A 72,089-nucleotide genomic window follows, 5' to 3' on the forward strand; every position below is an offset into this window, starting at 1 on the left:
TGAACTACAATCAGTTATTTTCTTTATTGAATCTTAAAGAACTTCAGTTACATTTGTTGATGTAAATCCTACAGTGGAGGAACCAACATTCTGAATTCTACTAGTGGGAGCAATATCCTTTCTTGTAGTGACCTCTCGTAGGTCAGTTTGTGTTTCCATTTCCTTAAGAAAAGGTTTTTGTTGATCTCCTATTGCGAGTGGCACTGTTTCCACATGAACCTATTGCTATTCCGGAGCCTGTTGCTCTGCTTGTCTCTTTGTTTGTTGATCTGTGCTATCATCTACCTCTTTTCCTTCAGTGTTATCAATGTTGTCAGCTACCGATGCCTAACTAGCCATATCTATCTTACCGGTTGTATCCTTATCTATCATAATGTTGACCTTTTGAGTATCAACACCAACTGTATATAAGACCTCAAGATAAGGATTTGTATCCTCTATATCCATACTCTCATCAGCCAGTTGATTTTCAGTTGTTGTTACTGGAGGAGTAACTAGAGGCAGTGGGGATAAGTTATCTCTTATTTTGATTCTTGAAGGACCACCAACCTTTCCTTTACCCTTATCCTTATCTTTCTAATATACCTTGATTGGTTTAGGGTTTCTATACTCTTCCTATTTTTCCTTCTCAACAAGGAATATATCTCATGCATTTTCAGTTTCTTCTGCAACCTCATTTACTCTTCCAACCATTAGTGCAATATGCCGGTGTGCAGTAGAAAATACTGACCAGTTGGCTTCTGCAATTAGATCATCTATTTCCTTTGGTGAGCTAACTGGGTAAACAAGTAATTTTTCAATTTTAATTTTCTTGTCAAGTTCTACAATAGATTGTCTTCTTGCTTCCAGTCTCTTGAATAGTTCATTAGGTAGTTCATCTACAACTTGCATTAAGAACTTTTTGTAGATATCCAAGTGTAAAATAACACTGTTTTCAACCTTTTCTTTATCATCAACTAATAGTGAGTCATATAGTTTGTTGATGTTTTTAAGTTTTCCTTCTTCTGTGATTTCTTGATCAGGGGCCTCACTACCTATTGTTGTTGAGTCCTTTTCTTTGGTGTCAACTTTTTCATCCAATAGTCTGTCAATCAGAGAAATATATTGTTGAGTCCTTTTCTTTGGTGTCAACTTTTTCTTTTTAGGAGTAGATTTCTTGATCAGGGGCCTCACTACCTATTGTTTTTGCCTGGTTCTTCTAGGTGAAGGTGTGGCTATTGGTGAAGGTTGTCTTTTCCTTACAACTCTTTTAAATATTGCTGGCATGTCACTCTATGAAGAAGTTGCTACTAGTGAAAGGTGAGTTTCTGGTTGTTGTGCCTGTAACTCATCTTCAATGATACCAGTTTGTTTCAGTACATCTTCTTTGATAGCCTTAGCCTGCCTTGAACCTCTTCTCAGAGTTGCTTTTACTTTCTTTACTCTCTTTTTAGATTGAATTTGGCTTTCAATGGTTTCAACACTACCAAATACCTCTTCCTTAGGTTCCTTGGGTGCTTCCAGGAGGAATTTTGCATATGTTTCAATGATGTGATCATTGGTCTCATAACCCATCTCAATAACCCAAATTGTTCTTGGGATAACTGCTTCCATCCAGATCTCATCCTTTTTAATCACAAAACATATATCATCTTTGTATTTGTTAATAATCTCCTATGACAGCCTGACTCTTTTGTTCATTGTTCATTCTCGCCTTTAGTGCTTGAAAATACTCATCAATATTCTTTTTTTTTCTTTCACCCATGTTGTTGAACAAGTCTGATAACTGTTTCCATACTGGTATGTCAAATCCAAGGTTCTTGATACCTATACCGGGCACCTATTTGGTTATGTGTAGCATTAAGCATACAAGTAAGTTACCAAATCTAAATGTTCCTTTCGTATCTTTCTTGATCTTCCCTAAATTGTCAATCAATTCATCCTTTAACCATTCACATACATCAATTTTCACATTTTCGTTTACCATATCATGTACACTTTTTATGCATAAACGAGAAACTAAGTTAAGTCAGTTTGCATGTGTTGTTTTTTAACCTAGAATCATGCTAATGAATCTTACATTTATGTGGTTACATCATTAACCCTCAAGGACCTTTTGTCAAATTTTGCACCTATTAGGTTCATTACCAGGTCATTTCAGACCTTCTTTGTCTTGTCAGGTCTGTTACCAGTGGAAGGTAACCCTGTTATAGCTTTCACAACTTAGTGATTTTGTGAATTGAGTCTAGCCAGAAAAATTCACCATGTACCCTGCTTAATACTATCCTAATAACTTCCTTAGGAAATTCTGGAATGCAGGGGATCTCAGTGAATCCTAGGGTTTCAACAATTTTGTGTTCAGGTTTTACATTTCCGAAGTCACCACATATGACGGTCTTGTACATGTTTTTGATTTCTTCATCTCCTAATTCTTCTATATGCCAATGGATATAAATTCTAGGGTCTTCTACAAAAACAACTCCTTTTGGGATTTGGGAAAATGCACCAATATTATCATCTTTTTTAGCTATCTTGAGAACTAGCTGAAATATGGGCCTAGGGCATTTAATTACCTCGACTATAGTAGGGTTTGCTATGAATTCACATACAGAGGAGGATGCCATGATTATAAATACCTTTTTCTACCTTTGGAAGGATTGATTGCTAAAATGTCTTTCCTCTTTGCTTGAAATGCCTTAGCTCTGGAAATTTCACGTTCTTCAAATGTTTGAATTCTCGGTGAAGTGAAATGGAGCCAAAAACATTAATTTATAATGTCAAACTACCAACTACCACATTTAATGCATGCTGGTTAAGTAATCACTTAATACATCTACTGGTATGGAAGTAAATTCAACTTCTTACCATCAACTGAGGGAATAATAGCATATCTCTCATTGATTGCCAAACCCTCAAAAGAAATTTCTTCAATTTGATGAAGAGACTCCTATCGGTGGAGTGCTACTCTATTCTGTCGGTGGAGTGTTGCTTGGTCCTACCAGTGGAGGAGTATTCCTATCCACATTCAGTTCTGATTTCTTGATCCATTGTTTTGAAATTTCTTTCTTAACCTCTTCAACTTTTTCTTTTTCTTTCAAACTAGAACCTTTGTTGTCTACTAGTGGTGCCTTACTTCTGTAGAATTTAGCAATATACCTAATTTTGTTACATGCATAACAAGTAACATTATTTTTCTTAATACCCTTTCCATAACCTATGCCAGTTTGCGTTCTGTATTGATTAGATAAGTGTCCAAATCTTCCATAAACATAACATCTTACATTCATTTTGCAATTCTCAGAATTATGACCAACTTTGTTGCATTTTGAACATTGACCAGTGGGTGCATTGGTATTCTGATAATTTCTAGATCTACATTGATTTCCTCTATGACCATACTTGTTATAGTTAAAGCATTTGCCACTAAATTTATAAGCAGTAGGTTGTCTTACTAGTTTGCTATGATCCTATTTGTTTGCAGTACCAGAGCTTTCACCGACTTCAAAGCCAATTCCACAAGTGTCACCTTTAGGTTTTTGATTTTTTAGCAAGTTACCAAGTTCTTCTGATCTTTTCTTGAGTTTCTCTTTATGTTGATTTGTAGTATCTAGTTCTCTTTCTAAGACTTCTTTCTACCTCATTAGTTCATTTGAGTCATTCTGAGTGTGCATCAGATCTATCTTCAACATATCATTTTCATAACTGAGTCTTCTATTTTCATTTGCAACATCACTTAGTCTTCTAGTCAAATCTTCTTCATTCTTCTTTCTATCTCCAATTTCTTTACAAAATCTCAGTCATATCCTGCATCTAATTCTTTGTTGTCATGTTCTCTTACTTTAGCTTGTTTATCATATCATTAGGAGTTTCCTTTTCATCATTCTCATTTTGCATCTTTTCACAAAGTTCTCCTCTCTTGTTTCTTGAAATAGTAAGATTTTCTTGAATTGCTTGAATGATATCCTGAGCAGCCTTTAGATCATCTTCAAGTTTGATATTTTTCAATTTTTATACATCATTGTCTAAGAGAGCTCCTTCAAGTTTTCCATCTCTACTGGTGTCAAGATCTTCCTCAAACTGTTAGGCTTTTGAAAATAGAGGACAAAGCTTTGATACCAGTTGTTAGGATTCCAATAGATACTAAGAGGAGGGGTCAATCACTATCTAATCGGTGATATGATTTTCTTAACTTAAAACATGTAGAACATATTAAAACTATGTATCGGTAAACAAGAATTAATGCAATAAACATAGACAAAAGAAGCCACATGAAAAAAAAACCATAACACAATATTTTAATGAGGAAACCTGGTGTGGGAAAAACCTTGGTGGGATTTGTGACCCACAATATTCACTTACTGGCCAATAAGAGAATATTAATACTACAAGAGGGGTCTGCACATACAGGAAGGCCAAGTGCCTAGAGCTCATTGCTCAAATACAAAATAGGAAGTCTCACTGACTTACAAAATGAATTATATAAATCTAGTGTCTTGTACTGCTTCAAAGTAGCATCTATAATGCCAGATCTAGTACTAGTTTCTGCTCTACTTCTTACATAAACCCTTAACTATATTTCACATAATAGGTCTACCTTATTTTGCCTAATTATATTCCTATTACTTACACAAAATGTTCTACAATGATCTCTCTTATATAAGAGTCATTTTACAACTTGCCAAGTCGGCTTACAATGATTTTACAATAATAAACAAAATATATTAATAACAAAACTCCTTTCGGCTTCTATGCCAGTATGCTTCCTTTCACTGCCAGTGCTGATGGTCTGAGTGTCGGTGTAGAGTCTGATCTTGCTAGTGCTGGTAGAATGCCTTGTCGGTGTCATAGGATTGTAAGGTTGCCATCAATGACAAAACCTTCAATCACCTACAATGTCTCATTGGAGTGTGCATATGCCAATAAATTCAAGCATCCCTTTCAAGTATTGAGCATCTCAAGTCTCCCTTCAAGGCTAGGTGTTGCATTCAAGTCAAGGATTCAACCATTGAAGAGGAGATCCATTTCAACAGTCAACTTCATACAAGCAATTCTATCAACATTTCTATCACAACCTCGCTTGAGGTGATTTACATTTTAGTCTTTCATTTATATTTAATTGCAAGTACTTTCTTTCATTACATGGTTAATTCCAAACTGGTGTTTGACCTGAATGCAAACCCCTAATCACAACCCCTATTCCTCTCTTTTTTGTGTGTAGGTTGCAGGTGCTCAACTGTATTTTCAGATTTGGACTCCATTTGTAGAGGTGGAAAATACCTTTTCATTTCATAGATTTTTCGGAGGACCATGTAAAGTTTTACCATGGTTCAGGAAACTTTCTCAAATTCATAGGGCAGATTCGTCTCAACATATTACTGCCAAATCCAGCTGCACAACTTCATCTGACACTCCAATATCTAGTTTTTATTAGTTCTTTGTCTCTTTTCACTTAGTCTTAATACATAATTCAATCAATTACTTTCCATTCTGAGTAGAGGAGGGGATTGACTTATCATTCTCATTTCATTCTGAATTCTATCTTCTTCTTTAGAGATTGAATCTAGTGAATCCCCCCCCCCCCTTTTCTAATGTAATGTGTGAAAAGTGTTTGAAGGGAAATCCATAGTGAAACTCTCATCTCTCCTTGGAGGGAAAGGGTAGATTTCCTCTTGATCTCTAATTCACATCTTTTTCACCCACCATTAAATTTTGGTGACCATTACAAGCATGTTATGAACCATTTCTAGAAGCCAGACCAAAACCACTTATCTATTTCATCAAAAATGACCAACCAATATTGCCAACCAGTACAAAGAATATCAACCGAAAAACCATAACATAAATGATAGCTTCTGGAGCACCAAATTGTGAACCAACTGAATATGACAATCATATAATCATCCTAAATAACTATCCAAAATCGAATCCAACAATCTTATCATACCGGATCAGAATCTCTAATAACCTCAGCCAAGACCATGTCAAACTAGAACAGGTCAGCAGCCAACTGGAATAGGTAAGTAACCAACCAGACCAGTGTTGACATCAATGACAATACATAATCAATTCCTGCATAATTCCAACAATTACACAGACTACAGTATTCTTGTCCAAAATATTATAAATACCAAAATAATAAATTATTTTTTCTCTATGGATTATTTTTTTGGAATTTACCAAGTAGATTGTTGCTTAAGTTACCCATCCCTTATAAAAGCTTTATAGAAAAATATAACCACTCATGGTATTCCATAAAGTTTCTATAAAACAACATACTTACCTTTATATTTAAACTTAATCTCTGTAGATTAATAATTGAACGATGAAAAATCACTAAGTGAATGCAACCATTGTACACCTTAAACCATGTGAGTTTTCACTAGTATACAACATATGAATCAATGTACATGCCTTATAGTATCTCATGTTTGAGTTAATTTTTCAAAGAAATTACACTTGGACTAGTCAGTCTATAAGGCAAACAGGCATTGAATCCTTCAAAATCATCGACTTTTAGTCCTCATTTAACAACTAGAACCCTTAATTTATAAAATTATGGGTAGTCTAAGTACAATTACTAAGCATTGTGATCTAGTGTCTAGATAGAAATCCTTAAACTTTTAAGGGATGATATATGTGTGTTAATTAAATAATTGCACGCCTATGTCTAGTTGTTGACAATCATCCACACTTTTAGGTTCATGTTTCCCTATGGTTGATTTTTGCTCGAGTCTTATAAACAAGAATCATAAAATATTACTTGATAATAAAATATTTAAACAAAAATTAGTCTACTACTACAATGACTCCCACCTAGTGGTGTCATTATAATTTTTCAAAATCCCCCTTCCTAGCCATGGATTCTTCCCCTACAATCAATCTGGTTGTTGAGATAGGATTTGTTGTATATTATATTATTGAGGTTGTACCCATACTTGGTTCTACATGCAATGGTAGAGTTGTTTTCTATCAAATCCTAGAGTTTCTTCTATTTTCATTTTTTTGTTTGTTTTATATTTGATGACCCTTTCACTAAGAATCATTAATAAATTTTTGTACAATAGAGAGTTGTAAGATAAAATATTTGATAATATTTCAATGACTTGTAGCTAAATAATGTTTATTTTATTTGATAAGACCTAAAGATGTTGAAAATGTTACAAAATAGACAACTAGGCAAATGAACGAGAGGAACCCACAAATAGTGATATAAGCAAAACAAAAAAATGAGAAGAATTCTTTTTGCAAATGAATATTTTGATAGCAATAAAAACCTAATGGGAAAAAGGGTACTAACACCCTAGCATTACATTATTGGAACTCAGCGGTTTAGGAAGAAACCCTAAATCATTAACCAAACAAAAATTCTTGTGTTGAAAATAAAGAAACCAAGAAAATAGAAAGTTAATAGTGGCTTTTGAAAGGCTTCCTGCAACCCTTTGTGTGAAGGACCACTTTGAACAGAGACAATGTCTATCAAGGGAGTATTAGAGATTCTCATAGACAAGGAGGGAGGCCACGAAGGTTTGGAAGTACCTAGAAGCCTTGTGGAAGGGGAAATACCTAGCCATTCTAGAAAAATACTAAACAAAGGAACCAAAAAATGGTTTAGCACAAAATATCTCAAAGGGTTTTGAAAGGAATCCCTTAAGATTTGATAGGAAGAAAACCCTTAAAAGAGAGAATCATGGCCCACCTAAATAGGTCAGTTATCAGCAATCAATAGCCCACAATGGACGCCACACATATCTAGGAGGAAGCAATAAACATCTATAACCACCTTAATAGATGTTGAACCCAAGGCAAGACTAAGAGGGGGGATGAATTGGTCCAAAACAAATATTAAATTTATCACATAAACAATTAATCAACAACACTCATCCAACACATGAACACAAATATTTATACATGGAAAACCCAAATTAGGAAAAAACATGATGAGAACCTCTCACAAAATATATCCACTATGTATATTAGATTACAATGAAAAGAGGTAACTACTCAAGACTTGCACACCAAGGCTAACTTCTCATGGGGAAAGATGCAAAGACTTGACAAAACTTGAAGCTAACAACACTCATGGAAAGATACAAAAATGATATAAAAAGAAGGATCTCCTAATCATTAAGTTCCCCTTGAACTCTATATCAAGTGACCAACATCAACACACACAACTCTGATCTCAACTGCCAACACTCATTTCTCAAATATTCATCGTATTCTTAGTACAATTTTAATATCAATTTTACACAATTATTGTTCTTCTCTTTACTAAAATTTATTGATTATCCTCACATTTATATTCATCACACTTTCCACCAATGCCTTTTCACAACTCAACCATACACATCCTTATATACAAGATAGATCATCAATGCTTAAATGAAGTTGGACTGAATTAAAATACACTTTTTCAACCAAAAATACATACACTGATCCACTTTAGGAGAAACAGGGGGCCAAAACACAACTTCTAAATATCAATTCACCAATCAAAAATCACCAAAACATAAGCAATAACATATCCATACTCGACACATCCTTATAAGAAATTAATAGACACCAACATACTTTACAATGCAAATAACTCAAATATGGATCACCACATGCTATGGTGAAACCCGTAACATATCAAACATTCTTTCACAAATCATACCCACACCTAAGGATAGGTCTAATATAGAATCTCACAAATAGAAACAATCAATGCCACAACACCTGGAGGACAAAAATATGTTTGTGTACCATAGAACCATCATATCCATAATATAAAAACTATATCCAATGTATATAACAACAAATTTCAAAATTAGCAACAAATTCTAGATCTAAGCAATTCCTAACCAACCAATATAACAATTACAACATCAACAACACAACAAGATAACTATGAACCATAGACATTCTGAACCAATCTAGAACAACAAGTTTGACGTCAATGAAAACCACAACAATACATCAACGCATGCTTCCAACAATCTCTCCCTTTTTCATTGATGGCAACATTTGATGACACCTGAACCTTAAGGTGGAATAATACTACTCAATATCTCTCCAACCATATACATCACATTTCTACACTTTCTCTCTCAATATCAATCTTAAAACTCCTAACTCAATCTCTTCTCCAAAGATCAAACTTTCTCAATCTCTCCCCCTTTTTCATCAAGTAAAAAGGTTACAACAACACTAAACACACCACTACTCCTCATGAGAGCAGTCACAAAATCGATCTAGGAAAAGAAATAGGCATGAAAGATCCTATTGGAAAGATGCATCCCCATAATGCACCTAGATAGGAGGGGAAATGACCCCAAGATTCACTTGAAGAAACTCAAATGTATCCTTAGTGAAAATATTTACAACCTGCTCTTTCATAGAAATGTATTCCAATCAAAATTCCTTCTTAGCAACTTTTTCCCTTAAATATTGCACCACCACTAGTACTCTTCTCATCATCAATTCTTCCACCCCAATCTACATCAGTATAGGATTTTAACATAAAATCTCCACCCTTTTTATACCAAAGTCAATAATCCATAGTACCTTTCAAGTATTTGAAAATTCTCTTTATACCTTGCTCATGTGTCACCTTTAGATTTGTCTAAAATTTGGCTACCAGAAAAACAACTTGCATAATATCTAGTCTAGACAAAGTCAAATACAACAATCCACCTATCATATATATGTACTTATGTTTGACCTCTAAAGACTCATCATCTTTTCTCAACTTGCATCCAAAAGTTAAAGGAGTTGTATCTAGTTTGAAATCATCAAAACCAAACTTCTTCAACATTTCCTTCACATACTTTCTCCAAGAAATAAAAATTCCATCTTTTGATTTAATAACTTGCAATCCAAGATAGAAAGGTAACTCCCCAGTCATTAACATTTCAAATTCTTTATGCATCTCCTTAGCAAATTCTTTACATAAACTATCATCTCTTCCAAATATATTATCATCAACATAGACTATAACAATTAACAACTTATCTCCATCAATCTTGAAATAAAGATTACTAACTATTGTAACTTTCTTGAAATTTTGTTGAAGCAAATAATAATTCAATCTTGCATATCAAGCTCTATGTGGATGTTTAAGTTGATACAATGCCTTCTTCAATCCGCATACCATATATGGATCTTCTGTCAATTTGAATCCACATGGTTTCTCAATTCAAACTTCTTCTTGTATATCTCCATTAAAAAATATCGATTTGATATCCATCTAATAAATTTTAAAGTTCTTGTAAGTAGAAAATGCAAGAAATCTACAAATAGCTTCCATCCTTGCTATTGGAGAAAACGTTTCTTCAAAGTCTATACCGTCCACTTGAGAATATCCTTTGCATACCATCCTTTCTTTATTCCTTGTCACCTATCCTTGCTCATTTAATTTAGTCCTGAATACCCACTTAGTTTTTATTACCTTCTTATCCATGGGTCTGTTAGAATCAATGACAGTCCCAAAGACACTGAGAGGTGGGGTGAATCAGTGTCTAACCTGTTAGCATAATATTTAAACATAAAGAACTTTGTATCCCAGAACAATATACCGATAAATAAGAATTAATGCAGCAAATAAGAATAATAGAGACAGCATAGAGAACAAACCCTAACACAAGATATTTAACGAGGAAACTCGGTGTGGGAAAAACCTCGGTGGGATTTGCAACCCACATATTCACTCACTGGCCAATGAATAAATCTTACTTACAATGAGGGGTTTGCACATGCAGAAAGGCTAGCACCCTAGATCTCACTACTTAACTACAAAAGAGAAGTCTCACTGATTTACAAAATGGATTATCAAAATCCAATACAATGTACTACTTCAGATCAACATCAACTATGCAAGGTTCAGTATCGGTTTAAGCTTAGTCTATAACAAAAAACTTTGTTGTCAACTATGCAAGGTTCAGTACCGATTTGAGTGAATTTGAGAGGCCCATTTCAAAAAAATTCTCTGCATTTCCAAATGATCATAAAATGAGTCAGTTTGAATGTCCTAGTTAGAGAGAGGATAAAATGGAGCCATTTGATTTTCAAAGGGTAAGGCTTTGGAAACTTGTTCTACACCTTTCATTTAGCTAATGAAGTGTTGGGAAACTTTTAGTTTTCATTTTGGATCAGTTTATCAGGTACCCATTTCAAGGGGTGAGCTGAAAGTGCATTTTAGGTGCAAATGTAGATTCTACCAACTAGCCTACTTTGAGCTCTTATAACTTTTTCCTCATTTCTCGTCATGATGAAATTCAAAGTGGATTGAATTATATGCATAAAAGTGTGGCTCCGTGCAAAATTTCAAGTTTTCATAAATGCATTTGCTTAGTTTGGCAAGCTCAATCTGTTTGCAGTTTGTGTGGTTTGACAAGTCCCTGTTTAAGGACCTAGTCGGAGCCCTATTTTGCATGAGTGTAAAAGTTGCCTCGGTGAGTGTCATATCAGAATGTTTTTTTGGGCTATCGTTGGTAGAAAAGATAAGCTATGTTTCAAATTTCAAGCTCCTGCGAATCTGTTTGATCAGTTTTCAAAAGGGTTTCTTGAGCCATCTTTTTTAGTGTTCTGTACTTTCATTGCTACATAAGTTAAAGTTGCTATTTTCATGAGCGTACAATTTGCACCCAGTTAGCTTCCCGATCGAACTAAGTAATCTAAGATTTGATCTGTACTTCAAGGTACCTATACCTCAGATTTCACGGTCTACGGAGACCGTTTGATATTTTTAAGAAAGGCATAATGAGTTACTTACGCATTGACTTAATCAGGTCTGTAGTGTTGACAAAGCCAATTGGTCACCTTTGACCATTAATATTTCTTCACTCAGGATTTGTCTTGAGAAACCGCTTGGTAGAGTTCATGTTTGTATATCAGAGTACACACCTGTCAATTAGCAAAGTACAGAAAGGTGTTTTGATCAGTTTGAAAATTACGTCTTCGTGATTAAATGCGAAAATGTGGCGCAGGCGCCTGGAAGTTGCAAAACTCAATTTAATGATCTGAAAATGGTGTCGATCGATTTTAGAGGTATGTTTAAGGTTCGAGAGGCATTTCAAAGGTCAATTGCATAAAAACAAAAAAAAAATTAGTCAGACCCACTTTGGGGCTCGACCTGGCTCATGCCCTTGCAATATTATTTTATTGGCGACTTGGTTCACTGAGAGATTTTTAGAATATCTAAATTTTCATTTTGATTATGAGACATGTTATAAGAGTGATGATGATAAAATTCATCTCCTGTGCATTCACAATAAAGAGGCACATTTACTAAACCAAATTGCAAATTGGCAGTTAACAAAAGAGGCATTATAAACTTTCAGGGAAATGCTATTGGTAGGTGTTTGGCCCGCATGGTTGAAAGGAATTTGAAGGCATTAAAAATCTCCAAAAAATTTAATTAGCAGATGTAGTGCAAGGCCTCTTCCTTGTGTGGTTGTTGGTTAAGGCATTGGAAACCATAAGCAAAATTCAATTGCAAGGTGTAAAGCCCAAATTCCATGACTTTGCCAAATTACCCTCTCCACATAAAACATTGCCAGGCATAAACTCCAAGGTAAATTGCATTAGCAGCAAATGCCTTTGACAGGATTAAAATGAAGTTCCAAACCAATGCAAATAGCAGCTACGGAAACCTTTAAAGCAAATACAAATAGTAGCTGTAGAAGATTTCAATAAATGCAAAGTAGCAGATATGAAGCTAATTTCTCCCTACATGGTGTTTGGAGGCCACATAAATTTTCAATGATATGCAATTGATGCATGCTCAATCCTCCCTGCATGAAGTTTGGCTCTGAGAAGACTTCATAAAATCCAGCGAATACATTTCTTGGTGTATTGCCATTTCCTTGCATGTGCATGCTACGTGGTATTATGGAGATGGCATGGGATTTTCTAAAGTCTTCCAACAAATTCATCCTGTGTGGTTTGTTAAAGAGGAGGGGCACATTACAAAGTTTGCAAGAAAATTCCAGTCATTGCATTCTTCCCTCCTCCCTACGTGGATGAAGGGGCAAGGTTAAAGCACAAAGTTTTCAAGCAAGGGCTAAATGGTAGGTGTAAGGCCAATTCTCCCTATCATGAGGTATTTAAAAATGCATCTTTTCCTCCCTGTGCAGAGCATGATGGAGGAGGTGTCTAAAACCAAAGCGAATGCAAATGGTGAAATTACAATTCTCCCTTTGCATGATGTTAAATGAGTTTTGAAATTAATGCAATTTCAAAATGGTGTTACAACTATCATCACATGCATTCAAAAGAAAGGCAGCCATTAAAACTTAGGTAAAACCTTCAAAATGCACAGTTTCAGGGAAAATGCATTATCCCACATTGGTGGTGATGAAAATATTTGATATTTAAAAGGAACACTCCACACAAGCATAGTGTCAAAAGCTTGAGGCTTTTGAGGAATGGTGCCGGTTGGGTGACCAGGTGGACCCCACATGCATGGGTGCATTTCTTGAGGTGACCATGGAGGCCAAGTGGCGACCAGGTGGACCCCACCATGTGCACGGTTCTTGAGGAAAATTTTGCAGTAATAGGGTGACTTAACTGGTGAGCAAGTTGTAGGAGATCTAACAGTGCATGCAATCTTGTGAAGGAAAGATGTGTGAAACTTAACCATCATAAAATGGGAAAAATCAAGTGCAGAAAAGTGAAGGATCAAAGATCGTGCAAGTTCGTCGAAGATCTATGGTTGGAGTTGTTTTGCAAGGCAAAGATGCACACCCATTACCCTTCATGAAATGGCGAAAGGTGATGTGGCAGGTCCAAGTGGCGGTCTAGCTCGTGGGTCCCACTTACATGGTGATGATATGGCGATGACATGCCGATGACATGGCAGACAGGTGGTGGTGAAATTGCATATGATATGGCGAATCAGTGAGGTGGCACCTAGTGGACCCCATCAGCAAATCACAGGCTAACACGTGGTAGGGTGTCAGGCCAAAAATCAGGCAAAAAAATAAAATTAAATATGTAGTTCCAACTATATAAAAAATTCAAAATTTTAAATGACACAGGTGCATTCAGAGATTAATTCGCTTGAGGGGTATTTGTTGGCCAAATATGCAAGCATTATATATCACCGGAAAGCTGTCGGAATGAGGAATCCAGTCATGAAGTTTGTTTCAAAAAATATGAGATATGTAGAGAGTAGTTTCCATAGGGAAGGAGAAAGGAAAATATTCAATTGGAGAAATGGGACACTTGGCAGTGTATTATGCAAATCTGATCTTTTCCCCTCCTCTTCTTATTCCCATTTCTTCTCAATTGTAAAGGTTCCAAAAATTTTGAGAAATGTTCCAGATTTTCATGGTTTCCAATTCTGAGTTTTTCTTGCAGATTGTATAGGGCAGTTCTTTTTTTTCAGTAATGGATTTTAATTCTTGTTGTAGGTGTTCTTAGTTGCAGGTTCTTGTGTATGTAATGGCATGCACAAATTCACACAAAAATTGTCTCTGAGATATATATTTCTTTGTTTCAAATTAAATCCTCAAGGAGGCTTGAAATTTTTCATCTCAAGGGGATTGTTGTCATTGTTTGCAGGGATTCTTCAAGGAAGAATTTAAATTCTATAATTAATCATGAATAATGGAGTATATTTTCAATATCTGATTATTTTGTGAAGGAGCTTAGCAATGCATTTATGTAAGGTATTAATGCAGAAATATTTCATGATGAAGATGAATTTGCATTGAGAGTTTTCATTTACAGTTTGATGTACAACTCTGTTGCCCTTGGATAAGGCACTGGTCTTGCAATTTTGAGAATTCTCAGAGATCATTTTAAAATCCAACATCAGAATATCTTTCTTTGTTTTATGTTTTGTGGAATTGCTCCACCTATCTCATGTCCAAGCATGTTGAGTTGTCAATGTAGATTTAGCCTATCTACAATACCCTCCTTGTTTTTGGACCTTTCATGAGATCTATCTTTTTTTATTGATGCTATCATATGTCGGTAAATGAGTCTAATTCAATGCATCAAAGGGTGTCCCCCTCTAGGTCTAGCAGAACCTAAAGTGTAGGAGGATCATTAGGATCCTATGTTATGTTTTCCAAGCCCTGAAGTGTTTCATTGATTGAGATTGGCTTTCTAATAGATTGATTTGTAGGTGAACTTGGGTTAACCAAATTTGGTGAACAACAGGGTTAATCAGTTTTCGTGAACAACATGTCTGGATGAACCAATTATATTATCAGCTATGTCATTGATTTCTTTTTGTGTTCTACTGGTCTCCTTGTTTATGTCCTTTGCTAGAAAGTGAGGTTTTATTGTTTCCCTGTATAGCTCTTTGTAATCCAAAATTGTAGAGTTAAGTGCCGGTAATAATGTATTCAAGTGTTCTATGCACTTCTTTATGGTGTCTTCAAATAATTTGTCCTTCTCTTTTTCAACTCTCTCTGTTATTGTGTTCTCATTCACTTTATCAATGGTTATTACATTGTTAGGAATGAATTTGGACAATGTGTCCAATTTACCTAAAGAATCCTTAATATGATCTATGTTACAATTTCATGCAATCAATTTAAGAATAGGTACAGTTTTATCAATTGACTTGTAGGCCAATGCATTGAAATCCGTTATCTATTTGATTGAATCCAAAAGTACCTCTATAACATTGGTAGGTCTGAATTCACTTGCTAATGTGTCAGATGTCTGACCAATTACCTTAAATTCCTCTGAGCTTCCATCAGTTGTAACCATTTTACTTGCATTTACCTCTGGTGGATCAGTGTGGGTTTGCATCTGAACTTGCAAAGGTTTCTCAGACTGTTTTAATGTCTTAGTGATTTTTGGTTTCTCTATGTGTACCTCTTCCTTAGATTGATTAATTTCTAGTATCTCTATCTTTGGTGGCGCTGTGCCAACATCTATACCTTCAGTAGGTTTTCCTGTATCTGACGGTTACTCTCTTTGGGTTGGGATCTCAACTTCAACCATTTCTACTAGTTTTTCTGCCATGTTTCCACTGTCAATGATGTCTTCCTTAACCTCTAAATTATCCTTGTCCACAACAATATTTACTTCTTGAGTATCCACATTCATGGTAAAGAGTATCTTAGATTCAGGATTTGTGTCATCATGTATAATACCTTAAGTGTTGATAACCGGTGAATCATCTGTGTGTACCAGTGCATTATCCAAAGGTGGTGGTAGATTGTCAGTAATCTTGATGTTTGGAATACCACCAATTTTTCCTTTTCCCTTGTCCTTTTCCTTCTGATACATTTTGAATGTCTTTTTCAGTTGGTTCATTTCCTCTTGTTTTTCCTTCACAAAAAATATATCCCAATTATCTACAATCTCATCTGCAATCTCTTTTACTCTTCCTACCATCAAACATACTTGCCAGTGCCTACTAGAAAAAATAGATAGGTTAGCCTCTGAAATTAATTCATCAATTTCTTCTTTTGAATTAACAGGATGTACAACTAGAAGTTTCTCAATTTTCAGCTTCTTGTCTAATTCCTTCACTACTATCCTTTTTGCTTCCAATCTTCTATATAGTTCATTAGGTAAATCATCCACAACTTTAATTAGAATCTTCTTATATATGTCTCTAAGTGTTAAATAATACTATTCTCAATTCTTTCCTATTAGAATCATTAAATATATTACATAGTTTGTGTACATTAGCCAAATTACCATCATCAGTTATCTCGTTCAACAAATCATTCAAGGAAGGGGTAACCGGTTTCTGTTTCTTCTTTGGTATTAATTTCTTAGGCGACCCTCTTACTGCTTACTGTTTCTTTCTCGGAGTCCTTGCTCTCTTAGGTGAAGGAGAGGGTAATGGTGAAGGTTTTCTCTTCCTCCTTTCAACTCTTTTAAACTCTGATGCTTTCTCACAGTCGGTTCCAAAAGATGTGTCAATCGGTGAAATATGTGCCTCTGGTTGAAGTCCTTCAAGCTCACTAGCCAATATGCCACTAATGTTCATTACATTTTCCTTGATTTCCTTAGCTTTATTAGAAGCCTCTCTAATGTATTTTTCTCTTTTATTTCTTTCCTTCAACACATTTACATCACTTTCAATAGTCTCAGCACTACCAAAGACCTTTTCTGATGGTTCTCTTGGTGCATCCAGTAAAGCTTTGGTATAAGTCTCTAAAATGGTAAGATCTACTTCATATCCCATTTCGGTCAACCAGATAGTCCTAGGGAGTACTGCCTCAATCCATGTCTCATATTTTTTGATAACAAAACATATTTCTTTGTCATATTTGTCTACTACATTCTATGTCATCCTTTCTCTAGTTCTCATTTTAGATTGGAATGTTTTGAAGTAATCTATTATATTGTTATCCCTAGTAGTTCCCATGCCGATAAAAGCTTCCTGTAATTGTTTTCCTATCAGTATATCATAACCAAAGTCTTTAGGTCCTTTACCGGGGATCTCTTTAGTGAAAAACAAAATTAAACATACAAAAAGATTTCCAAAGAGAAATGTCCCTTTCTTATCTCCTTTAATCTTTTATCCATTCACATACATCTATCTTTGCATTGTTGTTTACCATCTCATAAGCACTATGTATACAGAGACTAGAAACTAAATTTAGCCTATTTGCATGTCTTATCTTGTATCCTAGCACGATACTTACAAATCTCACATTGATGTCCTTAATATCATTTACTCTTAGTGATCTATTGTCAGATGTTGATCCGGTTAGGCTCATCACTTTGTTGTTAGGAATCTTCTTAGTTTTATCAAGTCTACTACCAGTTGAGGGTAAACCAGTTACTGCCCTAATTGCTTGCCAAGTTATTTTACAGATAGAATCCAGCCATAAGAATTCTCCATGTGCTCTACTCAGTACAGTCCTTACTACTTCATCTTGAAATTGAGGGATGTTCAGTATCTCCACAAAACCTAGAGTTTCCACAATTTTATGTTCAGGTTTAACAACACCATGTTCATCACAAATTACCTTAGTAAACATTTTCATCAATTCTTTAGAACCTAGTTCTTCTATATTGCAATGTATATAAATCCTAGGGTCTTCTACAAATGCTACACCTTTAGGAATATTCAAAAATGCCCCTACAGAGTCATCTTGCTTCGCAATTTGGGAATTATCTTAAATACGAACCTAGGGCATTTCACATTTTCCACAATGGTAGGGTTCGGAATAAAATCAGGAGCAGAAGAAGAAGCCATTGAGAAATACCTTTTACTACTTGAAAATATTCTGAATGCTTGAAGAAATTGCTTTGCACCTTCACCTTGAATGCCTTTGCTCAGTTTTGGCACTCTCTGATAATTTGAATGTTTAGTGAGTCGAAAATGAGGGAAGTCGACTAATTTATAATGAAATATATTCCACCAACCACATTAAATGCTCACTAGTTAAGTGAAAACATAACACATCTGCCGGTAAGCAAGAAATCTATCTTCTCACCATCAACCGAGGGTAATCTGCATTATTTTCAACTTGTTACAATACCCCCAAAGGGTAACTTCTCAGTTGGATAAAGAATCTCCTATCGATGGAGGATTACTTTGTTCTACCAGTATATAGATAGTTTCATCAACTTTCTGATCTCTCTTCCTAATCCATTGTTTTGAAAATTATTTCTTTACCTCATCTACCTTTTCTTTGCCTTTCAAACTGGATCCTTTATTGTTTGCTGGTGAAGTCCTGCTTCTACAAAATTTAGCAATATCTCTGATTTTGTTACAAGCATAACAAGTCACATTATTCCTTTTAATAGCCTTTCCATATCCTATGTCGGTTTGTATTCTGCATTGATTAGATAAATGTCCATATCTTCCACAAACATAGCATTTCACATTCATTTTGTAATTTTTTGAATTATGACAAACTTTGTTGGATTTGGAACATTGATTGATGGGTGCATTAATATTCTGATTATTTCTAAATCTACACTGATTTTCTCTATGACCATATTTGTTGCAATTGAAACATTTTCCATTAAACTTATAAGCATTGGGTTGTCTTACTAGTTTGTTCTGATCTAGATTGTTTACAGTACTGAAACTTTCTCCAACTTCAAATCCAAGTCCATTAGTATCTCCATTAGCTTTCTGACTTTCCAGCATGTCATCAAGCTCCTCTGAAATTTTCTTGAATTTGACTTTGTGTTTATTTGTAGTAGCCAACTCATTTTATAGAATTCCCATCTGTCTCATAAGCTCAATTTTATCATGTTGCATGTGAATCAAATCTATCTTCATCATATCATTTTCATAACTAAGTCTTATATTTTCATTTCCAGCATCATTAAGTCGCCTAGTCAAGTCTTCTTCATTATTATTCCTATCTTCAATGTCTTTACATTACCTCATAGTCATATCTTGCATTTCATTCTTCATATTATTGTTTTCTTGTCTCAACTTGTTTGTAAGTTCTCTAAGAATTTATTTTTCATCATCATCTTTCTACATCTTCTCATGAAGTTCTTTTCTTTTATTTTGTGCTATAGAAAATTTCTCCTGAATTCCTTTAATGAATTCCTGTGCAGTCCTTAGATCATCTTGAAGTTTCATATTCTTCAATTTCTCTACATCATAATCTACAAGAGCTCCTTCCAATTGTTTTCTTAAGTTCTTTATCTATACCGGTGTCAAAATCTATCTCAAGTTGTTAGGATTTTGAAAATAGAGGACCAAGCTCTGATACCAATTGTTAGAATAAATGATAGTCCAAAAGACACTGAGAGGGGAGGGGGTGAATCAGTGTCTAAGTGGTTAGTAGAATATTTAAACTTATTAAGAACTTTGTATCCTAGAACAGTGTATCGGTAAATAAGAATTAATGCAAAAAATTAGAATAATAGAGACAGCATAAAGAACATACCATAACACAAGATATTTAATGAGAAAACCTAGTGTGGGAAAAACCTTGGTGGGATTTGTGACCCACAATATTCACACTAGCTAATGAATAAATATTACTTACAATGAGGGGCCTGCACATGCAAGAAGGCTAGCAGCCTAGAGCTCACTTCTCAACTAAAAAACAAAAGTCTCACTGACTTACAAAATGGATTATTAAAATCCAATACAATGTACTGCTTCAGATCGGCATCAACTATGCTAGGTTCAATACCGGTCTAAGCTTAGTCTATAACCAAAACCTTCATTGTCAACTATATCACCTTATACAAAATATCACGTATCCTCTCTCTCTCATATATCTCAAAATGACCTATAAGATCTCATACATATATATGAGTCTTTTACAATATGCCATGTTGGTTTTTACAAGAGATAATTACATTATAAAACAATAAACAAAAGTTTATTCCATGTCGGCTTGAGTGTCATTATGCATTGTAGCTGCTGTTGGTGAAGTGCCTATCGATGGATGTAGAAGTCTATTGGTGGTGCCGGTAACTATCGGTGGGTGGACAGATGATTGCTAGTTGGTTGCCATCAATGACAACATCAACTATTCTCATAAGAGAATAGAATGCCAACACGGTCTAGGTAGTAGCTCCCAAGTCTTGTTATTTTGAATTTGGTTTATTTATTCTTCCATTTCTTTTACCCAACTCTTATCTTTGTTTACTTCCTCATAAGTATTGAGCTTTGCCATGTACAAAAATAGTAACTATCTTTATCTTGAGCTTCTACAATCTTCCTTCTTGTTTGAACACCTTTTGTCTTACCTCCAATTCTTTGATTCTCTTAGTTATGCTTCTAAGCATACTTAGCAAGAAATTTCTCTTCTTCTTCTTCATCATCATTTATTTCCTCATCTTTTCTTTCTTCTAGATCACTTGACTTCTTTGGAACAATCTCAACCTTTTGCGCTAGAAAGCACTTATTCTCCTTTATATTCTTGATATATTATACATTTCCACTTGTTTGAACTCCTTCGACAACTCTTTCATCAATATTCTCCTTTCTGATCATGCATATAGTGATACAAAACAACACTTCATATCCTTTTCTACATATTTGACTAATACTTAACAAATTACATCTTTGATGCAGGAGCATCCCTTGTTCTTGGCAATCTTGCATCACCCAAAAATATTTCCTTTCAATTTTTTTATTCTTTTCAGTAGTTTTGTTTCTAAAAGTTCCTGGATACCTTGGCGTTGATCATTTCTCTTGTCAAGCTAGATTTGAACTCCATTCATGTTCATCTTTCTTGTTCTAGATCTGCATTTCATTTGGATCTCTTTCCGATAGGTTATCACTTCTGGATTGGTTGGCAATTTTCCATTTCCCCCAGATGCTTGAGCTTTATGGCTAGTTGGTGTTCCCAGATCTTGTGAAGTGATTCCTTGATTTGTTGATCTAACTTATCATGTGTTGGATGATCTTCAATGCTTTACTGACCCTCTTGTTGGTTCATGCTTCGTGGTGATTCTTTTTCAGAGGATTTTCATTTCATCTTTGGGCCAACCTATCTAAACATTTTATTTTCCTTTCTTTAGGGAATGCGAACTTTCTTGGCCAACCCAGATGTTCTTGGATTATATATAATTATGTATTTGATCATAGTAGATTTAGTATTTAGGATATTCTTGGTTAATGCATATGGACGTATCTCTATAATAAAATAGTTGCCTACATGTAAGTCAAATGTTACCAATAGTTGTATTTGAATCAATGAATCGATCCACAATTGATCTATAACTCTCTCTCTCTCTCTCTCTCTTATGTTGCATTGTTTTGTTTTGATCTTGTTGCACAAACCAAACTTCTTCTTTAGGGACCCTCCTATCTATGGTTGTACCATATAATCATTTCCTCTTTGATTGTTTGGTAATCCTAATATGAAATCCACACTTATATCTTCCCAAGGTCTCTCTAGTACTGTCAAAAGCTTATATAATCTGGTATTTTGACTACTTCCTTTTGTAACTTGACAATTTCTGCAACTCTGAACAAATTTCCTGACATCCTTATGAATCTGAGGCCAGAAGTAATTCTCAGTCAAGACCTTGATCAAACTATTGATGAATATGAAGAGTGGGGGTGGTGAATTAGTATACCCAAAAACCTTACCAAACACTTAAGCAGTTTTACTGCAGACCGGTATAGCCCTTTAAACGATAAACTGGTTAACACACAAACAAGCCAAATAGAAAATAAATAATTCACCCACAATAACACAATCACCATAACACAAGATATTTTGACCTGGAAACTCAAATGGGAAAAAGTAGGGTGAATAAAACTCACAAGTCTACTATCTATAGAATAGCAACCAGACCGGTTAAGGCCACACCGATTAAGGCCTTACAATGTTCTTCACCATAACAGATCCTATTAGGAATCCTGATCTCTGTTAGGAGATATGTCTTGTTAAAGACTACCTTGTTAAAGGATTTTAGATCCACAACTGTGAACCACCTTGTTAGAGGATTTAGAACACGCTTAACTGAACCTACCCGGTTAAGGTTTTCTGACTTGTCAAAGAGATTAGTAATCAACAATTAAATGATCTACAAAGTAGCATAATATTCTTAGTTAGATCCTTTATTGTGCTCTATAAATGCATTGCATCATTACTTCAGTCTCTTATCCTTCGCACATTCAATCTTTGTCACAAGATAATTTTTGCAAAGACCTAATCTTCTTACACAACACACTCAAAACCCTAGACATGATGTCCTCATATAGGAATTTGATTTCATGTCGGTCCAATGAGATTAGATTACAATTTCCTAGGTGCAGTGCATCTAGACACAATTTGTAACATGACACAGAACCATCGCATCGATGTCGGTGGATGATAATTACTCATCACACTTTACAATTTTATTGGTTAACAAAATAAAGTATACCAATTACCAGTTTACAAACAAAGACTAGTAAACTAGAACATGGTGTTCTAATCTTAAAAGGATTGGTTGCCGCTTGGGGTCCTCATACCGCTTGAGGTTCTCATACCACTTTGAGGTCCTCAATCATGCTTAGACCATTAAGCTCCTTTTACAAACACCAGTAGTCTTCTACAAACAAAGACTATGCATACATTGGCATATAATACCAGTTTGAACAATACATCACATACTACCGATTAAGAATAACTCAATAAGTGTGTGTCCATAAATGACAATCACAACTAAGTACAAATATCATCAAAATGCCAATAATATCCCCCTTTAGAATTGATGGCAACACTTAGGAAAAGTTGACATCTAAGTGCTTACAAAACAAAAATGATGCGATAACCAAAATTACTCCCCCTACGCATATACACTACTGCATTTGCCAAAATTACAAGCATGTACTATTTCCATTTGCAAAATTTGACATCTAAGTGCTTAAAAAACAAAAATGATTCCATAACCAAAATTACTCCCCCTGAGCATATACACTACTCCCTTTGACAAAATTATAAGAATGTACTAGTTTTGTTTGCATAAAATTTTCAATCAATAGCACTCCCCCTTTGCCGACAATGACAAAGGAATGCAAACATGCCACAAATATTTACCAAAATCATATTGCATAACATAAAAATGGAGTATATTTTTATGACAATAATGAGTAAAGCTTTTCAAAAATGAATTTAAAGTTTTTCAGAAATTCCTTCATGTCTGTAGACTAAGTATCTAGGAGTGAGGCAACAATTTCACTCTGATTCTTCATCTCGAATGCTAACTCCTCCATGGCATGAATAGTGCTCAATTCCTAAGTAACAATAATGGCTTCCATGGTCAAAAAGAACTTCTGAAGAATCTGCAACTTAGGTAACAAAAGCAATTGAACCTCCTGCAAGTTTTGAGTCTGATTGCAGATCTTTGAATCAATCAAGGCAGTCTGTTGTCTACCAGTCTGTACAGTCTGCGCATACACTGTGAAGGAACCATATGGCACTTTGAAGGTCTTCATATACTACTTTAATTCCAATTGGAGTTGAGCTTTCCTCTTCATAGCATCATAACAAAATAGATCAGGTTGATAGATTTTGCTCAAAAGTTTATGTCCTTCAGCCATTGCCAGACTGATATCATCTCTCTGATGGATTATCTTGTCTCTTTCTTTGTTAAATTGGTTCACCAATGCAACTTTTAGTGCCTTTTCATGCTTTTTCTCTGCAATAGCCCAGGAAACATCTTCCAATGATTTCACTTGATCACCGACTATTGTGCATAGAAGCTTCAACTAGGCCAGTGAGGAATTGATATCGGAAAGATAAGTCTCAGGGACTAAGGTTGAAAGAGTATGAACAACAAGTTGAATAACATATTTTTCTTTCTTCTTTCTTAGTTCCTCCAATATTTCTTGAGCAAGTTGAATACTTCTAAGTAGCTCATTTTCATCTACAGATTTGGTAAGACAGGCAAGAGTCAATTCACTGTGACCGATGGGATCAACCTGTTTAGCTTGAACATGATCTCTAGTTGCCATGGGAGTCTCGGAAGTCTATCCACCTTCCTTTGCTTTGATCTCCTCTTGTCTCTTCTTCTCCTGCTCTTCTTTCTCCTTGGCCTCCTTCTTTGCTTTCTCCTTCTCCACTTTTTCCTTCTTCTCTCTCTCTTTCCCCGCTTTCTCTTCCTCCACTTTCTCTTTCTCTCCTTTCTCCTTCTCCACTTTCTCCTTCTCCACTTTCTCCTTCTCCACTTTCTCTTTCTCTGCATTCTCTTTCTCTACTTTCTCTTTCTCCACTTTCTCCTTCTCCTCTTTCTCCTTCTCCACTCTCTCCTTCTCCACTTTCTCCTTCTCCACTTTCTCCTTCTCCACTTTCTCCTTATGTGCTTTGTCTTTCTTTGCTTTGTCTTTCTCTTCTTTCTCCTTCTCCACTTTCTCTCTGATTTCTCTGGTTTAGTACCTTTATCATCTAATGCATCCACATCGATAGAATCATTTTTCTCAACTACTCTTTCTCCTTGATCATTGAAGGTTTCATCTAGTTTTGATTTTTATAGGTCAGACACTTGTTCAACTTGTAGATTTTCTTTAGATACCTTTTGCATCTTGACAACTTCTTGAGCCTGCAAATGAGTGTCCTTTTCTACTTCAAAGATTTTACCTCCAAGTAACTAAAGTCTTCTCCTTCTCATAAGAAAGGTGCCTTTGTACCGATCATGAATCTCAAATAATTCAGAATTGGAAGTATCTAGGAAATATTGAGCAAAAATTTCTCCCTAATTGCTTGCTCCTTTCCAATGACAATGTGCCATTTACTGTCCAAAGAATAATACAAAGAATTACAAACTATAAGTTTAATATCGGTTGGAGACCAATCATTATCACATAAATACTTAATGAGTTGTTGCTCTACCTCCTACTTTTCAGTATCATTAAGATCATCAAAATAATATGTTAGATCATCAAGACGTTTCCTTCTAATATTCTTTATAGTCCTTTGATAAGGTGTCATAGGCTTGTAAGAAGCAATGTCTAAATTTACCGATCCAGAGGTTACAATTAGATTACTGATTAGCTTGATCTTCTTACCCGATTTCCTTATCTTGTTCATTTCATATTCTGATTTAGTATCTACTGAATCATATGCTCCATTCTTGGTTTTCGTCTTCCCCTCAAATACCTTTGGAAAAATAACCTCTGGTTTCTTGTTTGCTGGTGACCTCTTAGTCACTTTTGGACTAGCAGCAGATGTAACCGGTGTCGATGCCGATGGCACCACTTTCTTCTTCCTCTACTTCAGTACCTCAATAGGATTAGCTCTCTCAGAGTAAGTACTGGTCCTCTTCTTCTTTGGATCAAATGGTGAAGCAAGTAGGGTAGAGGCATTCCCAATGAGTATATCATTCACCACTTCATATCCCATAGGCTCAACTTCCTCTTTTCTTGGCTTAACCACTTCCATGATGCAATGATCCACTTTGATCATGAAACAAATATCTTCTTAAAAATTCTTAACCAGGTCACCTAATAGCCTTGTTCTCTATTTCATCTTTAATCTGAACTCATCAAAATACCTATTCAAAATCTCCAGATAAGTAGATCCCACTGCTTGCAAACTCTACTTGATTTGTCTTCTAACTGGTAGGTTAGTTGACCATTCAACATCACCAACTCCCAGAAAATACCCTTGAAAGTAGAAAAACAACCCGACAAGTAGTTGACCAAACTTGAACCTTAGTCCTTGTCCTCTTTGATGGATTTCAAATTCTCCATGAGTTGTTTTTGCATGTAGGTACACAAGTTGTACTCTGCATCTTCCTTGATCATTCGATAAGTGGCATTCACCATAGCTATAGGAACAAAATTCATCCTATTGGCATAGAATACTCTATACCTGATCACAATGCACACATACTTCACCAAGTCATCTCTAATGGTGTTGATAGTCAGTACCCACTTGTCACTCATATAACCCGTGAGCTTTTCTAGTTTGGCTTTTGTGACCTTACAAAGAACATGGACTTCTCCAGTATTGCAGAAATAGGTCACGACATAGATTGCCTCTGGTGTGATATCATGGGTTCTCTTAGGATACATCTTTTCACCATGAACCCTACTAAGAATAATTCTTATATGATCTTTTGTGAATTCCTCAACAAAATATACTGCATTGTTGAATTTCTTCTTCTCAATCACACTGTACTCTGGTTTAATCTTCTTATCTTTTCCACAAAAAAAACTCAACTGGGAGTGAATCACTAGAGACCCTAAGTCTTCTAGTCTGCAATCAATATAACCAGAAATATCCCCTTCGACAATGACTCTGGCGGGAATTTGAGATAGGGCATTGTAATTAAACTTCTTACTAAGAGATTTGGATGACTCCTCGAGTGCGGAAAAACTATAAGAGACTTTGGATGTAGAAGCAATGTCTAAATAATTTTGAATGATAAGAGTGATTCGACAAAAAATACATTTTCACTCCGAACTAGGGTTCACCAATGTCGAGCACAATATACTTCTCCAAAAGATTTCTTTACCACTTTGACCTACACTCTGGATAGATTGAAGTGACTGCTGGGTTTTGCACAAGATTTATTTCTAGATTTCTTCGAATGCAAGATTCATCGCTTTTGTTGTGCTACTCAAGTTAGACAAATGCTTCTTCGAAAATAGGTATGTAAAAATGACTACAAGAGTCACCTTTATACATGCTCCTACCTACCCTAATAAATGAATCACCATTAGGGTACAAGCCCTAATTTTATCTTTTACCACTTCACTTCTTTTGTCAGTCAATAGGTAACCAATACTAATACAACACTTTACCGATATACTCCAAGGGTTCAAAACATTGTTACCAATATGTTCCCCCTTTAGCTTTTCAAAGCTCAATTTGTCAATTCAAGGGTCTCCACATTGGGTGTGGAAACTGGTACATCTTTTGGCTTCTCTTCAAATTTCTTTTTCCAGGTTTTATTCATATTTTCCTGAACGGTTTCAACATCGACCTTTCCTTTACCTTCTGGGTTGACCAGTTTGTCTTCCGATGGATTCTATCTCAGTTTGTATGATTTGGGAAGATATCCCAGTTTGTGTCAATGATAACATACCATACTAGGTGCTCTCCATGGTCTGGTGTTCACCTTTCCATTCCTTCTCCTACATGTTGCAGCAATGTGACTGCTACCATGACAGATCACGCACTCTAGCTGTTTATTGCTCCATAACCATTCGACCAGTGGTCATAGGTTCTATATTGGTTTGGGTTCCAATTCATAAGAGGTTCTTGGACAACTCCTTTTGATCTTGGTGCATACCTCTAGGGTTGTTCAAAACTGATCTACACTCAAATTATCTATTCCAAAACTTGTTGCATGCATAACAATGACCATTAAATCTACCACTTCTAGCCTTGTGGTCATACACATTGTTTTGCATGTAAGGAAAATTATTACAAGTCTTACTCCTCCATACATTGGTAGTATGTCCTTCCTTATGATAGTTAAAGCATATAGGTTTGAACTTTGACTTACCTTTTCTTTTGCTATTGTTCTCAAGTATCGGTTGCTCTTTTGGTGCATCAATCCTTGTTCCAAAGGATTCACCTTTCTCATATGCAGAGAAACCAAGTTTCGTGGTATCCCTTAGTGGCTTCATTGATTCCATCTGTTGGTCCAATTTTGTAGAGCTTAGGCTGAACTTGGCAAGTATCTCCCTCATCTAAGCAATTTCTTTAGAAAGAGCTTCGTTGGTCTTCATTAGGGCTTCATTCTGAGAAATGGTTGCATTGAGTTCTACTTGCATTTCTTCTTTCTCTTCCTTACCCTCTTGCAGATAAGCAGTAATGGTACCAATTTCTTGATTCTATTGGTATTTTGCTATGGTTTTGTCATTGATGTCAATGCCTACTAAAACACTAGCACTTTGGAGATCCAGCAACATTCACCGACAAGCAAGTAACTATTGCATAGTTAGTGGTATATGGTTCACCGGTAGGATATAATGATCACCGGCACTTGGAATGATATGGAAGACACCTGGTAATGTCGAAGACATCGTGTGGACATCTTATCCTAATGAATTAATCATTGGTATATTCAAATTTGCATATTTACTTTTACTAGTAAATAGGTCCAGGGTTACCTAGGGTTACACCAGCAGGTTTATCTTTTCTAGATCAGCATGGCACGCTATGGAGATGATTAATTATTGTTGTAAATGCATTAAGCTGACATGTTCAATTGGTTATTACATCGGATATTATATTGTTTGTAAAATGTTTTTATTGTAATATCTTATAGAGCTGACCTACTAAAATTAGTATTAGGTTATGGTATAAATGTAAGATCTTATTTGTAAGATCAAATGTGGAATGCGAAAAAGGATTGTGTGAAGGTATATGTGAGATTAAGCAGAGCTATACATGAAGATATCATTTGAAGGTGAAGCTAGGTTTTTGTGAAAGCATATCAGCATTACACTGGTGCTGAATGTAGCATATGAAGATGCTATTTTGTGCAGTGCATTCTTATTGGATTTAACCATCCAACTGTAGTCAGTGTCACTCCCTTTCTATGATTGAGCAGTGAGCTCTAGGCTGTTGGCCTTTCTGCATGTGCAGACCCCATTCATGTACACTTACTATCTACAATAGTATCATTTGATTGTGGGTAAGTTTTCCCACTGTGGTTTTTCCCCTTACAAAGTTTCCATGTACAAATATTGGTGTCATGTGTTGTGGATGACTTTGTGTTTATGTTTCATGCATTAATCTTTAGCGATATAGCAATTAACTGTTAAAACTATCTATCGGCATACTTAACTAGTTTACTGGTATTAAGCATTAAGTTGGTTAAGTTATTTTTGGTTAGAATTTATTTGACAACTGATTCCCCGCCCCCCCCCCCCTTCTTAGTTATCTCTGGGACCTACCAATTAGTATCAGAGCTTAGTTCTCTTTTGCATATGTTTAGCAGCTTTAGGAGATCCAATGTCTACTAATTATTTAAGGAAGGATAGTCCTAAACTTGATGGAACCAACTATGGCATATGGAAGATCAGAATGGAGACACATCTGAATTGCATTGGAAAAGACATCTGGGAAATTACAAAGAAAGGTTATACTGTTGTTGTACCTAGTCATCCCAGTCCAACTACCTTGGCTAAAGATGAGGAGAGTCAAAAAATCATGGGACTATTAGATAGGTCTACTACTAAAGCTATTTGGGATCATTTGGAAACACTGAATGAAGGAGAATCCACAGTTAAAATTGCAAAACTTGAAAGCTTCCGAGTCAGGTATGAACATCTGAAAATGGAAGAAGATGAAAGGATTTCTGCTTTTATGGAAAGAGTAAATGAAATTGTTTTGGGTAGTAAATGTTGTGGAGAAACCTTAAGTGAGGATGAAATTGTTTCAAAAGTTTCAAGAGGATTGCCACCGGCATATAAAATGAAGGTTACTGCTATAAATGAGTTGAGAACAATGCCTAATACATCAGTTACTAGGGATACATTGATTAGAAAACTTTCAGCTTTTGAAATTTAGTAATTTGGTCCTGATGCTACTATTAAGATAGACTTGGCCTTTAAAGAATCAAAATCATCTACTCCAGCATTTGACAAATCTGATTGGAAAGTCTTTTATGCAAGAGAACTTGAATAAAATAGGAAAGAAAATGAAGAACTTGAAGAACTTGAAGCACTGTTTGCAAGGAAAATGCCTAAAGGTCTAGTTGGAAGTAAGTATGAAGGTAAAGAACCCTTTAAATGTTTTAACTGCAATAAGATTGGTCATATGGCTTCGAGATGCCCTGATAGACATGCTAGACTAAGAGAAGAAGCTAGAAGGACATACAAGCCTAATCCTGAATATGAGAGATACAGATTTAAGAAGAACAAAGACAAATCTTGTTACTTTGTTGATGAAGGTGTGACTGATGATTCTGATGAGGATCAGGCAGACAATGGATGGGGTTTTTTTGCTATAACAGAAGATCAACCGACACCTACTGCTCAACTAGTAGAACAAGCCCTAGCAGCTAAAGTTGAAGTAAAGGATAAATGGATCATTGACTCAGGATGCTCACATCATATGACAAGAGACAAAGGTAAGTTCTTGAACTTTAAAGAATACAATGGAGGTTTAGTAAGATTTGGAGATGACAAAGCTTGTTCAATCAAAGGTAAGGGTACAATATCTCTTGATGGTAAGCATAACACAAACAATGTTTACTATGTTGAAGGATTAAAGCATAATCTTTTGAGTGTTGGTCAATTAGTTGAGAAAGGATTTCAGTTACAATTTAAAAATGCAAAATGCAAAATCATGAACAAAACTGGTTTGGAAATTGCAACCGGTAATCAGGCTAGAGGTAATATCTTTCATTTGAATAACAGTGAAAAGACATGCTTGATTGCACATATAGATGAATGTTGGTTATGGCATAAGAGACTCTGTCATGTAAACTTTGATTGCATGGTGAAGATCGGTACTTCTAAGGTTGTTAGAGATTTACCTAAAATTGTCAAACCTCATAATACAATTTGTAAGGAATGTCAATTTGGAAAAAAAGTTAGAGCTAGTTTCAAAAGTATTATAGAAAAATCCAATAATGCTCTTGATTTGATTCAAACTGATTTATGTGGTCTAGCTAGAACTAAAATCTTACAACATGATAGATATTTCATACTAATTATTGATGATTATTCTAGAATGTGTTGGGTTACTTTTCTCAGAGAAAAATCAGAAGCACTTGGAAAGTTCAAGCTATTCAAAGCAATGGTTGAAAATGAAACCGGTAAGAAAATCAAATGTTTAAGATCAGATCAAGGAGAAGAATTCACATCTAAGGACTTTAATACATTCTCTAAAGTGAATGGAATCAGAAGACGACTATCAACACCTCAGACACCACAATAGAATGGAGTTGTTGAAAGGAAAAACAAAACTATCTTGGATGCACCAAGAAGTATGTTATCATAACCGAATCTACCACATGTGTATTGGAGAGAAGCAGTCAACACATCGATCTATACATTCAACAAAGTTCACATCAAAGGTGAAACTAGTAAGACCCCTCATGAACTATGGTTTGGTAATACTCCTACTCTTAAGTATTTCAGAATTTTTGGAAGTAAATGTTATATCAGAAGACATGAGTATATTGGCAAATTTGATCCTAGAAGTGATCAAGGAATATTTCTTGGTTATTCACCTAAGAGCAAGGCATATAGTGATAGTTCTGATACTTAATATAAGTATAGATCCAATAGCCAACAAGATGAGAGGGGGGGGCGTGAATCATACAAACTTAATCATCCATAAAAACATCAGATTCAACCTCGGTAACATATATATCAGTAATATAACCAAAACTATTAAACATGCAAACTCAAAAGCATATGAACAACATAAACCTCATAACACCAGATTTAACATGGAAACCCAAATAAGGAAAAACCACTGTGGGATTTCGGACCCACTAAGAAATATACTCTTCTAGAGTATGCTCGGTTAAAAGAAAATCCTGTTAAAGATTACAAACACATTGCTAGATGTGACCCAGTTAAGGGATTTCCCTCAGATCTGTTAGGATCTTCACTTTGTTAGAAGTGACCTTGTTAAAGGATTTAAAACACTCAATCAGAATGTCACCCTGCTAGAGGGTTTACATATAAGATTGTTAAGTCCCCTTGGTTAAGAGATTTTCTATCACTTTCACAAAATAACAGTAATAAAATCTATCTGCAACTTCACATCTAAAATGCTAAAGCAGATTCCTATTTGTTCAATACAATCTAGACATAGAACTAATCTTGTCTATTTGTTGGGCTTCTATACTCTGTTATTCCAACAGGTCTTCAAGCTTCTATGCTTGGTAATCACTATGTAGAATCCCTATGCATACACTTGCCCACATACATTCTTTATCAATAATTTCCTATTTATAAACAATTAGGTAACTGCTTAATCTCCTTGGTCACATTTTCCATGATCAATCATAGCCACCAGATCTTCAATCTTGTCCAGGTTCAATGCATCTTTCGATCTGAAAATGTTATACCCCACCTTGGAACTTGGATAATAGTCTTGGAACTTGTGCCAAGGTATTGCGGTCCAATCTGAGCTGTAGATCTTCATGCCAACTTTTCTTTGCCTTAGATTCATTAACAAACTTCTTCCACGGCTTACCAATCATTTAATCCACTCCTACTCATCAACTTCCTTCATTAAATACCATATGTAAACATTTAATGCATTCTATTATAGCTCGGTTACAACTTGGTAACAACTCGGTGAATACTAAACTTCACTCAGTAGACATTCCTCCTTCATTAACTGATAGCAATAACCTTAGGGTTTACCGACTAGGTTCTTTACTTGATAACATAGTATAGTATTAACCTTTACAATTTACAACATATGTATGATGTTAAAACAATCTAAAACATCATGATCTCATCATTGTCTGACTTGGTAGTAAGTGCCCATTGAATACCTTATTCATCCCCTTATTCATCATAAATTCTTTCCTATTTCTTTTACCGACATATTTATAATCTTCATATCATACTTGTCAAGATATGGCAACATCATACTGAATTAGAAAATCAATTTCTTGACATGAATGACAAAATAATAATACTAAGATAGTAAAACATCTTTAATCAGGTTTATCCATAATCATCAACAACCTTCTCAATATCCTTATGAAATGCCAACAATCTTTCATTGTCTATTATAATGCAATATTGCCAACAATCTCCCCCTTTGGCATTAATGGAAAAACCAATTGATTTGACCTTAATAGATTTCGATTTTTGTGATTCTGAAATGCTGAAATGCTCTCCCCCATACATTAGACTTCTCCTATTTTTAGTCTTCTTTCCAATCTATAGTCTGCTCACTTTTCTCTTAGTCTTCTTCCCTGATAGGTATTCTCTCAATCCTCTCTCCTTTATAGTAGTCTTCTCCCCCTTTGTAGGTCTTCTCCCCCTTTGACAACAATGCCAAAAAGTAAAGAACTAAAACATAATTTCTTTCTGTAAGAAGTGATTTCTTGCTGTTGTGTATCAATTGAGTCTCGGTCAGAGCATTTGTCTTCAATTTCTGTTCCCTAAAGAATTCCTGTATTAATTCCTGTACACTTTTATAAAACATCCTAAAGTGTATAACTCAGCATCAACTCCCAAAAGATATTCATTAGAGTCATCAGATTGATGTTTTCACCGAACTCGGTCAGCGAGTAGAAGATAGGGGTAGGACCCCTAACTTACTTCTGAGATATTCAAAAGTGTCCTTTGGTAGTGGCTTGGTGAAGATATCTACTATTTGCTCCTTCATGCTAACATATTCCAACACCACTTTCTTCTCTTGAGATTCTTCTTTAAGATAATGATATTTGATAGATATGTGCTTTGTCTTAGAGTGTGTAATAGGATTCTTTGAAATATTAATGGCACTAGTATTGTCACAGAATATAGTCATTGGCTCAATAACTTTCTCATTTATACCTTTGAATAGTTGTTTGATCCATGCAATGTTGGTACAATTCAATGCTGTAGCAACGTATTCAGCTTCTACTAATGACTGTGAAACACATCCTTGTTTCTTGCTAAGCCAACTTACTAGTCTTTCTCCTAAAAAGAAAGCTCCTCCACTTGTGTTTTTTTTGTCATCAATGTTGCCTGCCCAATCAGCATCAGTATAAACTTTTAAATCAAAATCATTTCCTTTTTGATATACTAAGCCATAATCCTTTGTGCCTTTCAAGTATCTAAAAATTCTTTTGATTGCTGTCATGTGTCTTTCCTTAGGATCTACAGAGAATCTTGCAACTATACCTACTGTATGTGCTATGTCTGGTATGCTGTGAACAACATATTGTAGTTTTCCAATCGTGGATCGGTAGAGTGTCTCATCAACAGATGCAGATTCATCATTCTTTGATAATTTGTAGTTGGTAGTCATAGGAGTACTTACTGGTTTTGAATCCTCCATTCCAAATTTCTTCAAGATTTCCTTTATGTACTTGGATTGAGTAATGAAAATCTCATTTTTCATTTGTAGTATCTGTAAACCTTTAAAATACTTTATCTCACCGATTAATCACATCTCAAATTCTTTGCTCATTTCATTTCCAAAGTTCTTGCATAAAGAGTCATTTCCACAAAATATAATATCATCAACAAATATGGCTAAGATCAGTGTTCCATTTTCATCATTCTTCATGTACATGTTGTTGTTCTCACCTATCCTTATAAAACCAATCTTAATCAAATAAGAGTCTAGAAATATCTTGAAGTTCTTGAAAGAAGCATAGGCCAACAATGTTCTTACTCCTTAAAGTCTAGAAATAGGTGCAAAAGTTTCACCATAATCAATTCCTTCTTCTTGAGCATAACCTTTCCAAACTAGTCTTGCTTTATTTCGAATAACTTCACCTTTTTCATTTAGCTTGTTTCTGAAAATCCACTTTGTATCGATTACATTTTTGTCCTTTGGTCTTGGGATTAGTGTCCATGTATCATTCTTCTTGATTTGATCAATCTCTTCTATCATAGCATTTACCCAATCTTCACTGTTAAATGCCTCTTTTACTATTCTTGGTTCAAATTTAGATATCAAGCATGTGTTCTGTCTCAATTTGTTCCTTGTCATCACTAGATCATCCTTATCTCCTATAATCTAACTTGGTGCATGATGTCTTCTGACATACCTGGCTAATACAGGGTCGGTAGGCTCTGTATGATCTTCTTCATCACTGGGTAACTGGATATTCTCTTCATTTTCTTCAACAGTCTTCTCGGTAGGACTTTTTGGTTGAACATAGACAAATTCATCATAGTCTTCTAGTTCCTTGGAATTTCCTTCATCATTTCTTTCTAAAAATTCATCAATTTTCACATTTGCACTTTCTAAGATTTTGTTAGATGATTTGATCAAACATTCAAATGCTTTGCTTCTAGAAGAGTAACCTAGAAACATTCCTTCTTCACTTTTCTGATCAAACTTGCCATTTCTATCATTTTATGAACATAGCATCTACTTCCAAAGATTTTAAAATAACTAACATTAGGTTTCTTATCATACCAGATTTCATATGGTGTCTTCAAAGTACCTTTCTTCAATTGAACTCAGTTCAAGGTGTAAACAACTATGCTTATTGCTTCTCTCCAGAATGTTTGTCGCACCTTCTTTTCAATCATCAATGTTCTAGCACAATCCACAATAGATCTGTTTCTTCTTTCAGCTATTCCATTCTACTATGGAGTTCTTAGTGTAGAGACTTGTCTTTTAATACCATGATCATTGCAAAATAAGTTGAACTCGTCAGATGTGAACCCTCCTCCTCTATCTAATCTAAGACATTTCAGTTGTCTTCTTGTTTCATTTTCAACTCTTGCCTTGTACCATTTAAACATTTGAAAAGCTTTTGATTTTTCCTTTAAAAACATTACTAACATCATCCTTGAATAGTCATCCACAAATAATATGAAATACTTATCACCATAATAACTTTGAACTTTCATAGGACCACAAATATCAGTGTGCACTAGATCTAAAATTCCCTTAGAAGTGTAAGACTTACTTGTAAAGCTTGATCTTGTCATCGTACCCATCTGGCATCCTCGACACATGGCATTGTCAAGTTTTTCAAGACTTAGTAGACCTCTTACTCTGTGTTTCTTACTTATTTTGATCAGATTATCAAAATTGACATGACAAAACCTTTTATGCCATAACCAGGTATCATCTAACTTTGCATGCAAACACTTATTCCGAGTTGAGTCAAGGTGAAATGTGTTACCCTTTGTTTGTGTCCTAGTAGCAGCTAACTTTCCATTTTTCTCATGAACTTTGACAATTCCCTTCTGAAATTCTATTTAGTAACCTATGTTGTTTAGCTATGCTACACTCAACAAATTGTATTTTAGACCTTCAACCCAATAAACATCATTGCATCTTGTATTATCAAGAAGTGTTATAGATTCATTCAGATGAAAAGAACTAAATGCAGATTCAACTTTATTTACCAATGACCCACTATTATCAAAAGTACTTAACTCAAATGCATGTAGCTTACCAATAGTAGCATCCAAAGAAACTGGCATATTAGGTACATACCTCAATTCATTGATTGCAGGGACTCAGATTGCATAAGCTGGTAGAAGGGTTCTCAACAACTTACTTGTTATATCCTTTTCTTCAATAGTTCCACTTGCTCCTTTGATTTGATTGACAATCTCCTTTAGTCTTGTACTGTACTGAGTTATGTTCTCACCTTCATTCATCCTCATAGATTCAAGTTGTCCTCTCAGACTGTCTACTTTTTCTCTTTGAACATGTTCATCTCCTCCATATACTGATATGAGCTTATCCCACATTGCCTTTGCATCATTGCAGCCTTCTAGATCATTAAACTCTGAATCAGTCAATGCAGATGTTATTTCAATCATTGCTTGAATATGTTCTTTCTTTCCCTTTATCTCTTCCATAGTCAATGGATAGGTTTTTGGTGCAACAAAATCATTCTCCAGATAGTATACAACATAATCTCCAACTCCTGATAGATGTAGCTTCATCCTTTTCTACCATGTAGAGAAACTTGACTTGTTTAGCTTCGGTGTATCCCTCTTATACATCTTTGGGTCTTTAACTCAAGTGCCTTTAAACTTTCCTTTTGGAGTCCAAAGCTCTGATACCAATTGATAGCTTTGATACTTAATATAAGTACAGATCCAATAGCCAACAAGATGAGAGGGGGGGTGAATCATACAAACTTAATCATCCATAAAAACATCAGATTCAACCTCAGTAACATATATATCAGTAATATAACCAAAATTGTTAAACATGCAAACTCAAAAGAATATGAACAACATAAAACTCATAACACCAGATTTAACGTGGAAACCCAAATAGGGAAAAACCACTATGGGATTTCAGACCCACTAAGAAATATACTCTTCTAGAGTATGCTCGGTTGAAAGAAAATCCTATTAAAGATTACAAACACATTGCTAGATGTGACCCGGTTAAGGGTATTGCCTCAGATCTGTTAGGATCTTCACTTTGTTAGAAGTGACCTTGTTAAAGGATTTCAAACACTCAATTAGAATGTCACCTTGCTAGAGGGTTTACATATAAGACTGTTAAGTCCACTTAGTTAAGAGATTTTCTGTCACTTTCACAAAATAACAGTAATAAAATCTATCTGCAACTTCACATCTAAAATGCTAAAGCAGATTCCTATTTGTTCAATACAATCTATACATAGAACTAATCTTGTCTATCTATTGGGCTTCTATACTCTGTTATTCTAACAGGTCTTCAAGCTTCTATGCTTAGTAATCACTATGTAGCATCCCTATGCATAAACTTGCCCACATACATTGTTTATCAATAGTTTCCTATTTATAAACAATTAAGTAACCACTTAATGTCCTTGATCACATTTCCCATGATCAATCATAGCCATCAGATCTTCAATCTTGTCCAGGTTCAACGCATCTATCGATTTGAAAACATTTTACCCTGCCTTGGAACTTGCATAATAGTCTTGGAACTTGTACTAGGGTATTGTGGTTCAATCTGAGCTATAGATCTTCATGCCGACTTTTCATTACCTTAGATTCGTTAACAAACTTCTTCCACGGCTTACCAATCATTTAATCCGCTCTAGCTCATTAGCTTCCTTCATTAAATACCATATGTAAACATTTAATGCATTCTGTTATAACTAGGTTACAACTCGGTAACAACTCGGTGAATACTAAACTTCACTTGGTAGAAATTCCACCTTCATTAATTGATAGCGATAACCTTAGGGTTTACTAACTAGGTTCCTTAGGGTTTACTAACTAGGTTCCTTAGGGTTTACCGACTAGGTTCTTTGCTTGGTAACATAGTATAGTATTAACCTGTACAATTTAAAACATATGTATGATGTTAAAATAATATAAAACAGCATGATCTCATCATTGTCTAACTTGGTAGTAGTTTCCCATTGAATACCTTATTCATCCCCTTATTCATCATATTCTTTCCTGTGTCTTTTACTGACATCTTTATAATCTTCATATCATACTTCTCAAGATATGGCAACATCATATTGAATTAGAAAATCAATTTCTTCACATCAATGACAAAATAATAATATCAAGATTGTAAAACATCTTTAATCAGTTGTATCCATAATTATCAACAACCTTCTTAATATCCTTATGAAATGCCAACAATCTTTCATTGTCTATTATAATGCAATATTGCCAACATATAGATGTTTTAACAAGAGATTGCAGAAAATTGTTGAGAATACAAATGTAAAGATTGATGAACAATTCAAAGGAACTTCGAGGTATATAGACTCTGAACCGGCAACAAATTTTTTGACAAATGAACCTACTCTAAATCCACCAGTATAGAATGAAGGTTGAGTTACCCCGGTACCATCTGAGGATTCCAAAGTAATTGAAGAACAACAACAAACTAAGACACCCTGGTATGTAAGACTGAATCATTCTAAAGATGAGATAATTGGAAACAAATTTAATGGAGATCTTGAGAGGAAGTATACATTGAACAATCTGATGGATTTTCTTCGATAGATGACAATGATATGGTATGCAGGTTAAGGAAAGCTCTATATGGACTAAAACAAGCCCCAAGAGCTTGGTATGCAAGATTGGATAAATACCTTTTGAAGATTGGTTTTACTAAAGGAAATGCAGACAACAATTTCTATTACAAAATAAATAATGATGACATCTTGATTATAAAAGTATTTGTTGATGATATAATCTTTGGAAGAGAAGATGGATTATGTAAGGAATTTTCTATCAAAATGTAGCAAGAATTTGAAATGTCTATGATTGGTGAGATAAAATTCTTTTTAAGATTGCAGATTTTACAGACTGACAAAGGTATATTTTTTAGTCAATCCAAATACTTGAAAGAGTTACTAAAGAAATTTGGGATGGAAAACTCTAAACCAGTAAGGACACCTATGACTACAAATGACAAATTATCTCAAAGGGATGAATCTACACCTGTTAATCCAACTAGATACGAATCTATGATAGGAGGTTTACTGTATTTGACATAAACCAGACTTGATATTAGGAATGCAGTATGTATTGTTTCTATATTTCAAAGTAATCCTAGAGAAAATCATGAATCAGTAGTAAAAACAATTTTCCAGTACTTACAAGGCACTGCAAATCTTGGATTATGGTATCCTAGAGATGAAAATTTTGATCTATGTGCATACATAGATGCAAATTGGGTAGGAGATGTGGATGATAGAAAAAGCACCACTGGTAGAGCATTCTTTCTTGGAAATAGACTAGTTTCTTGTTTGAGTAAGAAACATAGTTGTACATCTTTATCAATAGCAGAATCATAATATGTTGCAGCAACAACTAACTATACATAGGTACTATGGCTTAAGCAAATGTTGAAAGACATAAAGGTAAAATGCAAGGAACCTATTACTATATATTGTGATAAGACTGCAACAATTGATATATCTAAGAATCCTGTACTACATTCTATAACAAAACATGTCTCTATCAAACTGAAATTTCTAAGGGAAAAAGTTGAAGAGAAGGAGATAAAACGAGTTTATGTGAATACTAAAGAACAACTTGCAGATATTTTCACAAAACCTTTGCCTAAGGAGACTTTTGAATATCTCAGAGATCAGCTTGGAGTCATACCCCCACCGGTAGAGACTTAGATAGTTGATGATTGTCATCAACCGACAGAATTTACAAAGAAATCTTTTACTCCGGTCTTTGATGATGAAGCTACTTCTCAGGGGGAGTAGTTGGTATATTGAATTGATTGGTATTTTGTATATGAACTTGGTTTTATTATTGTAACTTTGGCATTTGATGTCAAAGGGGGAGAGATATCTATGGAAAAACACATTATCTTTTAAATGACAGATTGGTATTGAAAAACTTTGGATAACACATGTTGCTCCTAGGGGCAAAGATTGTTGTTTAGGAGAGACTATTACTCTTTGTATTCTGGTTATGATCTTTTTGGAGATTTTTGGTATTTGGCATTTTTGTTTTAGCACTTTGATAGTTTTTCCATCTTGTGTTGCCATCAATGCCAAAGGGGGAGATTGTTGGTATTTTGGTATGGTTTTGTCATTGATGTCAACACCTACTAAAACACTAGCACTTTGGAGATCCAACAACATTCACCGACAAGCAAGTAACTATTGCACAATTACTGGTATATGGTTCACTGGTAGGATATAATGTTCACTGACACTTGGAATGGTATGGAAGACACCTGGTAATGTTGAAGAAATCATGTGGACATCTTATCCTAATGAATTTATCATTGGTATATTCATATTTTCATATTTGCTTTTACCGACAAATAGGTCAAGGGTTACCTAGGGTTACACCAATAGGTTTATCTTTCCCAGATTAGCATGGCACGTTATGGAGATGATTAATTATTGTTGTAAATGCATTAAGCCAACATGTTCAATTGGTTATTGCATCAGATATTATATTGTTTGTAAAATGCTTTTATTGTAATATCTTGTAGAGCCAACCTACTAAAATTGGTCTTAGGTTATGGTATAAATGTAAGATCTTATTTGTAAGATCGAATGTGGAATGCAAACAAAATTTGTGTGAAGGTATATGCGAGATTAAGCATAGCTATACATGAAGATATCATTTGAAGGTGAAGCTAGGTTTTTGTGAAAGCATATCAGCATTACACTAGTACTGAATCTAGCATATGAAGATGCTATTTTATGCAATACATTCTTATTGGATTTAACCATCCAACTCTAGTCAGTGTGACTCCCTTTTTGTGATTGAGCAGTGAAATCTAGGTTGTTGGCCTTTCTACATGTGTAGACCCCATTTATGTACACTTACTATCTACAGTAGTATCATCTGATTGCGGGTAAGGTTTCCCACTATGGTTTTTCCCCTTACAGGGTTTCCACGTACAAATATTGGTGTCATGTGTTGTGGATAACTTTGTGTTTATGTTTCATACATTAATCTTTACTAGTATAGCAATTAACTGTTAAAACTATCTACCAACATACTTAACTGGTTTACCGGTATTAACCATTAAGTTGGTTAATTTTTTTTTGGTTTGAATTTATTTAACAACTGATTCAACCCCCCCTCTTAGTTGTCTCCAAGACCTAATAGATTCAACTTAAAGATCTCGTGCTCCTTGTCCTTCACTAGATCCTCAACGTTTCTTCATTTTTCAAGTTCTTGACTCATCCTAATGGTCTGTCCTTCCAGCTCCCTCCTTAGGTTAGTTTTGGACTCATTCAGTTACTCCACTTGTTCGACTAAGGCATCCATGTCAACTACATCAGAAGAGCTATTTTCAGTAATTTCCAGCATTTGCTCAGCAAGCTCTCTTTGTTTGGCTAAAGAGGCTTTATACTTGACTTTAAGTTCATCATGCGCTCTCTCCGATTCAACTAGATGATGAGTGAGTTCCCTCATGCTATATTCCCCCATATCTCCTTTCAAGTGGTTAGCCTTAAAGAAATGTTGGCTCTGATACCAATTGATGAATTCTAAGAGGGGGGTGAATTAGTACACCCAACAACCTTACCAAACACTTAAACAATTTTACTGCAGACCAGTATAGCCCTTTAAATATTAAACTAGTTAATAAACAAACAAGCCAAATAGAAAATAAAGCATTCACTCACAATAACACAATCACCATAACACAAGATATTTTGACATGGAAACCCAAATGGGAAAAACCATGGTGAGTAAAAATCACAAGTCTACTATTTGCAAAATAGCAACCAAACCGGTTAAGGTCAGATTGGTTAAGGCCTTACAATGTTCTTCACCAGAATAGATCCTGTTAGGAATCCTAATCTCTGTTAGGAGATAAGTCCTGTTAAAGACTACCCTGTTAAAGGATTTTAGATCCACAACTGTGAACCACCTTGTTAGAGGATTTATAATAGGCTTAACTGAGCCTACCCAATTAAGGGTTTATGACTTGTCGAAGAGATTAATAATCAACAAGTAAGTGATAGACAAATTAGCACAAAATGCTAGTTTAGATATTTGATTATGCTCTGTTAATGTGTTGTAGTATTACTTGAGTCTTTTATCCTTCACACATTCAATCTCTATCGCAAGATACTTTTTGCAAAGACCTAATCTTGTTACACAACACTCTCAAAACCCTAGACATGATGTCCTCATATAGGAATCTGATTTCATGTTGGTCCAATGAGATTAGATTATAATTTCCTAGGTACAATGCATCTAGACATAATTTGTAACATGACACAAAATCACCACATTGGTGTCAGTGGATGATAAATCATTACAGTTTACAAGTTTGTCGGTGAACAAAAGAAAGTATACCAATTATCGATTTACAAACAAAGACTCATAAATTGGAATATAGTGTTCCGGTCTTATAAAGATTGACTACCACTTGGGGTCCTTGTACTGCTTCAGTTCCTCGTACTGCTTTGAGGTCCTCGGTCATGCTTTGACCGGTAAGCTCCTTCTGCAAATACCGATAGTCTTCTACAAACAAGGACTATGCATACATTGGCATATAAAACCGGTTTGAACAATACATGCCATACTACTGGTTGAGAATAACTCAATAAGTGTGTGTCCATCAATGACAATCACAACTAAGTACAAACATCATCAAAATACCAACAATTGTCTCTCATGGAACTCTGGGGTATACACAACTAATTTCACCTAAACAATATCTTATTTTGAATGAAATAATCCAACCACTTAATCTAGTTTGTAACAACAGGTTCGGGACAAGCTCTCCAAGGTTTTGCAAAATTAGGGTCTTTTCACGTATAGGTTCTTCAATTCAACAAATCCCAAAACTATAACTCTCATCCTTGTTATCAAATTTCTTTTTCTACTGAAGGCATCAACAACCTTATTTGACTCCCCACTCCAGTGTTTTAAAACAAAATTATAACTCAGCATAAATTCAACCCATCTCATATGTCTCTTATTCAATGTACTTTGATTGCTCAAATACTATAAATCTTGATGATCCGTGTACAACACAAACTCCTTAGGCAATAAATAGTTTGTCCACTTCTTCAAGGCTTTAATTATGTCATAGAACTCTTGATCATACACTGAATATCTTCTTCTTACATCATGCAACTTCTCACTAAAATATGCTATAGGTCTTCCTTCCTAGGTCAACACAACTCCAATTGCAATTCCACTAGCATCACAATCCACCTGAAAGACTTTATTAAAATCTGATAAGGATAACACAAGTTACTCAATCACCTTTTTCTTCAACAATTCAAAAATTTGGTTTTCTCTAGTTGTCCACTTCAAATCTTTCTAGTCTCCCTTCATTGTCTTAGTCATAGGGCTACAAATTGCATTGAAATTTTTTATGAATTTCCAGTAGAAACTAGCTAGTCCATAAAATGATCTTACTTCTCCAATACTCTCTAGTATAGGTCATTCAACAATTTCTTTCACTTTCTTAGGGTCCATTTTTAGTCGATCTGTAAATATCACAAAACCCAAGTATACAAGCTCCTCCTTCATGAAACTAACATTTTCAGATTAATAAGCAACTTCTTTCTCTCAATATCTGCAAAAATAGTGTCATATGCAACAAATGTTCTTCTTTTGTCTTCCTAAAAATTAGAATGTCATCTAAATATACAATCACAAACCTACCCAAGAATATCTTCAATACCTCATTCAACAATCTCATAAAAAGTACTCGATGCATTAGTCAATCCAAAGGGCATTACCAACCACTCATACAATCTCGCAATTTGTTCTTGAATGTTATCTTTCATTCATCACCTTCTCTGATTCTAATCTAGTGATATCCACTCTTAAAATCAATCTTTGTGAAATATCTATCTTCACTCAAACAATCCATTATAACATCCATCCTCGACAAAGGAAATCTATACTTCATTGTAATTTGGTTTATTACTCTTGAATCGGTACACATCCTCCATTATCTATTCTTCTTTGGTGCCAACACAACACATACTACAAAAGGGATCAAAATTTCTTTGATCAGACCTTTCCTCAACAACTCCTGCACTTTCCTATTCAACTCTTCATTCCTTGTCTATGTCATCTGATGTGCTACCTTATTAGGTAAACTTGCTCTAGGAATTAAATTCATGCAATGACTTATGCTTCTCAGAGGGGGTAATCCATCAGGAACATTATCTGAAATGTCTTCATACTCTATCAACAACTCTTTATCTCCTTCAGTTGTTCTTCCTCTGATTTCAAATCAAGTTCCTTAGGTATCAACGTATAATACACATTTTCACTCTTCAACCCATCCAAAAAATTTCTCTCATCTACCAAATAGATTCTAAAACTCATGCATATATCACTTATTAGGGTTTCCTCCAAAGGCAACAAAGTTTTCTTCCTCCCATTTGCAACAATACTATAGATATTCCTTCTCCTATCATACATAGCCTGTCTATTATTCTTTTAGGGCCTTCCCAACAAAACATGGCAAACTTCCATAGGCATAATATCACACAGAACTTCATCATAGTATTCTCATATCTTCAAATTAACCAAACATTTCTCACTTACCAAGATCTTATGATCATCCGCAATCCATGCTATCTAGTAGGGTTTAAGGTGTTTCAATCTCTACAACTTCAACTTATTCACCATCTCCTCCAAGGCAAAATTATCTAAACTGCCACTATCAATAATAACCTTACAATACTTACCTTACATATTACATCTTGTTTGAAACAAATTATTCCCCTGCAATAGTTCCTCATCTATCTCATTCTAGCAAAGGGCTCCTCTTATCATCAAATCTTAATCATCCTTCAGTTTGTTCAATGATCTAGTAGGTTCTTCTTCTACAAAAGTGGTTCATTCACCATTCTCAGTCCTCTTATTCCCTTGTCTGCATTCAAAATATCAGTTTCTTTCTCCATCATACTTGAAATAGGTTCCAGTAAACTTTCTCTTATTGTTTCTCTTAAAACCTTCATTCTGGTAACCACCTTGTCCACCATTTCAGTAGTAATTTCCTTTGTTCCTCCAGTTTTAATTTTCATCACTCTTACCTTCTACCTTGGCTTTATTCTGTTCCAAAAAGGACCTGCCACTTTCAATAAAGGATCTACCTCTTTTAAAGCTTCCACTTCTTCCTCTTCGTCTCTACTCATTCCTCTTATTCACTCTTTCTCTATTTTTTAGGGCATACTGAAAAGCTTCTTCCACACTCTGCAATTTCACCATACTAATCTCATCTTTTATAATCACTTTTAAACCATTAAAACACTTCATAATCTTCTCAACTTCATCTTTAGCATGTATGGATCTAATATTCAACTTGTAGAACTCCTCAGTGTACTCCTTCACACTAGATTCTTTCTACTTCAGATTTTGCAATCTTCAGAACAGATTGACTTGATAATCCACCAACAAAAACTTTGCCTTCAACTTACTCATCATCTGATCCCAAGATTTAATTTTTTCCTTTCCTTTCCTCTGCATATCAATTTGCAAATGTTCCCACCACAAGGAAGCATGTCCCTTCAACTTTGGGCAAGAAAATTTCACATTCTTCTCTTCACTGGTACCCTCAAAATCAAAGTATTTCTTCATCTCAGTAATCCAATCTATCAACTCATTCGAATCCAAATTACCACTATACTCTAGTGGGTTAAAGTGCGGTTTACTGTTCACATTTGTCAAAGCTCTAATCAATCTTTTTTCATCTTGCACCAGCTCAAGTTGACCTCTATCTTTTGGTTCAACATTCTTCTCTTCTTCTTCATGACTTACATCCTCAATATGTCGACCTCTTCTCTATGTGGTCTCAACAATATCCAAACAGGTCACAATCTTCCTCGACATTTCCATCACTATCATATCAATATCTCTTTGATTTCCACCTCCCGCATTATGTCTTTGGGCCATAGGAGAAATTCCTTTGCAGCTGTAGGTCTAATCCACAATCTGCCACCCTACAACAAAATTCAACAAGATGAGCCTTCTCTTTGATACCAACTGGTACAGCCATGGGTAGGAGGGTTCAAAAAGAGGAAGTTTAGTTTGTGCAACAAGATCAAAACAACACAATACAACACAAGAGAGAGAGAGAGAGAGAGAGAGAGAGAGAGAATGCCAGATCAGCCATGGATCAATTCATTAATTCAAATGCAACTATCAGTAACATTTGACTTACATGCAAACAAATGCCTTATTATAGAGATATGCCCATATGCATCAATCTAGAAGAAAACATTGGATTCAAATTATAATCTATTGTTCTATTTCCTAAATATTGAATCTTCTATGATCAAATACATCATTATATAGCATCTGAGAACATCCAGGTTGTCCTAGAAAGTTCACATTCCCCAAAGAAAGGAAATTCAAACGTGTAGATAGGTCGACACAAGGATGAGAAGAAAATACTCTTAAAAAGAATCACCATGAAGCACAAACCAAAAAGAGGGGCCGCACATCAAATATCATCCCACACATGATAAGTCCACTCCACAAATCATGGAATTGCTCTGCAAGATCTAGGAACACCAACTAGCCATTAAGCTTAAGCATCTAGGGGAAACCAAAAATTGCTGGCCAATCTAAAAGCGATAACTTGCCAGGATGAGATCCAAATTAAATGAAAATCTACAACAAGAAATATGAACAAGAATGAAGTTCAAATCCATCTCCACAAGAGAAATGATCAATGCCAATGTATCTAGTAACTCTCATAAACAAAACTGCTAAAAAGATTAAAGAAACTGAAAGGAAATATTTTTGGGTGATACAAGATTGCCAAGAACCAAGGATGCTCTTGCATCAATCTTAATCCTCCAACATAATAATCATCATCAATTTTATTATTACAATCAATAAAAAATCTTCCAATACCTCAAATGGTTACACCTTCTTCTCCAACAAACTTCATTTATCCTCCATTACACTTTTTGAGATTAATAAACCTATCTTTATCATTGGTCATATGATTTGAACATCCAGAGTCTATAATCCATGTACTCAATTCTATAATAGCATGCAATGTATTCTTAACTAATTTCTATTCTTCTAGTTTCTCCAAAATATTCTTCTTATCCTCAATTACTAGAAATAGAGATTCTTCATTCCAATCATCATCAACTTCATCTTCTAATGTATGTTCCTTAATAGAACATAAGCCCTTTTAATCTCCTCTATTAAAAGTGCATCTCTTAAACTTTTTCTTCTTATCATCATCATATAGTTTCTTATAGTCTCTCTGTAAATGTAATTAGAAGCATAATGTCCAATTCTATCATAAGAAAAACATTTCAGAGGTAACTTACCTTTGTATTTTCTAGTGCCTCGCTACAATCTTCTCAAAAAAAATTCTTTAGCTTTATTTAGATCTCTATTGCATTTCGAGTCATCAAGTCTTGAAACATTAAATGTTGCCTCTCTCTTTTCTCTCTTCTCTTGCACTAATTTTGAAGTCTCATTGGCTACTAAGGTTCCAATAAGCCGATCAATGGTATACTTAAATAATTGGTCTCTTGTATAACACATTTTTGTGACTTGTACAAATTAGGCAAAGTCAGCAAGATCTTATGAACAACAACACATTCTTCCAAATGTCCACTAGTATCACTAATTCCATTAGCAAGATCAAGTACTCAAATTTCAGCTTCAAATTCATCAAACATGCCTTCTTTTTCCTTGAATCTCATTCATATGCTAAACATAGTTTTTCCTATATGGCTTTCACTTCCTTGCATCCTTTTACTCTTCAAAAAATTGAATCACTTATACAATTAAAAATAATATTTATAGCCTTTGGATTAGCCTCATTCAACTTTATCTCATCTACAATATAAGAACCACCTAGTAGAGGGGTATATCTAGTTTGAATGATTTCCCAAATACCATTCTGCAATGTCTCCAAATGCTCCTCTATTCTCTCCTCCCGGTATGTAAAATTTGTACAATCATAGATAGGAACTTTGTAATAAATCTCCCATTACATACTAGATGTACCTCAAGAAATTAAGCATACTCAAGGGGAACATTTATTTGATACCAATTGTTGAACCCAAGGCAAGACTAAGAAGGGGGGTGAATCAATACAAAATAAAAATTAAATTTAGCATAGAAACAATTAATCAACAACACTCATCTAACACATAAAAACCAAGATTTCTACGTGAAAACCCTAAATAGGGAAAAACCACATTGAACACCAACTCATAAAATATATCCACTATGTATTTCAGATTACAAAAAAAAGAGCCAATTGCTCCAAAATTGCACACCGAGGCTAACTACTCATGGGGCAAGATACAAAGAGGACTAGTGTAAGGCACCTAACACTCCAAGCATGCAATTTTGTTTTATTTGATTTTTTTTGTGTTTTCTTAATGTTGTAATAATGGACCAACCATTTGGGACTTAGTAGAGCCATGGTTGTGTTGTCCAAGCTTTGGATTGTGTCATTTGTGTTTAAGATGCTGTCAGCCTGAGAAGTTTAATTGCTAAAGGTAGATAACAAGAGTAGTACTCCAGATGATTGTTATCATGTAATAGGGGTATATTTTATTTCTTTAGGTCTTCTAGGGTGTTTGCGGACCTTCAGGAGCCTTGGAATGCATTAGAATGAAGAGTTGCATCTTAGGAGTCAAAAGATGTAAAAAGTTGTTGACCAACATTTTTGCAGTTTTTGCAAAAGTTGCATTTTTGGATGATAGATTTTCAAAGTTTGTTGAACCAACTGAACCAACAATATATAAGCCAAAAAACACTTCATTGTATGGTTTGGAGAATTGGGAATGCAAGAACAAGTTTTGGATTTTTGAAACAATCTTGTTTTCTTTACCGTTTGACAGCTTTATTGAGTTTTCATTGCTTTCTATGATCTAGTGTGGACTTGATTATATAATCTCATTGTAGGGAATGAGTTTTCATTGAATTTACTTTCCAGTTATCTTGGTTTGTAGGACTGATTGTCGTTAGTTGTAGAGATAACATCCATTCTTTGAGACTACATGGAAAACCCTTGCAAGTAGGGTTTAAGAGCAAAAATGGCTCTAACCTAAGCATTCATTGATGGCACCTATTGAAATCAAGTGGAATGATAGGTTAGTGTCTATACATAGTTTTAGAATAGGTTTTGTTCCTTTGTAGGATCCTGTGGAGGAGAGACAATGAATCCCTAGGTTCACCACTGGTAGTAGGTGAGTTAGGAGAGCAAAAGAATTATTTTTTAAGAGCACATGAGGATGGGTGCAAGAAAAAATGTCACATGGTTGGGAAGCTTTGATTATGCCCTTGAATAATCCAAAAAAATTTGAGTAGATGTTCTGACTGGTGAAAGTGTTGAAGCACATCTTTCCAAGTCACCCGATGAAGCCTAAACCCTTGAAATTAGTGCAGTATTGGAAAACCTATGTGTACAGATAACCTAGATGTCATTTTCTAATATTTTCTATAACTCAGAAAAGGGTACTCTAATCCATAATTTATTTGTGGATTTTTTGGGAAGCTTGGGTACTCTAATCCCTAAAACTGCAAAGGGAGGGCTAATCCAATTAGGCCTATTTGAGCCTGGTAGAGACCAAGAAAGGATAGGAAACCTTGGTGTTGGGTTTGGTGATGCTAAAAGCCTCAAGAGACTTTAAAGATATTATATATACATACCTTGAGTCCATTGAATGATGTTGGAGTGTTGTGATCCTTGCAGGAGTTGTTAGAGCCTATGAGTGGTGTGTGGAGATTGAGGTAGCAACCTCAATAGGAGGATTTTATTGTCTGAGACTAGTGGCTATACCTTGGAAGAAAGCTAAAGTGGTTCAGATCTTGGAAGTCTCAATAGAAAAACCCCTACTAAGTGCCACTAGATGGGATTGAGTAGTTGAAGGGTTGAGTAAAACAAATCAATCTAGAAGGTGAATTAGATCAAGCTCCAAGACTCTCTGCACCAGAGTGGTATCAGATCCATTCTTTGAAAGATTTGGTGTATGTCAGATTGTGAAGAATCAGAAGAAAGTTCAATGTGTCCAAAGGCAATGACTCCAGAAGCCATCCAACAGATGGTGGCAGAGATGATAGAAGGATTGAAGGATGCAGAAGGAAGTAGAGGAACCATAGATGTTAAGAAGGAGAAGGGGAAGGTTAAGACAGAATGGGGAGATGAGACTAATGAATAAGTGGAAGATGGAGAGGAGAAAGTAGCAGTAGCAATGCCTCAAGACCAAAATCTATTCTTGGATACAGTAAAATCCATCTCCAAAGATAACTTGGATGGATTAGCCACCTATGGAGGAAATCTCAATGGAGAAGAGTTGTTAGATTGGATAGAGGCTCTAAATAATCACCTTGATTATAAGGAGGTAGCAAAGCAGAAAAGAGTCAATGTGGCCAAGTCAAGTTTGAGAGGATCGACATTAGTTTGGTGGAACATGATGCAATGTAACCTCATGGGAACATATGAAGATAAGGCTTAACGCTCAATTCCTACCATGGGATTATGAGGTTCAAATCCACAAGAGACTGCAAAATCTTAAACAAAGGGAGTTAGATGTCAATGCATACACTGAGGAATTACACAAACTTCATTTGAAGGCTATGAAGAATGAGAATGAAGTGGAGAAATTGGCCAGGTACATGAATGGCCTTAGACAAAACATACAAGATGAGATAAGTATCCTCACACCAGACACTGTCCATAAGTTGATATTAAGGGCAGAGGAGAAGTGAACAAAATCAGAAACCTAGAGGTTGTAAGAATTTTAGAGGTAGAGGAACCTTTGGTAGAGGGAAGTAAATATCAAGAAATGAAAAGCAGCAAACCAAGAAGGCAGTGGAGACTCACAAAGAGGAACATTGAGAGGATCCTTTAGAGGAAGGAGCAATTTTAGGGGCAGGTTTGGAAGCTCAAGGAGAGGAAATATAGTCTTCACCAGTAGGTGCTATTACTACAATCAAGCTGGACATACCATTAGTAGGTGCCTGAGAGAAGACTCAAGTTTAGTGAAAGAAGAACTCAATTGGTGCAAGAGGAGGACACTCAAAGTGAGACCTCTCCAATCACCAAGGAAGGGCCAGTGGCAGATGGAGAAAACTTAATGATGAGAAAAAAATGCTCAAGATACACCAAGCTCAAGAGCCACCATAGAGGAAAAGTTTGTTTACGACCACTTGTAAGTCACATGAGAAGATTTGTAAGGTGATTGTAGATTTAGGTTCCATTGAGAGCATTGTCTCAGTTGAAATAGTGGATAAACTCAAATTGAAAAGATTGCCTCATCTTACTCATTACAAGGTATCATGGCTCAACCAGGGTCAACATGTCTTAGTTGATGAACAAGCATGCGTGGAATTTGAAATTGGTGAGTATAAAGACAAATTATTATGTGACATATTGCCTATGGATGCTTGTTATTTGTTGTTGGGCCATCTGTGGCAATACGATGTGAGAGCTAGTCATGATGGAGAAAAGAATAACTATCTCATCACCAAGAATGGGAAGAAGTACCAAATGGATACCCTACCTGATCCAGAAGATAGAAAGAAAATAGGATCAAGTGTGATGTCGATGAGAGGTAAATAGTTTATGAAAGTGTTAAAGAAAGAAGGTCATTAAGGCCATGCTATAGTGCTGAAGCCTAGAGATGAAGCTAAGGCAGATCCAATGAGTGAAGTGCCTCAAGAGGTGCAACATCTACTAAAGAAATATACAAAAGTTATAGGAGATAACATGCCTGATTCTTTTCCTCCATTGAGAGATGTAAACCATCAAATAGACTTAATACCAAGGGCAAATTTGCCTAACAAAGCTGCCTATAAAAGGACACCTAGTCAAAATGAAGAGATCGCCAAAGAAGTGCAAGAACTCTTAGAAAAAGGGTTTATCAAGAAGATTTTGAGTCCATGTGTTGTTCCTACCGTGTTAGTTCTTAAAAAAGGAGGTAAATGGGGGATGTGCACTAACTCAAGAGCAATCAATAAGATTACTATAAGGTACTGATTTCCCATGCCAATGATTGAGGACCTATTGGATAATCTAGGAGGTGCAAGCTACTTTACAAAGGTGGACTTGAAGTCTGGTTATCATGAGATCAGAATCAGAGTTGGAGATGAATGGAAGATATCCTTTAGAACCAATGCAGGCCTATATGAGTGGTTGGTGATGCCATTTGGCCTCACCAATGCACCTAGTACCTTCCAAAGGCTCATGAATGAAGTCTTAGTTTAGTCTATTGGTAGATTTGTTAATGTGTATCTTGATGAAATTTTAATCTAAAGCATGTCCAAGGAGGAGCACCTTAAGCATGTGGAGATGGTCTTGAAGAAGTTGAAGAAGGCTCAACTCAAATTCAACCTTAAAAAATGTGAGCTTTTGAAAAGAGAGCTAGTATATACTTTGGTTTTTTTATTTCTCAAGTATGTTCAAAGATGGATCCAAGGTGGAAGAAATACTTAGTTGGCCTATCCATAGGGGCATAAGTGATCTTAGAATTTTTCATGGAATGGCATCTTTTTATAGGAAGTTTGTGAGAAAATTTAGCCATGTTTGTGCTCCTATAATCAAGACCATTAAAGGAGGGATTCAATGCCACTTTAAGTAGATAGAGGAAGACAATAAGGGGTTTGAAATGTTGAAAGATAAGATAGGAGAACTGCCAACCCTTAGATTGTCTGATTTAAATCAGTTGTTTATAGTAGAATGTGATGCTAGCCAAAGGGCAATAGGGATAGTTTTAAGCCAAGAGGGTCACCCTATAGCTTTATTCTCAGAGAAGTTGAATGAAGCTAAGCAAACATACTTCACATATGACTTGGAGTTGTATACAATGGTACAAGCATTGAAGAAGTGGTGTCATTACTTGTTGCCCAAAGAGTTTGTAGTTTTCACTGACAACCATGCCCTTATTTTTCCCAATGGGCAAGAGAAGTTGAACAAGAGACACCTAAAGTGGGTTGAATACCTCGAATCCTATACCTTCACTATCAAACACAAGAAGGGAACAAAAAAAAAGGTAGAGAATGCACTGACTAGGAGGGTCATGACTGTGTAGGAGATACAATTGCAAAGTGTGGGTTTGAGTGAATTAAAAAACCTCTACAAGGATGATAAGGATTTTGTAGAGATATATAGTGTTTGTTATGAATTTTCTAACACCTCACATGTCTCTTATTCAAAATATATGATACAGGAGGGTTTTCTATTCAAAGGTCATCTTCTTTGCATACCTCAATGTTCTATGAGCCAAAATATTATCCAAGAGAAGCATCAAGGATGTCTAGGAGGTCATTTTGGCATAGATAAGACTTTTGAGCAAATTGGTAGGTTTTACTATTGGCCCAAGTTGTAATTAGAAGTGAGAAGGTTTGTAGAGAAATTTGCAATTTGCCAAAGAGCAAAAGGATCATCAAGTAATGCAGGTCTATATCAACCCTTGATTATACCTCAGATGCCTTGGGAATGTTTGAGCATGGAATTTATATTAGGCTTGCCAAGAACTCCAAGGGGATTTGATAGTGTGTATGTGGTGGTAGATAGGTTCATCAAAATGACACATTTCCTCCCTTGCAAGAGCACCAATGATGCCACCTATATTGCAAGCCTCTTTTTAAAGGAGATAGTTAAAATTCATGGTCTTCCAATCAGCATTGTTAGTGATAGATATGTGAAATTTTTAAGCCACATTTGGAGGACACTTTGGAGAAAGTTGGGCACCAAGTTATCCTTTTCATCTACCTATCATTCTGAATCAGATAGTCAAACAGAGTTAGTCAATAGATCATTGGGTAACTTGCTAAGATGTCTTACAAAACAACATGGGAAGAGTTGGGATTTAGTACTCGGTCAGGCAAAATATGCATACAATGACTCAGTGAACCGAAGCACGGGTAAAAGTATCTTTGAGATAGTGTATGGATTTCATCCTAGGGGCATATTACAGCTCAGAGATCTTAGCTATATGTCACCTAAGAGTGCACAAGGTGAGTGTTGAAAAATGCACACTCTAATTGTAGGTGATTGAAGGTTTTGTCATTGATGGCAACCTTGCAATCATATGATACCGGCAAGACAAATATACCAGCACCGAAAATGACAAACTCTACAATGGCACACAAAACACTGGCAGTGAAAGGATGGATATTGGCACTCTAGCTGACAGGAATTTTGTTGATAATATGTTTTGTAATTAATTATAAAATCATTGTAAGCCGACATGGCGAGTTGTAATATGACTCATATATGTACGAGATCATTGTAGAACATTTAAATTGAATGTGATAGGAAAAATTAAGCAGACCTAATATGTGAATTATAGGTTAAGGGTTTATGTATGAAGCAGAGCTAAAACCGGTACTGGATCTGGCATAGCATATGCTAATTTGAAGCAGTACAAGACATTGGATTTGCATAATCCTTTTTTGTAAGTCAGTGTGACTTCCTTTGTAATTGAGCAGTGAGCTCTAGGCACTTGGTCTTCCTGCATGTGCAGGCCTCTCTTGTAAAATAGTAATATTCCCTTATTGGCTAGTAAGTGAATATTATGGGTCACAAATCCCACCGAGGTTTTTCCCACATTGGGTTTCCTCGTTAAACTACTATGTTATGGTGTGATTTTCATGTGGTTATTATTCTTTTTTACTACATTATTTATGGTTTACCAATACATAGTATTGATATGCTTTACATGTTTTAATTCAAGTAAATTCATAAACCGGTTAGATACTAATTCACCCGCCCCGCCCCTCTTAGTATCTTTCAAAATCCTAACAATTGGTATCAGAGCTTGGTCCTCTATTTTCAAAAGACAAACAGCTTGAGGAAGATCTTGACACCGATAGAGATGGAAAGCTTGAGTGAACAAATGAAAACAACTCTTTTAGACTATGATGCAGAAAAAGTGAAGAATATCAGACTTGAAGATGATCTAAAGGCTGCTCAAGATATCATTCAAGAACTTCAAGAAAATCTTACCATTGTAAGAAATAAGAGAAGAGAACATTGTGAAAAGATTCAGAATGAGAATGATGAAAAGGAAACTCTTAATGATCTGGTAAACAAACTAAGACAAGAAAGCAGTACAACACAAAATGAGATGTAGGATATGACTATGAGATTTTGCAAAGAAATTGAAGATAGGAAGAAAAATGAAGAAGACTTGACTAGAAGACTGAATGATGCTGCAAATGAAAACACAAGACTTAGTCATGAAAATGATATGTTGAAGACAGATCTGATGCATACACAAAATGACACAAATGAGCTCATGAGACATAAAGGAATCTTGGAAAGAGAACTGGCTACTACAAATCAACACAAGGAGAAATTTAAGAAAAGCTCAGAAGAACTTCGTGACATGCTAAAGAATTAGAACCTAATGGTGACACTAATGGCCTTGGCTTTGAAGTTGGGGAAAGCTTCGGTACTGCAAACACACATGATCATAGCAAACCTGTAAGGCAACCAAATGCTTATAAATTTAATGGCAAATGCTTTAACTGTAACATGTATGGTCATAAAGAAAATTAGTGTAGCTCTAGAAAAAATCAGAACACTAATACACCCACCGGTCAATGTTCTAAATGCAAGAAAGTTGGTCATAATTCAGAAAATTGCAGAATGAATGTGAAATGTTGTGTTTGTGGAAGATTTGGGCACTTATCTAATCAATGTAGAACACACACCGACATAGGATATGGGAAAGGTATTCAAAAGAACAATGTGACTTGTTATGCTTGTAACAAGATTGGACATATTGCTAAATTTTGTAGAAGTAAGGCATCACTGGCAAATAACAAAGGTCCTAGTTTGAAAGGTAAATAAAAAGTTGAAGAGGTAAAGCAAGAATTTTCAAAATAATGAATTAGAACATCAAATTAGAATGTTGATGTGATTACTCCTACATCGGCAGGAGACTCCACATCTGACTGAAGAAAAATCCTTTGAGGGTTTAGCAACAAATGAAATACATGCTATTATTCCCTTGATTGATGGTGAGAAGTTGAAATTACTTCTATACCGATGGATGAGTTAAGTTGTAACTTAACGAGCAAGCATTAAATGTGGTAGTTGGCAAAAAATAACATTATAAAGTAAGTGTTTTGGCCATTTTTTATTCACCGAGCATTCAAATCTTCGAGAGCGTGAAAATTCCCAAGCAAAGGCATTCCAAGCAAAGAAGTGAAGAAATCCATCAAAGCATTCATCCTTAAGGCAGATTGAGGTATTTATAGCTATGGCATCTTCATCCACTCCTGAATTTATTGCAAACCCTACTATTGTTGAAGTTGTTAAGTGACCTAGACCCATTTTTTAGCTAGTTCTCGAAATTGCTAAAAAAGATGATAGCATAGGTGCATTCTCCCAAATCCCTAAAGGAGTAGTATATGCCGAAGACCCTAGAATGTATATACATTGTCATATTGATGGACTAGGTGATGATGAAATTAAAAATATGTATGAGTTTGTAATCTGTGATGAATCTGGAAATGTCAAACCTAAACACAAGATAATAGAAACCCTAGGTTTCATTGAAATTCTTAGTATCCTAGATTTCCCCAAGGATATCATAAGAATTGTGTTTAGTAGGGCACATGGTGAATTTTTCTGGTTAGACTTTATTCACAAGATCACAAAAGAAGCAGTAAGGGCAGTAACAGGGTTACCCTCCACCAACACTAGACTTGACAAAACTAAGAAGGTCTCAAATGACTTAGTAACAAGCCTAACCGGTGCAACATTTGATAAGAGATCACTAAGGGTAAACGATGTAAAGGATATAAATATCAGATTTATTAGTATGATCTTAGGTTATAAGGCTACACATGCAAATAGGTTAAACTCACTTTCTAGCCTATGTATTAAAAGAGCCTATGATATGGTAAATGATAATGCAAGGATAGACATATGTGAATGGCTTAAAGATGAGCTAATAGACAATCTAGAAAAGATCAAAAGGGAAAAGAAAGGAACATTCAGATCTGGAAACCTACTTGTTTGTTTGATGCTATACATAACCAAACAAGTACTTGATATTGGTGCCAAAGATTTTGGATTTGATATACCGGTAGGAAAACAACTATCAAAATTGTTGAACAATATGGGAGAGAATAGGGAGAAAACCATAAATGAGCACTTTCAAGCACTAAAGCCTCAAATGAAAGAAAGACTAAGGTTATCACAAGATATTGTGGATAAGTACCAAAAGGAAATCTATTTTGTGATAAAGAAAGATGAAATTTGGATGGAGGTAGTTATTCCTAAAACCATTTGGGTAACTGAAATGGGGTATGAGACTGATGAAAACATAATATAAACTTATGCAAAAGCCCTCCTAGAAGCTCCTAATGAACCAAAAGAAAAAGTATTTGGTAGTGCTGAAACTATAGAAAGCCAAATTCAATCAAGGAAAAGAGTCAAGAAGGTTGAGGCAACTATTAGAAAAGGAACCCGACAAGCAAAAGCTATTAAAGAAGATGGGCTAAAACAAACCGATATAACTAAAAGTGAGTTGGAAGCACTTCAACCAGAAACTCACCTTTCATCGGTTAGAACTTCTTCAGAAAGTGACATACCTGTTGTATTTAGGAGAGTTGAAATGAAAAGAAAACCTTCATCATCACCTTCTCCTACACCAAAGAGGACAAGACAGAAGAAACAGGTAGTAAGGCCCCCAACAAAGAAATTAAATCCAAAGAAGAAGAAGATGACTCCCAAGAAGACACAACAAACTATTGGTCCCATTGATAAACTTCTTAGTGAGATTACAGAGGATGGAAAGTTGAAGAACATCAACAAATTATATGACACACTGTCCACTGATGACAAAGAAAAGGTAGAGAATAGTGCAATCTTACACTTAGATACTTTCAAGAAATTTTTGATGCAAGTTGTTGATGAAATACCAACAGATCTATATAATAGACTAGAAGCTAGAAGAGTAGCTATTGTTGATCTAGATAATAAAATATAGATTGAAAAACTACTTGCAGTACACCCTGTGAACTCACCTGATGAGATAGATCAATTAATCTCTGAGGCTAACTGCTCAGTATTCTCAACTACTCACTGACATATAACACTGATGGCATGAAGAGTGAATCAGGTAATAGAGGAAATAGCATATGCTTGGGACATATTCCTGGTAGAAAAAGAGAAATAGGAAGAGTATCAAAAACCTAAAACCTTCAAGGTTTATCAAAAGGACAGGGACAAAGGAAAAGGTAAGGTACGTGGACCTCCCAGTATAAAGATAACAGACAACTTACCCCCACTGCCTCTAAATACTCCATCGGTAGACACTATTGACAATCAACCGGCAACTAAGAGTATGGACACACCATATGAGGATACAAATCCTGATTCTGAGGTGTTATACACAATGAATATTTACACTCAGGAAGTCAATATTGTGGTGGATAAGGAATCAACTAAGAAATCAGATGTGGCAACAGATCCACCGACAGGAAATATTGTAGTAGAAAACATTGAAATTGGGGAACTAAAACAAACTGAAGGATCAAGTGAACCCCTGGACACTGGTAAGGCAAACAACATAGATGTGGATATTGATGCATCCACTGAGCCACTGGCAACTACTGAAACTAAAAAACTAGTTGAGTCACCGACAACAGGCTACATAGAGGAAAAACTAGCAGTGGACAACATAGAGAAACAGGTAGAGAAATAGGCTCATTCACAGGTACAGGTTGAAGCACAGGTACAGACAAAGATAGTACCATCAGCCCAAAATGCAAACTCAAACAGATCCTCTAGAGAAAGAGAAAAGAAAAGCTATAACCACAATGGATAGATTATAGATTGTAAAAACTATTGGACAAACATCTGGAACAACCATGACAAAATTTAGACCTACTAATGTAACTCAGGTCTTATTAGATTACATAAAGAAAATAACAGAGTGCAATGCACAAGCCTATAAGGCTATAGATGAGACTTTACCAATTTTGAAGATGATAGCTCCAAAGTGTAACATAGACAATAAAGATTCTTTGAGCCAATTAGACACATTGTCTAAGTATATAACTAGCAACCTAATAACACTAGACAAAATAAATGAGGATACATTTAAGGAAAGAAAGATAAAAGAGAAATAAAAATTCTTTATGGAAATTGTGAATAAGAACAAAGAGGAAATAGATACTCTTTTACCGGAACTCAGTGAAATCATTTTTGACTTCAAGAAATTGTATAGGGACACTTGCAAAATGGATGTATTAACAGAGGATCTTGACAAAGAAATCAGAAAAGCATAGGACAAGATTAATAATATTGCTGATAATCTAATTGGAACATCAGACTCATTTTTGGAAATAGAGAAGAAAATTGCAGAGGAGGAAGAGAAAACCAAGAAACTGGAAAATGAAGAACAAAGAATAAAGGACTAACCAAAGGACTTAAAATGCAGACTTGGTCCAAGAATAGAGTACCTTATTTCTTTGAGAAAATAAATATCTGAGGCTCTAGTTCCCAGACTAAAGACATCAGAAGAGAAAATGCACATACTCACCGGTACATTGCAGAGGACTAAAGAAGCCATAAAAGATTGCAAAACATTCAGCAATGGAATAAATCTAGTTTTGATAGACATTTTTCAGATTGTAACCCACCAGTTACAAGAAACTAGGCAGGACTCCACTGACAGCGAATGACAACCTTTGTCGTTGATGTCAAAGGAGGAGTAGAGGAAGGAGGAAAATGGTTCATCTTCTCAGGGGGAGCACACAGTTTTGAGCATATAGTTTTGGTAAGGTATACAGTTTTGGTAAGACATTTTTTGAAGACTATTTTTGGATGTCAGTTTTGGACACTTTTTGATTTTTCTCACGAGTGTTGCCATCAATGCCAAAGGGGGAGATTGTTGGCAAATGCACACTACAATTGTAGGTGATTGAAGGTTTTGTCATTGATGGCAACCTTGCAATCATATTATACTAATAAGACAAATATACCGGCACCAACAATGACAAACTCTACACCGGCACACAGAACACCAGTAGTGAAAGGATGGATACCGGCACTCTGGCCGACAAGAATTTTGTTGATAATATATTTTGTAATTAATTGTAAAATCATTGTAAGGCAACATGGAAAGTTTTAATATAACTCATATATGTATGAGATCATTTTAGAACATTTAAATTGAATATGATAGGCAAAATTAAGAAGACCTAATATGCAAATTATTTTTTAAGGGTTTATGTATGAAGCAGAGCTAAAACCAGTACTGGATCTGGCATAGCAGATGCTAATTTGAAGCAATACAAGACATTGGATTTGTATAATCCATTTTTGTAAGTCAGTGTGACTTCCTTTGTAATTGAACAGTGAGCTCTAGGCACTTGGCCTTCCTGCATGTGGAGGCCCCTCTTGTAAAACAGTAATATTTCCTTACTAGCCAGTAAGTGAATATTGTGGGTCACAAATCCCACCAAGGTTTCCTCATTAAACTACTGTGTTATGGTGTCCTTTTCATGTGGTTGTTGTTATTCTTGTTTAATGCATTATTTTTGGTTTACTGGTACGTTGATATGCTTTACATGTTTTAATTCAATTAAACTCATAAACTGGTTAGATACTGATTCAACCCCTCCCCCTCCTCCTCCTCTTAGTATCTTTAGGAATCCTAACAGTGAGAAATTTGTTGAATTTATTAAAGAAGTGCATGATAAGGTAAGATAGCCCTTACAACAAAATTTTAAGCAATATAAGGTTCAAACTGATAAAACAAGGAGGAATGTACAATTTAAAGTGGGAGACTTATTGCTAGCATACCTAAGAAAGGAGAGACTTCCAAAATGGTAGCCTACCAAGCTAATGATGAAGAAAATTGGACCTCTTAAGGGGGTGCACAAATATGGACATAATGCATATGGAGTTGAAATTCCTTCGACCTTGGGTATATCTCCTATCTTCAATGTATGTGATCTTTATCCATACAAGGGATAATCACAAACACATTAGTTGGACATCTCACCATAGGTTAATGAAGATTGGGTGAGTGATTTGCCACCAAGCCAACCGGTCAAGTTGGAGAGTATCTTGGACACCAAGGTAGTAAAGAAGACAAGGAAAGCACCCTACAAGAACTATCTTGTCAAGTGGGAAGGGCAACCTGATTCAGATGCTATGTGGATGTCAGAATCAGATATACTTCATCATGGAGTGGAGATTGTAGACCTCTTAACTGAAGGGACTTGAGTTCTTTGTCCCAACGGAGTATGGTGCAAGGCACCTAACACTCCAAGAAAGAAATTTTGTTTTCTTTCAAGTTTTTTGTGTTGTTTAAATTATATAATAATGGACCAACCATTTGGGACTCAGTAGAGCCATGGTTGTTTTGTCCAAGCTTTGGATTGTGTCATTTGTGTTCAAGATGTTGTTAGCTTGAGAAGTTGAAATGCTAAAGGTAGATCATAGGAGTAGTACTCCAGATGATTGTTATCATGTAATAGGGGTCTATTGCATTGTGTTTAGGTCTTCTAGGGTTTTTGAGGACCTTCAAGAGCCTTGGAATGCATTAGAATGAAAATTTGCATCTTAGGAGTCAAAAGATGTAAAAAGTTGCTGAGCAACATTTTTCCAATTTTTGCAAAAGTTGCATTTTTGGATGATGGCATTGCAAATTTGATTGAACCAAAAGTATATAAGCCAAAAAAAACTTCATTGTATGGTTTGGAGAATTTGGAATGCAAGAACAAGTTTTTTGTTTTTGAAACAATCATGTTTTCTTTATCGTTTGATTGTTTTATTGAGTTTTCATTGCTTTGTAGGTCTAGTACGGACTTGATTGTATAATCTCATTGTAGAGAATGAGTGTTCATTGAATTTACTTTCTAGTAAGCTTGATTTGTAGGACTTATTTTCCTTAGTTGTAGACATATCATCCATTCTTTGCAACTAGGTGGAAAACCCTTGCAAGTATGGTTTAAGAGCAAAAATGGCTCTAACCTAAGCATTCATTGATGGCACCTATTGAAATAAAGAGGAATGCTAGGTCAAGTTCTGTACATATTGTTTTAAGATATGGTTTTATTTCTTTGCAAGACTCGGTGTTGGAGAGACAATGAAGCCCTAGGCTCACCGCTGGGAGTAGGTATGTTACGACAGCATAAGAAGTGTGTTTTAAGAGAACATGAGGATTAGTGCAAGAAAAAAAATCACATGGTTGGGAAGCCCTCAGTATGCCCTTCAATAATCATAATTTTTTTTTAGCAGATTTTGTGACTGGTGAAGGTGTTGAAGCACATCTTTCCAAGTCACTTGGTGAGGCCTAAACCCTTGAAATTAGTGCAGTATTCGAATCCCCATGTGTACAGATAAACCAAATTCCATTTTCCAATATTGTATATAAATCGGAAAAGGGTACTCTAATCCATAATTTATTTGTAGCTTTTTTGGGGAATTTTTCAAACTATGTCCGTAAAACCGCCAACAGGGGGGCTAATCCAATTAGGCCTATTTGAGCCTAGTAGAGACCAAGAAAGTCTAGGAAACCATGATGATGGGTTTGGTTATGCTAAAAGACTCAAGAGACTTTAAAGACACTATGTAGATGTACCATGAGTCTATTGAATGAGGTTGGAGTGTTGTGATCCTTGCAAGAGTTGTTGGAGCCTAGGAGTGGTGTGTGGAGATTGAGGTGGCAACCTCAATCGGAGGAGTTTGATTGTCTAAGCCTAGTGGGTAAACCTTGGAGGAAAGCCAAAGTGGTTCAGACCTTGGAGGTCTCAATATAAAATCCCCTAGTAAGTGCCATTGGATGGGCTTGAGTAGTTGAAGGGTTGAGTAAGACAAATCAATCTAGAAGGGGAATTGGATCAAGTTCCAAGACTCTCTATATCAAGGACATCCCAAAACTAAAACACATTACACTCATGAAAAGATATAAAAATGATATGAAAAGAAGGATCTCCTAATCATGAATCTCTCCTTGAACTCTTCATCAAGTGACCAACATCAACACACACAACTTTGATCTTAACTACTAACACTCTATGTCAAATCTCTGTCATTGTCTTATCACAACATGCATATCATTTGAACTCAACTCTTCTTCTTCTTTTTACCGAATCTCGCTGATTATTCTTTCACCTATATTCATCACACTTTCATTCCAAACCTCTTCAGAACTCAATCATACACATCCTTATATACAAGATAGATCATCAATGCTTAAACCTAGTCAGCCTAAATGAAAATATACTTTGTGAACCAAAATTACACACACTGATCCACTCTAGGAGAAAGAGTGGACAAAAACATAACTTCCAAATATTAATTCATTGATTTGCAATCACTGGAACATAATCAACAATATATCCACATGCTATGCATCCCTATAAGTAATTAACAATGAACAATATACTTTCCAATACAAATAACTCAAATTCGGATCTCTACACACTAAGGTGAGACCCGTAACATATCAAACACACTTCCAAAAATTATATCAGGACCTAAGGATAAGTCTAGCATACAATCTCACAACTAGAAATGATCAATGTGATAACATCCGTATATTACAAAGTTCTTTTTGCAACATGTAACCATCATATCCATGATACCGAAGCTATATGCAATTAGGATAACAACAACACTCAACACAACCAAAAAAAATTTATACCTTGACACTTCTAGAACAAACAATAGAGTTACAACATCAACAACATCAACAACACAACAAGAGAAATCTACACCACATACAATCCAGACCAATCCAGAACAACAAGTTTGACATCAATGACTACCATAATAGCACATAAACACATTTCCATCAATAGAATCAAAATCCATAAAACACTCCAAAAGGTCCACCTCAATACGACCAAGGATAAGAGAAACAAAATGAACCAATCCTGTAGAGAGATACACCTCAATAGGGTCTTCCATAGCATATGGAAGAACACATCCTTCAAAGTAGACCACAAATATTCTAATCACAATACCAAGCCTTTCCTCCAAATCCTCAAGCACCACATCAAAGGAAGTAGTAGGAAAAAGGATTTCCTCACGAAAACTAAAGAGGGTCACCGAAGGATATGGAATATAGTAGATTCCATTCATATCAAAAACTTAGGCAGTTGCATTAACCTCTATAGCATGCCTACTATGCAAAACTCAACCTATACTCATAGGATGTGGAGACCTCTCAGGTGAACTCACAATACTGGTTCCCACTTTTTGACCAACTTTGACACTTAGATGAATATTTTGAAAAAAACCTTCACTTTCTGAAACCTATAACTTTTAAACCGTTAAGAATTTGAAAATGATATAAACCAGTGATTTTTAACATCTTTTTTGTAGATTCTAAATATATCTTTTGCAAATTTGTTTCAAAATTTTTTAGTGATTTTTCCATCTCCCTCAAAAAGTAGTTGTTTACAACAAACAACATTTTTTAAGAGTGATGTGTATCCCAAAACACATAATTTTTTTTCTATAAATGATAAAAACTTAATTCTTTTGAATTTTGGTTTGTAACATCAGTACCCAGGGCATGCACTTGGTTTGATAGTGATATGTTGAATATTTTTTATATTATTAAGTTTTGAAGTTCGACTAATTATAATTTGGATATAGGTGTACGTTTGAACACATAACTTGTTCTATGTATATCAAAATTCAATTTTCTTTTTTTTTTGTTAGAAAAAAAACACTAATACCTAGTGCATAGATATTTTTTAGATTTTTTTTGAATTATTTTACTATTTTTCCCAATGCATTGAACAAAGAGTTCATGTTCAGTGAAAAACCTACACTCATAAGAAATAAAATAAAAATATATTAATGACATTAAATATATAAAAAGTTATAATATTTGGAAAGCTTATAATAAGGACTAAATACTTTTTTTTAAAAAACTTTTAAATGAATTAATTTGACCCCCCAAAAGTTAATGTAAAATTGGTTTTTTATTAGCATTTGATAGATGCAAAGGAGACTCCATTACAAGTATGATTTAGAAGTAGAGAGGTTCTATCCAAGAAATTTTGATCTAAGAGCCTTTGATTTAACTCTCTTCAATTAATTACTTCAAATGGGACCTCTTAAAGATTAAATCATTATATTTTTAAAAAAATGTATGATTTCAACAAAAATCAGGACATAGCAAAAAGTGGGAACCAACTTTGTGAGTTCACCCTCCCCCCATAGGTAAGAGAACATGCCATTTGAAAAACCACTATGAGAGGGGAAATCCACACAAGATCTATAATGGCTAAGTAGGATAGAGCATCTATAGCTCCAATGAACCCTAACAGAAAAATAGGCCTAGATAAGTGACCAATCCCTCAACATTAGCCATGAGAGAATCTCTAAGAATAGCACTAGCCATCACTCCACCATACAACTTAAAATCCCCCCAAAACATAGAGCTAACAAGATCAAACACCATGCAACAACTACAAGAGAGTTGCAAACATCATCTCCAACCATAGAAGCACACACAAATAGGCAAGTGACACACTAAACCGTATAATAAATAGGGTAGGAATCCTAGGAAAAACCCCAACCACCACTAGAAAACTAGTTAGCAATAGCCCAAAAGGAAAAATTCGAAAAAGCCCAATGACAATTAACAAATGTAGAAAACCCTCCAAAAACACCACTGCATGAAGATTGCAGTAATGAAGTATAATATTTTCATTGATGTCAATAGCAACTGGTAGTGATGCAATAGTGCAACCGGTTGTAAAGTAGTGTTGGAAATTGGTATTGGTATTTCAAGCAAAGAGATCAACCAGTAACCCTAACCGATGGACCTTGGTGAATTGGTCATGATGATCTATGATCGAATGGTCATCGAAGATGAAGATGCCATGTATGCATGATGCACGTGATGAGTTTCAAAGTGATTTTAGCGTGTGAAGATAACTGTTTATCTTGGGAATGAGAAATTTCATAGCATGAAGTGGAAAATGCATAATGTGTTACAGGATTCGATGATCGGTGATCCAGGACCGGTTCAAGTTGTCTAGAACAATGTGTAGATGATTAATATGTAATATAAAGGTCATGATTGAACTGATATGTTTGTAATCTTAATGAGATTTTTAGGTTTTGTGATGTGTTACTGACCTATTGTATTTGCTTATAAGGTTGATGATTTTTTTTGTAATTGTGTTGGCAATTTTGGGTAAGTGTGGTAGTGTGATTGTTCTCAAACCAAAAGGAGTGTCTACAAAATCTTTTGTAGGAAGATAGGAGCAAAAAAGGATCTGACTAAGCAAGATAGTGCTATTAGGAGATCAGCAAAGACCCTGTTGCTCTCTAACCATTACAACATTTAAATCCCCTAATCGGGTAAGCTTTAATAGGCTTGCTGCTATCTAAATTATTTAACTAGGTCATTCATTAGTTTGGATTTGAAATCCTCTACCAAGGTTACTCCCAACAGAGTATTTCCTTTAACAGGGCGGTCCCTAACCGGATTTGTTCTTAATGGGACATTATTGTATAAGCTTCTAATAGGGCTTGCCTCCTAACAGGGTGAACTTTAGAAGAGTTCAAAATACTTGTGGGTATTCATCCCCATTGTGTCAAGTGGTGAATGATTTTATGGTTATGTTTTGATAAGGTTGATATGATTAGACGACCGGAACTAATCTAAAATGAGCTTTTACCGATGATAGTAAAGTGGTTTAATGTTTTCGTCAAATGGTATGCAAGTTTCAGATTTGTTACATTGTATCTTTTATATTTTGGTGAACGGGTAAAGCTTGACAGTGCAATTGTAGTTTATGGTACAGTATCTAAACTAGTTTATTTTTGCAAGTTGTTTATGAGTTGGGATTAAGTTTGGTGAAAGTTTATTTTGTTTTCTATCTACTGTTTCACCCCCCCTCTTAGTAGTTGACCAGATCCTTATTGTTTTTATCATATTATCGTAGCCAACACAAGAACACAGACAATAAACCCCACATGGACACAAACATCAGTAACAATAGGGGGTGAAAGAAGATATTGGGAAAAGGGAGCCCTGATGCTGACCATTCATAGAACAACATCAGGGAGTGAATGGAGAAATTGAGAAAGAGGAGCGCCAATAAAGTCCATCTGCAGAACACCATTGCAGTCATTCATAGATACACCAAAAAGACCTCAAAAGAAGGGCCAATTCCACCTCCCTACACATTGCAGGGGTAAGAACACCCAACACATCAATAAAGTGACATTTCAACCAGATATGAGGTCTTGGAAGAAGAACAAGGTGCTCAAACATCCCAGCCAAGTAGAGGCCACAAGCAAGACACCTCCCCATAGGCCACATCATCTACATTAGCCTCTCCATCTCTTTATAAAACCCTAGCAACATACCTCCTACTATTGCTCTAGCTCCTACTCTCCATATTTTGGTAGCTAAATAATTTGTTAATAGATTGCATAAAAAATTAATACATAGGATAGAACATAATGTTTTAAGTTAAATTGAATTGAATATTTAAATTAAACATCCTACAAACACTTGGTAGAATGACAAAGGATAACCTTTAGCATAGTTTACAAATTTTTAATGAGTTTTCTTTCAGAAAATAAGTGTTTTGTCGTTTGATCTTCCAAATCAAATTGTTGTTGTTAATAACTTGGTAGTTAAACACACAGCTTCAGCTATAGTAGAAATTACATGTGAAATGACTAATATATAAAAGTCGAGAAAGATCCACACTTTATAGCACCTACAAGGCATAAATTCTAGCACTCAGTTTCATGTCAAAATAGTTATTTATAATATAAATAAAATTGTCTCCTTAATATAACCTCTACTTATCACGAATGTCAACTATTAAGTTGTCATAAATGACTCCTTTCTAAGAACAAATGCTCTTTTAATTATAAAATAAATCTCTTTTATATAATTTATTGAGTATTGTTCCTATAACAGAATTCATGATTTAAATTATTAAATATTACTTTATTATAATATATTAAATCTATCGTATTATCAAACTCAAAACCATTTATTAATTTTTTAAAATTGTTACTCTCACTAATTTAAAATAAAAAAATAACTCACATATTTATCTAAAAATGCCATTACAATATTTACTTCCTTCCATACAATAATCCCTTTCTTTTCCCCACTAAGCTCTCCAGAATAATGCATATTATATTTAAAAATCTTTATATAAATTTTACCTTCCACTTAAAAAAGCATTACAAATACTGTTTCTTCACATAACAATATTTCCTTTCTTCCTCCCCGTAATCTCCCTGAAGCCATAAATACTATATAATCTTAACATAATTTTTTAAAACTTTTCCAGCGAATCTGCCTGCAGTTTGTATTGTTCTTTATATGCAAAAGGCAGCTTCCGCAAATTTATGTTTTCGAGGAGTTTAAAGAGATTCAATGGAAAGCGTGTGTATTAGAGTCCAAGAGAATTATATTCAACAAATCAATAATCAGACCTTCATTGGACAATCAACGAAATAACTGGATTGGCATTGAGTACATTGTGTTTTTTAAAAACCTATTATTTGTTTATTTAAAATCATTTTAAGGGCATTTTGATGAAGAAAAATAATCTTAAGTATTGATAATCAATAAAATCATTTATATCAAATGTTATTCAATTAGAAAACTTATATATAGATCAGTGTAGTAATAATTAAAAATCAATATATAGACTTCTCTAGTAACAATCAAAATATTGTTACAATAGAAAAGAGGTACATCCTGTAAAAGTATAATTTTAGTAGGAATATAGCAAATGACTTTTACATAATGAGATTTTCACTTTTAGATAGTAGAACCTCTACTTTCTTATATTTGTACTGGATCAATAAGGATTTTTATTATCTGTTCTTTGTTTCCTTTATCATGATATGAAAATCCATCTCCATAAACATAGAAACATTGAAATCCTCTATTTAAGTTGAATCTTATCTTTTCCCAATCAAACAAAATATTATCTTCTTTTAGAAATTTCCATGTTAATTCTTTAAGAAATTGGTAAACCTTATAGTTTATGTGGTTTAATGCCTCTTCTTCTGAACATTCGAGATGATCCATCATATAACAAGAAACTGCTGAGGCTACCTGTCCAGCGCTTTTCATCCTTCATTGCCATAAGAAATATGTTAATATGTTAATATTGTAAGTATAATATCATAAATTGCATTTTGATCTTAATACCAATTTAAAAGAAAAAGACCAAAACCTAGCAATCATCAACATCGTCAATTAAGCGTGTACACAACCATATGAGCTCATAGAATCTACATTGATTATTAAATGTCTTCTCAAAAGTGATGTCTGCTAAATCATGGACTGCCAAGAGAACAAGATCCAACAATAATGGTCCAATTGCTGCAGTTGTCGCTGCAATCTTGATGTAATCATTATAGGTAGGAATGTGTTGACCTACATTCCAATGAGCTTGTTGTAAACTAGCTTCAACATAATCTGCCCACTACGTCACAATGTACAGAACTATTAATTTTATTTCATAAGCTATATAGTTCATTTTATCTATTTAATCATCACAATAAATCTGATAATTAAATTTTCTTATAAAACAATTTCTTGTATTGATTTTAAATTCTTAGTGCAATTTCATTTTACTTACTTTACTAAATGAAATTAACATTTGGATGATGGCGTTGCTGATTGTTTGGCCAAATGGACTTCTAATCATGGATAGGGTTTGCATATTGTGGATAGAGAGCAATAATGCTCAAATATGTCTCTTCAACTAGATCAGTTAGTGGAAAATGATAGAGTTTTGCAATTTGTTTTCTATTGGACTTGTCACCGTTCTTGTTTTGTATCTTTCTAAGATTTAATAAATTTTTACCCCTCTTTTAGATAATAAATATAAATAATTCTTAAATAAATAAAATTAAATAAAATATCTATATTAACATTGATATTAGTTTCTACTCACGCAAGCAATAATTTATATTTATGCTAACATAGGTATTATTGTGTAGATTATATAAAAATCTTCATTTGGTTAGGTCTAGGTGTTGTATGATGTTTCAAAATTTTAAGAATAAGTAACATACTAAATATGTTGAAGAGTAACCCTTTCTATTAAAGGCACTTCAAGTGGGGAATTTAGAAGACTTTTTATTCATGAGATGGTTCACTTTTTTTTTTTTTTTATATGATGGATGTAAGAAAGTGGTTAGAAAGCATATACATAAAAGTGTAGTTTGGAATTAAGTCAAGAGCTATCATTTAGATAGGTCGTAGGAACGCATTTCATGGCATGATTTTGGAATACAAATAATTTTAAAATGATTATTTCTCTTTTTAATATAAAGATATCAAAATTTTAAAATATATATTAATCTTTTCAAAAGAAACAATTAGAATGTTAGATATAACAACAAAAAATTTATTATATTTATATGAGTAAACGAGTCACATTTATTGTTTTATTTTTACAATAAAATAATACATACAAAACTAGAGCACATACATTGCCAAAAATAAATTTTAAGATAATATAAAACAGTCCTCATATTAAGATTAAAATATAATTATTAAAAAGACACAATTCTAAAGTAAAATAAATTAGAGCTTGAGTTTACGTTCTTCTTAATATTGAATTTGTGGTAATTTTTATTTATTACTATATCATATAATATATGAATTAAAAAAATACACATTTACTAAAATAATATTTTCAAAAAGTATACATACTACTTTTGTAATAAATGACATCATGTTGCATCCTTGCTTTTTAGTAGCCTCATTCACCATCTCCTATACTGATTGAAAAATAATAGAAACGTCCCAACCTTGAATATTACCCTTAAGAAGAACTCCAACTCACTCATGTGTCAAGTGATCATCAAGAAGGTCATCCATTATAGAAAGAAGTGTAGTTGATTTGGTAAAACTCCACTTCATCTACAACACCGACTCCTAACAAATAATATTCCATTGGAGGTTGTCGAATTGGAATCATTTTAGTGATTCCGGACTCTATCGACCAACTATCATAAAAATGAATAAATTGTTATTTTTCAAAATAAATAATTTTTAATAATTACAATTAAGATTTAAATGTTTAAAAAAGTGTGGAAAATATTGTGACAACATAGTTTATGCACATAATTGTTTCAAATATGTGTCAATTGACTACATAACATATAAAAATGGCTTGTTCTCATTCAACCTGTTGGATCTCAAATCAGCAAATTGGAGGATTCTAAGAATATGCCAAATTCTATCTTTAAATTCCCCAACTAACTTGGTCAACTATAGAGTTATTAACTCTCTCACTTTAGGCTCTACAAGACCTAGGCGGGTGTACCCATTCACTATTTGTTCACTTAGTGTTGTTTATAGCAGATTGTGTGATTTTACTCAAGCTTGACTCCTACATCAGAATAGCATTGGGTTCTGGGATAGAGATATAGCAGATGAGTTCAAGATTGTCATTTAATGGAAGCTATTTCGTCTTTTTTAATCTATTCTATAAATCTAAATGCCTATGTTACTCATATTCCTACCTGATATCCTAATGGAAACTATTCTATGCTTGAAAGTAAAAGTGTAATTGATCTGAAAAGGTTGTCACTCTTGAATGATTAGTGGCTACAGAGTCTGAATTTCCACCAGGACTTAACGTGTAACTCTTATGGGACAATGTTTAAACCCACCCTCTGGATGAATCTGTCAGTTATTCTTCCTCCAATAGATCTGTTTTAATCAACGTTTGCAATAGTTTGCCTAAATGAGTTTAACCCCTATCCTAGGAGACCACTCAAGGAAGAAATGCAGGGAACAAT

The sequence above is a fragment of the Cryptomeria japonica genome, chromosome 7, assembly GCF_030272615.1.
Source record: "Cryptomeria japonica chromosome 7, Sugi_1.0, whole genome shotgun sequence".
Lineage (NCBI taxonomy): Eukaryota > Viridiplantae > Streptophyta > Pinopsida > Cupressales > Cupressaceae > Cryptomeria > Cryptomeria japonica.